The sequence below is a fragment of the Rattus rattus genome, chromosome 3, assembly GCF_011064425.1.
Source record: "Rattus rattus isolate New Zealand chromosome 3, Rrattus_CSIRO_v1, whole genome shotgun sequence".
Taxonomy (NCBI): Eukaryota; Metazoa; Chordata; class Mammalia; order Rodentia; family Muridae; genus Rattus; species Rattus rattus.
In genome coordinates, this window is record NC_046156.1 from 14268889 (window position 1) to 14330430 (window position 61542).

A 61542-nucleotide genomic window follows, 5' to 3' on the forward strand; every position below is an offset into this window, starting at 1 on the left:
AGAACTGCACATGAATTTGTACGGGGTTCCAGGATCTACAGGAATTGATTCAAAACCCGGTGAGTTTAACGGTGTTTCATCCTCAGCATGAAGTGGGCATTTAAAATGCGTTTGTGAAATTCATGAAAGAGAGGCTTTGTGGTGCCTTTCTCATTGTTATGCAGGTGGGCTTAGGTCAACTATAAACAGGAAAATTTAAAAATCTGAATAAAATATTAATCTGAGCCAGTTTGGTTAGTAGTCGTGAGGGTTTGTATATGCTTGGGCCAGGGAGTGGCACTATTAGGAGGTGTGGCCTTGTTGGAGTAGGTGGGTCATTGTGGGTATGGGCTTTAGACCCTCATCCTAGTTGCCTGGAAGTCAGTCTTCTGCTAGCAGCCTTCAGATGAAGATGTAGAACTCTCGGCTCCTCCTGTGCCATGGCTGCCTGGATGCTGCCATGCTCCTGCCTTGATGATAATGGATTGAACCTCTGAACCTGTAAGCCAGCCCCAATTAATGTTGTCCTTTATAAGACTTGCCTTGGTCATGGTGTCTACTCACAGCAGTAAAACCCTAACACAGATGTGGTCTGTTCAGTTGTCTGTTTGGGTAGAATGCAATGGTGCATTGTTAATGCTGAAGCGAGGTCTCCCGGCCACCAGAACGTCTTCAGTGGTGTCCATCTTCAGGGGTGTCGATGCAGAGTGAAGAGTTGATGAACACAGCCTTAACCCACCCACCATTGCCAGGGCAAGCTCCCAGAGCCACAGAGCCCCAAAGGAGGAGGAACACAGAAATAAAAGCCAGGCAGCTGGCCTCAGGCTCACTCTCCCAACTTGTCTATTTTGTATAAAGTCCACTTCATACAAATCTCTGAGGTTTCCCCTGTGATCTAAAATGACCACAGGTTTGTTTCCACCCTCGAACTGTACTGTGCTCTAAGAATGCAGGGGTCCAGACTGTGTGCATCCATCACCCTCTCCACCATTCAGGTGGCACTCAATGACACACTCAATTCTACAGCATCTTTCCCTGCTCATATGACCTCTTTGAATTTGGTTTGATTATGGCTCTTTTTGAAGAATGCTGGAACAGCTGGTTTCCTTGAAAAGTGCCGATTGCATGATCCTGTGACTGAAAGTCTAAACCACTCCTGTTGTGTCCTCTGGTCAAGTGTTGCCCTGGGGATACCCCACACAATCCAGACCTGAGACTGGGAAGCATCATTTTCCAAGTGAATTATTAGAAGGGAAAGGGAAATAGATCCTTCTGACGATCACCTTATTCTGCCAAACCCAAATGTTCTGCCTTCTTGAAACAAAACCACGCATATGTCAAGTGTTTAGAGACCACGCTTGCCTTCAGGACAGTGCCCTATCATCACAGGGTACCAAGTCCAGATTGGCAGTACAGCTGCACCTCCAAGGGGTCCTTCTATCACTGTGGTACCCTCAACGCTGTGATGGCTCCAGCTAACAGAGCTGGAGGGTCATACATGGTCACTCACAGATGGAAAGCCAGATCCCATTCCTCTTGACTCATGTGTGACTCGATATTGACTGTGAAATACTCCCAAGGAACACATACTAACTTGGATGAGACCACTTCCTTCTGCCAAAGACATCTTCTGCAGAGGGATTTGATAATCAGCCACCAAGGACCAAAGCTTCCATCCCTGGAGGGAATGAATTCTTTGGTCTCAAGTGGTAGCACTCCCATCCTCTTTAGCAGTCACTTTATTGTCCATGTCTGAGGATGAAGATGGCAGCATAGAGGTGGGTGAGCCTGAGTTTTGGCAGCATCCCTGAGTCTCCAGTCCGTCTGGGGCAGCCTATCTCTGTGGCTCTTTCGTCCAAAGATACAGATAGATATCCAGCTGCAGGGAATCAAAGGCATTATAACTTAGGTGCCACCACAGATAATGCTGTCACACTGTGTCACTGTGTCCTGTGAGATAAGTGGAGCTATCAGCGCCACCTCAGAAATGAGAGCTCCAAAGCTTCGAGCATAACTTGCTTCGGGTCACACAACTAGGGACTGATAGAACCTATCCTGCAACTTGGTACCATCTGGACCCAAAGTCCAATCCCTTCATGAATGTATGGGTGTCTACGTGAGGCCGGATTGTGGAGAAGGTGATGGCCATTCTCCAAGTCTGATGGGAATTGTAACTAATGGTAATTGTGTGTAGCTAACAAGCCACGTGTTCCAGCAGAGATGCCATCGAGAAACCTACTGGCCTCTTTCTGGAGTGAGTTACTAAACTCAAATGCTAATTGCTGAGATCTATGTGGGAAAAATACCCTTTCTAGAGCCTATTAACTTAAGAATCTTAGATGGAGAGAGCACGCTGAATGTCTGAATGGATCTGGAATCCAATGACAAGAGCCATACAATGACCGAGACCTGACAGAGGAATTAGTATGACCCAGGAAATGGAAACGGAGGTGATGCAGCTGTGAGTCAAGAACCCCTGAAGGAGACAAGAACAGAATCTTTTCGGGTGGGGCTTTTCAGGGGGTGCACAACCAGGCTAAAACATTGACTTTGGACAACTGGCCACAGAAACTAACTAGGCTGGAATATATATCTGCTGTTTTGTGCCACCATGTTCTTGGTGACTTGTTACAGCAACCCCCAGAAGCTAATCCAGCAGGGAGACTACTCTTCTGTTCTTTCTATGTTTACTCTCCTTCTCATAAAAGACGAACAGGATACTTACCTCTGTGTTCGATTGCTTGCATTCCTCATGCAGTAAATTTCTATTGGATTCTTTTATGCTCTAAGGATAGAGTGGAAACGAGTTCTCCAATGGAACCAAGTTCATGTCCTTACAGGGACATGAACCCATATTTTCTGGGAAAGGGTACAAAATGACTATATCCTTAAGCCCGAGTGGGCTTCAAAAACGCTCGAGCGTTCCTAAGAGCCAGTCTGGGTGAAGGCTATGGGGAGAGATGCTCAAGAGAGGGAAGATGGGACACAGTGGTATACACATACACATACATGTACACATACACCTTAAAATACACATATCCATACATACACACACGGAGAGAATTGTGTGTGTGTGTGTGTGTGTGTGTGTGAGAGAGAGAGAGAGAGAGAGAGAGAGAGAGAGAGAGAGAGAGAGAGAGAGAGAGAATATGCAGCTAACCTACAACAGACAACAACTCCCTTACTGGACAGGGGCAGGATAATACGTAAGAGTTCAGTGCTGGGTATGACTGGCTTCTTTTGTAGCTGCTGGTCAGTAAGGTTCTGTCTTAGGTTTCCATTGCCATGATGAAACACCATAATGAAAAGCAAGTTTGGGAGGAAAAGATTTATTCAGCTTACACTTTCACATCACAGCTCATCATCCAAAGAAGTAAGGACAGGAACTCAAACAGAGTGGGAACCAGGAGGCAGGAACTGACGTAGAAGCCAAGGAGGAATGCTGCTTACAGGTGGCCATTTTTTTTTAATGGAAGCATTTTCTTAATTGAGTTTCCCTCTTCTCAGATGACTTCTTTGTGTCAAGTTGACATAACACTAGCCAGCCAAGTACCATAGAACCCCCCTGCCCCCCAGCATTGCAGGGTGTTTCCAAGCTCTTAACGACTCTTCAGAACTTGATAGCATGACTCTATTGTTGAAGAAATACAAGTTCGAGTCACGGAACATGACAAAATCCAAGGTGTTCAGGCCTGGAAGCTTCATCCCTACTGGCTAGCTTGCATGGAGCTGGAAGGTGTTGTGCAAGCTACCAGAGAAGAAACATAATCTTCAGTCATTCAGCTGTGAGCCCTGTAAGACACGCTAATGCCAGATCTGGAAAGATGTGCCAGCTGCCGTAGTAATGGCATGAGTGAGTGTCGTGGAGTATCAAACAACTTTCCGTTTAAACCAGCCCTACTCTGCAGGATGAGGCCCTTATCTGGCACCATTATTCAGCTAAGAGCCTATAGGTAGACAGGTCCCAGGCCCCAGGGGACACCGTCTTCTGTTGTGCTGCCAGATAATATTCTGACTATCACCGACTATCAGATAACAGGCTGACTCCTATCACTCATTGTGACAGCCACAGATGAAGGAGTCTCTCGTTCCTTGTCTGAGAAGCTTCAGTTTGTGGAGACGGTAATAGAATGAGCCGCCCTTAGCCACAGTGTGGAGAATAAGAGACTGCAGGTTTCTCAGGCCTAAAAGGAACAAGTAGGCTGCACTCCACTCCCAAGGCTCAGGGATCCCTCACGAGAAAGAGAGGGCAGGAGGAAGGTAAGAGTCTAATGTGGTGGGGAGCTGTAAGGGACCAATACCCCCTGAGTAGAGCACAGCACTCCTAATCCCTGTGCAGGCTGAAGCCAGACAAATCCCCAGTGGAGAGGTGGATGAGCTGGACACACAATTCCAAGGCATAGCCATGGCGCTATTGGCAATTATTAGTCGCTGAGGGAGAGAGAGAGAGACAGAAGATTTCTTCTAAGAGCGCAGCCCCTGGTGAGTCAACCCTACCACAATGGAAGACCTCACACCCAAGAATATTTGAGTGGTGCAAGTTCGTTTTAAGGAAAAGAAAAGAAAAAGACAGGGTGGGAGGGGAAAGGGTGACGAGTTGGGAATTAGTAGGGGGATGTGGGCAATGTGACCTGAACATGTGGTTCAGTGCAGTCACCTTCAGAGACAGTCTTAAAGAGGATGACCACGGTAGGAAGATAAAGAAGACAGAGAGCTGGGACCAAGAGGTCTTGTGTGAGCTATGCCTTAAGCCAAGCAGCTTTATTAAGAGGATAGCATCTTAGACCCTAGTTCCAGAAGAAAACGGGATGAAGTCAACAGGAAGCTAACAGACGGAGGGGTGAGGTCAGCGGGAAGCTAAGTAAGCAATGTTGTACAAAGGGAGCACAGGATATCACAACTGTGTCACAGGCCAAGCACACAGTGGCCTTGGGACTGATAGCCACAGCCCTTTAGGGCGGAAAGGGTTGGATTCTCAGGTTTGGAAGCTGTAGCTCCCCCATGGCTCTGGCCTCGGGGTATTGCCGGCTTTTGTTAGTGCATTTCTATTTTTTGAGAAGGAACTGTGCTCCTTCTCCACATAGCAGGGCCTTCGGGAAAGCACTGGGTCGGCCTGGCTCTCTGTAGAGGTATACTTTTTAAAAAATGTTGTATGAAACTGTAAAATAACTAACAGAAAAATATAAAATGAAGATAAGGCAGATGGAAGGAAGGCGGCCACTGAGAGACCAGAGCCAGGCCATGAAACACATGAAGCACAGGGGTGGAGTCTTAAAACCGACGTCGTTCAGAAGCTGGAGTGTGTCTGGTGGGAACACTTGAAATGCGTGGCTTTGGAACTGTATCTGACTTCCTCCTTCAACCAAGGCATGGAGGCAGAAGGCACAAAGGTTTGCAAAGGCCACTTACCAGGGCAAAGGTCACACAGCCAAGCGTTCTTCACACCAAAAAAAGTATTGAAAGGATTGGAAAAAGAAAAGTTCAAATTTCTACACTTTGATGAAAGTCTAATTCTATTTCAAGGGCAAATATATAAAACACTATCTCCAAGGGGTAATTCATTTAAGACAGGGTAGACAAAAGGGAAGGGGAAGCCAGGTATTTTTTTTTTTAAAGTGAAGAATGATATGAGTTTATTCCAGGAAGGCAAAGAAAGGGGTCTTTCCAACAGTTCCAAGTTTTTCACTATGGGATGAGATTTGGATGGTGTGAAAGAAACCTCCACCAGAACAGTAGCAAAATTCCAGAGGTCAGAGTTCAATCACGTGACAATTCACAACTGTCTGTAACTCCAGTCCTATGGTTCAGGGCTCTTTTCTGGCCTCTGTGGGCACCAAGTAAACATATAAAGCACAGATATATTCAGGCAAAACATTCATGCACATAAAATTGGCATGTTAAAGATAAAGGGCACACGTGAAAGCACAGGAAAGCTGGTGGGTTGTTCATATACACACGTCTTAACTGTGCATTTCTAAAGACCTCCTCTTAAGCTTTGTAGAGCACACGTAATGAATCAAGCTAATCACCTCTCCAGTCAGAATCCATTTTCAGTCATCAGTTAGGCTTAAATTCCTCTGATCATGAAAGCAGTAGGTTTTCATAATTGGAAGAGTCAGGAAAGTACATCATCCCAAGTAAATCTCATTCACGAATCCCATTTTCCAGAGTCTTAGGAAACATTTTCAGAGACCTGTGTTAGAACCTCCTTTCCACGTGCATTTTCACCCACCTAGCTGCTGACTGTAAAAGAGACTCCACACCAGAGGGAGGGACACCCACTCCTCAAGCAAAAACAAGGTGTACTCATTTTAAGGTCCCCGTATGTACTAAGTATTCTGCAAGGGTTGTAAAAATCATAAAGCCACACTACAAGGTCATAAAGTCATCATTAGCCTAGAAATAAATTGTCAGTTACAAATGCCAAAGGGTTTTCTTTTCTTTTTTATGTTCTTGCCTTTATTCCTGCTGACTGGTAGAGGAACTTAAAAATAGTCTTTGAACATTTAAAATAATGTTTTTATTAAGTATTTGAGAATTTTATACAATGTATTTTGATAATAGTCACCTCCCATCCCAGTTCATCCCAGACCTTCCTCACCCACCCAACTTCATGGTCTTTCTCTCTCCCCGTCAAGGCCAGCTTGGGTTCATGTGACCCCTTCTAGGTGTGCCCTTCAGTCTGATCCACAGACCAGGAGACTCACCCTTAAACAAACCTGACTTTCCTCTCGGAGCCTCAATCAAATGCAAATCACTCCTCAGCTGGGGTTGGAGGTTCAAGCCCCCCTGCCCTCCTCCATGAGGAGCTTCAGCCAGAGATTTTCAAAACACTAGGATGATTTTTTTTTCACATGGTTTTATTACGTTTTTGGTACAACCCAGACATCCCTAGGATGATGACAGTGTTTGATCTCGTGTTCAGATCAACGGATGTGGCAGCAGCCAGTGCTTTACGACTGTTTCCTTAACGATCGGATCCTAAAGACGGAGTCTAAGGCAGAGGGCACAAGAACAGCAAGGAGAAATATCTCTGTGATTCTCCGATCACTGCCCGGTACTTTTAAAGGAATCTGCCCAAGGCCACGGAGCCTGCTGTGTCTGCTAATGCGGGGGTCCACATGCACACAGCTACAAGCTCCTTGCTAAACTAGGAACAGAAGAGCAATTACTTCACACAGAGCAGAGCAATCAGTATCCTGAGTGGAAATTTTTGCAGGTGAGCACACAGTTATCCCAAGCATCACAACTGGCTGGAGCCATACGTCACAGCCTGGAAGGCAGCTTCCTCCTCACCATCCCGGTTATTTTGCCGTAGGGGCTGTCCAGAGGCAGCAAAACCTGGAGAGGAAGCACACGGGGCAACCTCAGAGATTTGGGGCCAGCAGCGTTCTCCTTACTGTGAGCCAATATTAAAGCAAGAATGTCCCATCGTCACGGGGAAACTCCTCTGCAGGACAACGACTTAAGTCTAGCAGAGCCTGCTTTTTCAGAAAGTAGAGGAATTTTGAGAGTTTTGTGTGGGGTTTTGGGTTATTGCACTTATGTGTAAATGTGTATATGTGTGTGACATATGTATATATCTGCGTGTGTACGTGTGTGTGTAGGTGTGTGTGTGTGTATGTGTGTGTGTATGTGTGTGTGTGTGTGTGTATGTGTGTGTGTGTGTGTGTGTGTGTGTGTCGGAATTGAGAAGGGCACTGTGTGTGTCACACCCCTCTTGGGGAAGTCAGAGGGTAATTTGGGGTAGTAGCATCCTCCTTTTACCTTTATACAGGGCTCAGGGCTCTGGCTCAGCATGGGGTTATATACCGAGTGCCTTTACCTACTGAACTATCTTCCTGCCCTCAGCCCATCAGTTCAGCTAGACTGGCTGGCCCATGACCTCCACGGGTCCCACAGTCTCTACTTTCTCAATGCTGTGACTACTGACACATGTCACAGTGCTTGGCTGTTCACCTGGATGCTGGGGACCCAAGCTCGGGTCCTCATACTCGCACAGCAAGTGGTCTACTGACCACAGCGCTCCGCCCGCCGGCCGCCAAGAGGCATCTTATTTGTAAGACGTTAGGATATGGGTGTTCCTAAATGCATTATACAATCCTGCTTTTTTCTAGAATTCGGTGACCTTTTCTGATGACGCGTTTTGCACATCAATCATTGTCCATAGCTATAATCCAGACACTCTGAAGGAAGAGCCTCTGAGGCCCACAGGGCTGTGAGCGCAATGCGAAATATCTAGACTGCTGTGTTATTATGTCTTTCTACCTTCCCACCCTGTCACTCGTGGCTCCCCAGCAGTTGTCACTGTGCCTCATAGGTTCTCATAGGTTGTCCTCGTGCACGAGGACACTTTATTCATGATGTGTGTGTGTGTGTGTGTGTGTGTGTGTGTGTGTGTGTGTGTGTGTGTGTGTTTAATTTGGAGAAAGAGAGAGAGAGAGAGAAGAGAGAGAGGCTCTCCTGAAAGAGCTTTTGCTGCAGCATTTTGTTTTGCTCTCTGCCCCCCCCCCTCCTTCTCCTCTCCCCCCTCCCCCTCCCCTTCCCCACCCCTATCCTTCCCACCCTCCACCTCCCACTCCCTCTGCAGCAATGACATCCACTTAGTTCTGGAGGGATGGATGCAAGCCTGAGGCTCAGTAGACACCTCAGAAACCCCCCCTGAACTGATGTACCCTGAGCTGAGCCTTAGTCTGGCCGTTTTTTCTGTTTGGAGCTCATTTGTTTTGCCTCTGGCAGACATGGCTAAGTTTGCTTTCAGATCTATCCCCTGCCATTCAGCAAGAAATCACTCCCAAATGCCTCCTCCTCCTTCACAAATGCAGCTCACTGCCATCCTCTCCTTCCTCTGAGGTAAATAGGGCTGCCTGTCCTTTCCACTCAGCAAGCAGGAGGCCAAACTTTCCCTCCTCCACCACCAGAGCCCTAGGTCACCTCGTACAAGATATGTATGCCTGGTGTTCAATGTCCAGCACCAGGGCAAGCATCCATGTGTTGTGTGGCAGATGGGTCTGAGCCAGTGGAACCAATCAACAATGTTTGCAAAAGAGAAGTCAGGGACTGGAGGGAGGGTGCCTCCTGGCCAGCAGTCTCGGGCTGTAAGTTTCTAGAGACTCCTCTGTTAAGCTTGTGCATCTGACAGTGTGGTTTCCACCCACAGAGCCATTCAAAGCAACAATCTCTTCCTTCCCTCTCTCCCTCTCACACTAAAAGCAGTTACCCAAAAAGATGCTGCAGACAGGTCAAAAGACCTGTGGCTAAAGATATCCATGGAGCAGGGTCAGTTCTGATTTCCCAGGAAGTGACCACAGAGGCCACCAATCAGGGCTCCAGGCTGCCTAGTCAGACAATTTGATTGTCACAGCTAAAAGGAAGTCGGGCGGTCTATTTCCTGAGACAAAGGCTCTCTTCGAAAGCATCCATTTCCTGTTCTTTCCATCTGTAGCACACAGTTCCATGTCTCCCAAGTGTATTGTGTGCTGCTGAATCGACTGATTAATCGAAAGGTGGGCATTGATAAAAGAAAATGAATACAGCCTTCCTTTCCTGTTGCCTCATGATGGGAGAATAACACAGCTGAGACCTTGGGTGGCACTTTCCCAAGGAGATCTTAGAGCTGTTTCCTTGGGCACACTCTGTTCCTTCTTTTTGTCTCTCCCTGCAACTAATATGCCTCCCCTGTGATCACTCATCCACTTCTGCAGTACTCAGCCTCAGGCATTGAAAGACCCAGAGCCAAAGAGGCTTCTAATCAGTGACAGCTCTAAATATGGTCCCTAGCGAGCAGCTGCTACAGGTTTTAGGTGTTGATATTGTCCCAAATTGACGAGGAGACTGGAGGGAGATGGGGCAGAAATGTGCTTTCACTGTTTGTAAAGTCTCTTACCTCTTCCTTGTTGATCAGCCCCATTTTGGACATGTCGATGTTAAAGTAGTGAATGTTTGGAAGGCTGATTTCCATGTCTTCTATCTGGAATTCACAACAGCACGGGTTACACTGAGCACTGGAGACTCTCTCTTCCTCCGTCTACCTCATCCATCCTGACCACTTACTTCCTGTGACCATGCTTGTTTCTTAAGGTAACCTCCCATGATCCTTTGCTGCCAATCGCTCCCTCCCTCCACACACACTAGTCTTCCTATGAAACTGATAGCAGACCCATTCCTCTCCCTTCAATATTAAACCTTCTATGAAGAGCTCAAGCTCCTTGAGGTGGGAATCTGGGAGATCCCTTCCACATCCAATCGGCCTTCAGAAACTGGCCGGTCAACATTCTAATGTCTTCCCCACTCCTTCCCTCCCAAGGATGGTCCCTAACATTCATAGGTCCTAGAATGAGTGCAAAATTGTAGACCCATATACATGACATAAAGATTTAGTGACTATACTCTTCTAATTGACGAAAGTACTCATGTTAAAGGTCATATTGTAATTTAAAATTCTGACTCTTTGTCATACTGTGCCAGAACATGACATCATGGGAAAAGCCAGCCCAGCCCTTGGGTGACCCATCTCCTCCTTTGGATCATGTAGATAGATATTCTTTTTTTATGTCAAGCCATATCCACTTCTCCGGTCCACTTCCAGCCCTAAGAATGTGCTGACTTGTGGCATGAGCCTTCTCTCATGGAACACGTCTCTAGTAGAGATCTGGCAGGTTCTGGAAGGAGTCTCCAGGTTACTGGGTTAAAAATTCTGGGGGAGCTATCGGCACCTGAAGAATCTGTCAGCTTAGTTTTACCAACCCCACCCAGTGGAGGTAGACAAGGCAGAGGAAGCAACAAGAAGGATGCTATGGTGCTAACTAAGAAGGAGGAGTCAAGCTGGTCCAGGCGATGCTTCTCTTAATTCAACATAGCCTTGGCCCATGCTTTCTTGGCCACACCATCATCCCACAAGCCTCCTAGCCCCGTGGTCCATCGTGACTTTTGTCATACTGCTTCCTGTGCTCACTCTAGAAGGCAAATCTTACTACACTATACTTTGCTGTGCTAAGAGGACCCTGTGGCTCAGAATAAAGTTTATTCTACAAACAAATCTACAAATGTCCTCTTGACCCATTTCCACCTTATGCCTGCACATGGGAAAATGCTTCCCTCCTCGGGGGTCACATGTACTTGGCCCTTAACAGTAAATGTCTATGTCATGCCTGTTTCCCGTCTCCACATTTATCCTGTCCCCTAGCCCTTGAGTATAAACCCAGATTACCCCTATTGTTCCTGAAGAGTCAGCATACTTCTCTCCCAGGAAATGTAGCTAGTGGCACCTCTATACCTCAGTGAGACTTCCCCAATATTCCCATAATAACCTATTATTGATCTTTTAACATTTTTTACTTGTTTTCTGTGTTCGCATAGTGATAAATATTTGAGGGTAGGGACCATGTCTAGGTTATCTTAGTATCTCTCGAGTCCTACCAGAGATACAATGTCCATGAATATCAAACAGATAAATAGATGGATGCATAGGTGGATGGATGGGTGGATAGATGGGTAGATGGATGGGTGACTGGATGGAAGGAACGATGGATTGAATTTCTTTACATCTATCATTTATGCCTTGACACATACACCCTGTGTCTAATTATCCTTCCATCAAGGCATGGAAGTGGCCTGAACTTGAAGTTTAAGTCTGTGGTAGGTTGAAGAAACTCAAAGGGATTCTCAACAAAACTACAGCGCTGTGGCGGCGGCCGGTGTTTTTAGGTTGAACAGATTTTCCCATGTTCTGCTGTCTTCTCACTTGCTATAACAAGCTTTTGAACAACAGCAGATGTCACTTCTCAAGTGTCTTCCACTCTCCTATTTTAACACTCAACTCTTCCTCAGAGCTGACAGGAGACACAGTTCCTCCCCATCCTCCAAATACAAGTGACAAAGCATACCTCAGGAAACTGGCTCAGGGTCAGCACTTGTATGTCATAGAGGGTCTTCTGCACGGAAGGTGAGTATTCACCTCTGTCATAGGGCCCAGCAAATTTCTTTAGGACAATGTCCCAGACAGCGCCCCTAGAACACAAGGGTGGAGATTGGGGGAGCTCATAGGGTTTGTTAAAAATGCATTATAAAGCTAGAAAGTAGGAGTGCCCAGAAAACCATTTTATGGATGGTTTTAGGAAGGATTCTTATTCTGTAATGCTAAAATCACACACACACACACACACACACACACACACACACACACACACACACTGCATTAAACAAACACTAAGCAGCTACCTCTTCTCATAGAGTGATACTTAGGCCAAACAGTGTTTCAGCATCAATCTTTTACCACGCATGCAGACACGTAAGGGTGACTCCCAAACACAGACCCTCTCCAGGTCATGGATCCATCCTTGAAGGCTTAGGGGCTTAGTGTCATTCCATAAACCAAACACGTTGTATGATTAAAACCGTTAGAACCTTCAATAAAATGGAGGCAGTGCTGTGATCATCCCCCCACTTGGAGATGACAGATCTGAGCTCGAAAGTAAAGCAGTTCCCCTCTGAGGCCTGCAGCTCTCCCCTGCCTGGCACCTTCAGTGTGATGTTTCTCTCAACACCAGTATATCAGGCTCTGGCTACCAGGGAGAGCATTTGAAATAAGCAAGGGAAAAGAGGACTGGGGTGAGGTTTCTTTCCAAGCATTCAAAAGCTTCTCCATAATACAAAAGAGCAGACAAAACGACCAGCGGGGGAGAGAGTGCTTTGTAAAGGAGGAACAGATCCAGCTCATCCCAGGGTGTAGATGTCTAATGATTAGCATTTCAGCAAAGGAATTCAATCTCCATAGCTCTGATAGCTCTGAGTTCAGAAACCAATTGTTCCTTCTCAGGGTTATGATAAAACACTTTACATGGCTTAAGAATTTGTCATTTTCCCTCCCTCCCTCCCTCCCTCCGAGTCTCTCTCTCTCTCTCTCTCTCTCTCTCTCTCTCTCTCTCTCTCTCTTTCTCTCTCTCTCTGTGTGTATGTGTGCTTATGCAAGCACATGTGTGTGTTTGTGTGTGTGTGTGTGTGTGTGTGTGTGTGTGTGTGTGTGTGTGTGTGTGTGTATAGCACAGAGGTCAACCTTAGGTGCCTTTGTCAGTTGCTCTCCAAGCTTTTGATTCTGCAGACCAGGTCTCTGATATTGATCTGAACTTTGCTACTGAGCTACGCTGGCTGTCCGTGGGCTGCAGGGACCTGCCTGGCTCCATCTTCCCACTGCTGGCTAAGTACACACCATTGTGCCCGCTTGTACGTATGAGTTCTGGGGATCAAATGCAGGTCCTCATGCTTGCAATGCAAACACTTTATAAATGAGCTCTCTCCTCGGCCCATTTACAGAATGCTTCTATAAATATCAGAGAACTTGGAGCTTGGCCTTGGGTGATCAATTGTCACCGTTTGTCCAAAACCAAGGGGTTTTCTGGGCATGGAAATGTCAGTTTTGAAACTAAGACAATCCCTCACAAACTGGGACGGGTTGGGAATCTTAGTTCAGACCCCTTTGCACCACCGTACGACTAGATATTATCTTCATTTGATGGAGTCCAGCAGACGAAATGTCACTTAGGGTGTTGTCAGAGATACAAATTCACTCGGGGACTCAGGAGCAGGCCCAGGAGTGAGTACCGTGATCTCTATTTTAACATTATCTTGAGTAATTCCATTGTACGCATATGTCTGAGAGCCACTGATGTAATTTGAAAAAGAAGGCCTGGGAAGATAGCTTGCCATGTGAGCTTGGGAACCTAAGTTCCATCTCTAACACTCACATCAAAAGCTATCCACTATGCTACCTGTTTAATTCCACCACTGAGAACACGGACAGAGCCTGGCCTAGCCACTTAGCCTCACTGAATAAACAAGTCTCAGGTCCCAGTAAGAGGCTGGTCATAAAAAAGTGGGGGGGGGGGGAGAAAACCTGGGAAACACCACCTGGAGTTGTTCTCTGACCTCCACATGCATGTGCATACAAATGCATGTGTGCATGTGCACACACACACACACACACACACACACACACACACACACACACCCCACAGGGGATGGGGTGCCATCCTAAAGACTAAGAATCGAGTTGACAGGCCTCTAAGTCTCCTAGTCTCCTCTTTGCTCCAGGATCCCTTAAGCTGCCCCAGGTTTCGGTCCTAGCAGTTGTTTGCCCTACCAGGTAGCCTCGAAGTCCACGTCCCGATTCTGGTAGCGCCACTTGCAGTACACTTGAGTGGCAAAGCATCGGTCCTTCACCTCAGGGAGAGTAGTGAACTGGTCCTTGATGAATCCTTCAAATCCAGACTGGGTTGTTTTCAAGACCTTGAGGTCTTTGATTCCAGAGTGAATGACGGGAGGTCCTGTGTCAGACAGAAGGAGAGGGGAGGGTGAGTGTAATCGGAACGGTATCTTTACTGATCACTCGTCCCTGCAGATTCCTTCTCTCTGGATTGCCAGGTTCTCTGCCCTCTCCTACCTGAGGAAAATAGAAGGGTTAAGAACATATAGACTTAAGCTGACACAGCTTTCTCCCGGTACCTGCAAAGGTGTCTCAGGCAAACCATCTTATACAATGCAAGATGCCAATCATTCAACTAGCAGTCTGATATGAGTTGATGGGGTCCCCTGGAGAGTGTCTGTCTTGTCTCTGACACTGGGGTCCCTTTCCTGCAGGATGTCCTCTGGTTGATCTACAGTGGCTGGTGGTGTCAGTCACCACTCTACCCTGAGAAGATCTTGATGCCCTGGTGGGCATAATAAGCCCAGCCAAGACCAGACAGCCTCGTTAGTGAGTACTGGCGTGGACCTGTCTGAGACTAAGACTACGCAGACGGGGATGAGGAGGCCGCGGACCCAGGCATCGGTCTGTCTGCTCGATATCCACACAGACTTCTGGGTTCGGGCTGAAGCTGCTTCCTGAAGGATCAGGGGTTGGAGAAGGGATAAACACAATGAAGAGAGCGATTTATCATTCTCTCTCCCCTCCTAAGAGAATGGGTGATGGAAGGTGATGGGTACATTTAGAGGACGCTGCTCACCAGAGTGCCAAGTGCTAACTTAATGCCTGTGGCAATATCATGTCATTAAAAATCCCTGACGTTCTAAGAAGCTAGGACCTGCGCTAGACCTCATAGCCAGAGTTAATAATGCACCTGAGGTCACTTGAGACTTAAGTTAGCTATCCTACTGTGTGCCCAGCCTGTTTGTTCAGTCTGCCTTTAAAAGAAAGTTAAACAACCAACCTTACTTGCCCTGGACTTCCCACACAATCGATCTTTACACCCTAACTTAATGTATAGCTTTAACCGGAAATTAGGTCTGTGCCCCTAACCCAGAGAGCAATGTATATGTGTTTGCATGTGTGCTATGGCAATCACTTGCTGTAAACGGCAAACAGAACAAAAGCCTTCTTACGAAATAACCATCAGTAGCCGCACATACTGAAGGCAGCATGCCCATATTGCTTGGTAACATTGTGTCTCGGTCAGCTGGGCTCAGTAGTGTCGGTCCCTATAAACCTCCATAAAAGATTTCCTTAAGACACCCCTCACTCCTTCCCCATGCCACGCGTTCTGTGTCATACTGTTTAATAAAACAGGATAAAAGCCCCTTGTTAGGGATAAGACAGACAGACTGATAAGACAGGCAAACACAGACTCAGTCAGACAACAGACTGGAGATAACAGAAGAGAGAGGGAGAGGACTCAGACCTGGGCTTGCTCTTGGTAAACGACTCCAGGAGGAAGTCTTTGATTCCTTTCCCTTCATGCAACCCTGACTTACCCTGGGCTTTCTGGGGTCATTACTGATGCATTTAACCAATGCAAAGACCCAGATGATGGAGGGTTTGCTCCGAGTTAGGGAAGAGGTTTTTTTTTTTTTTTTTTTTTATCTTTACATTTTGAACAAACTTTAGCTTTAGCAGCATAATGGGACCTGGGGGTGGGGGGCATCACACTGACACACTGGGAGAGTCCAGGGTAGACAAGAAGGAACTTTCTTCCCAGGAGATAGGGCAGCTGACAGCAAAAGCCAGGCAGAGTCCTGGGGCAACAGCTGTCCCCAGTGGATGGAAACTTCTTCCTGAGCATGGGTAAGGCAGCCTGGACAAACTATCACAAGGTGAGGGAATTTGGCTGGACCGAGACAACTGCAGAACCACAAAATTTCAGTAAAGCAAATCCCTAAGACCTTCTATGCATGCACAGGCTCCTGAGGACAGAGGACATTTAGGGAGCTATTAAAAACCACAAAGTCAGAAAGCAGGGTCCCTAAGCCTACTTCTCTTCCGTCTGTAAGTCAGTCCTGACAAATACCTAGGCTTCATAGCCTGTCTAGTTTAAAAGTCAAAAGTCAGAGATCGGGGACATCACTGTGTGGTCATAGAAAGGAGAACATAATCCACAGGACACAATTAAAACCCAAGGGGTGAGCATGGAAGCCCACCTCTATGATATCAATGCGTGGGAGGGAGACAAGACAACCGCTGAAAGTTAGAAGCCAGCCTGGGCTACATATGGGGTTATATAGCAAGAAGGGTCAAGAGGCACCATCAAAACTCTTAGAATCCCATGGTTTCCCTTGGTATCCCCATGGCATCCCCACCTGTGTGGCTTCACTTGCTGGAACTCACTCCAGGGCCAGATCTGCAAGGCCTATATTTTGATATTTTCGAAGCTACTCAAGGTCCTACCATCAGAGAACACAATGGCCAGAGGTTAGTGGTAGATCGGTATGTTCTGATTAAATAAAGGGTTCTGTATAGAAAATCCTCAGATAAACTGGCATGACAGAAAAACTTAACTTTCAGAAGCTCTCCCTGGATGCTGTACTTGAAGAGAGCCCAGGAGAAAATGCCGGCAGCCTTCCAATGCCCTCATCCGGCCTGCTTTGTCTAATTTCATTTTTTGTGCTTTCCTTTTCTGTTCCAGGTACAGAACGGCACAGGTTCTTCTGCATGCTACGTCGGTGCTTTGCCATCACAAGTGCATGCCCAGCCTGGATTCTAAATGGATAAAGGCACTGGGTCCACAGCATCCGTGTGTAACTGCAGTGTCTGTTTCAAACTCTAGAAAACAGCAGGGCCCATAACAGCTATCTGTTGACTGGAGAACTATAAGGTTGACTTAGGTCAAGGAGCAGCAACGTCACAATGGAGTCTCCCGCCTAGAGAATGGATTTCCACCAGTGTTACTGTTTGCCTCCCCCGCCCACCTCTATTTCTCACACTCTAGGAAGCCAAGAAGAAGAAGAAATGGGCCTCAACTCGGACTGAAACCACCCAGTTTGTAGGCAAGCTTTTGGCTGATGCCTTTCCAAGACATTTTTTTTTTACTTAGTCCTCAAAAGTCCCCGGAGTAAATGTCTTTGTGCAGGAGATTTTCATGTCTGTGTCCGTCCTCACACAGTTAGAAATGGGCGGAGGTGAGGTTTAAATTCAGCCGCACACCATGAGATTCCGTGATTTTCTGCTCCCCTTTTAGATCATTCCCCATCTGTGCAACGTTTCTCCTTCCTGAAGCTCCCTTTGTCTCATTTCAGAACGTCGAGAGGGCTTCCCAGGAGAGCAGAGGGTTCCTTCCTCCCATGCACTTTGGGGGACTCAGCCATTGAAAAGTATCTCTGTCTGTCACCGGCACTGACTGGTGAAGCATCACTTTCCAAAATGGCTCCCGTGTGTCTTGAAAGCATGGTATTCCTTAAAAATTTACGGGGACTACAGAGACAGCTCAGCAGCTAAGAACAGTCCCTGTCCTTGCAGAGGACACAAGTTGAGCTCCCAACACCCATGTGGATGGATCACAAACACCCGTAACTGCAGCCCTTGCAGGTTTTGGCACCTCTGGCCTCTGTGGGCACCTCGTGTGTACACACTCAACACAGACATGCAGCATGCATAATTTTAAAAGGATAAAAACAGAGCTTTAAAAGAGCAAACCTCCTATGCATTGCCAGTGAAAAATAACTCCAATCGTTACCGTATGTACAAAGCCATGTGATCTGAAATGCTTTCCCCCATCTCTTCTGGAAAACAACCTCCCCCCCCCCAAAAAAAATGAAACAGAAGGCAGCACTAAAACAAACCAATAGTAGAATCCCTCAAAGGTGAATGAGAAGATGAGGGGAAAAGAGGCTAAAGGCCCTGTGCTTCCCATCTTCTCAATGCATCTGCCTTTGATCCGCAAGCTTGGCTTCGCTCAGCGAGCTTCGGCTCCTCCCACGATGCTACTCCTAAGGACACTGCAGTCTAGCATTGCAGGTCTAGAATGCCCAGCTTTGCCATTCAAAGTTCCCTCAGATCAAGTCCCAGTGCCTTTCCTACCACAGCATTCTCCGTGCCCATGGAGACAGTGGCTCTGGAGGAGCCCCTTTCCCTCTTCCTATCTTGATTTTCTCATCTTTGAGATGCAGATGGTGGCCATGCCTGGATTTTGAAGTTGACATGTTTCTAAAGCCACTATATCCTAACCGCACTGGGAAAGTCTTCATGGTGACCTTGCTGCAACTGGCTTTCCCACACCCACACTAATCACCTGTCAACGTTTCCTGTGCCCTAGAGGCTCAACGGACCCTGGAGCCAAAGCCTTGGTCCTGTGTTCCACCAGCTCTGGAGTGACACATATCAACCCCGGCTGGCCATCTTGAGATGATTAACTCTCTCACTGCACTCTGGAGAAAGAGAAAGGCCTTGCACTTTCAAGTGTGCTCTGGCATCCGATTCCCACAGCGTGTCTTCCGTTCCCATGGACGATTAACTACTACCAGTTCTGTCCGAGCAGAAGCCACAGACTCTGATGCCCTCCGTCACTCTGAACAAAACCAACAAGAACTCTCCTCTCCGACTGTTGAAAGCATTTTTTCCTCCTTGGCACACGTTAGACAGACTGGCTGAGATCAGAGGGCTTATTTTATCTTCTCTGTTGGCAGTGCCCCAGCCTGCTGAGCACTGGTAAAAACCTGAGGCTCTCAAATGCATGGGGCCATCAACTAAAAATATGCCACCACACGCATACTCTAAAAAGATCCCAGTGTAGATCCAAAAGAAGCAATCCGAGCAGGACCAGTGTCATCTGGGTACCGTGCCATGGGAGCACCGTGATCTTACCAGGAGCCTGTACCCCACCTTCTCCCAGAACCACCATGGTCGAGGGTTAATGCAACAGGAAGATTTTCCACATTTCACATCACTAGAGTATAATCTCTCCAGCTCCCAGTGTCCTCCTACACACTGAGCAGATTGTGGTTTATCTCTCAGAGAAGCATGCATCCACCCGTTCGCTCTCGAAGGGAGAGAAACTCACTTCAAAGGAATAGGAAACAAGCCAGAACCTTACCTACGCATCAGGTGTCAAAAAAAGCCCAAAAAGCTTTACTGAGCTGTGGGGGCTGAGGGGGGGACTGTCGTGAAGAAAATAATTGCTTCCACAGTTAACGCCTCCAAAAATGGACGAAAATAGCTAAAGGGAGGATATTTTAAAACTATATTAAGTCATTCTACTATCAAACTGCAAACTCGTGAAGGGCTAGAGAGAGGCAAAGATCAACTAAATCAGTGGTTCTCGACCAATGGGTCTCGACTCCTTGTTGGGGGTTGGGTGAGTTGTCAAACAAACCTTTCAACCTTTGACAGGGGTCACCTAAGACCATCAGAAAACACAGATATTTACATTATGAGTCATAACAGCAGCAAAATTACACTATGGAGCTGCAACAAAAATAACTTTACGGTTCGGGTCATCGCAACACAAGGAACTGTATGAAAGGGTCACAGTGTTAGGAAGGGTGAGAGTCACTGAATTAAAGGGTCTGCCTCTGTGGATCCATTCTCACCCCCAAGGATCTTCAAAGTCCAGGCTGTGGGATTCTGGGAGTGAAAGAGATGACATCACCAGGCAGAGGTCTAACTCAGCTTTACTTCAACTTGGCGCCAAGCAAGGTGATTTTAGGACCTTGTGTCTGCAGGAACCAAAGAGCTGCAGTCTCTCTTGACCACCCCCTCCTTACTTCTTCATTTGCCGCTTGTCACCCTTTAAATCTACCTGCCCTGCCCTGGGCTTTGATTACATCATGTCCTTTGCTTATCTCTGCCTCCCAGTAGCCTTCAGTAAATGGGAGGACTTTCTTTATCCGACATCTAAGACGGTATCTCTTATCTGCAACCGCCCTTTCACCTTCTATCTTTCTATCTAGCTCTGTGTGAGCTGGTACACTTTTGTTGTTTGGCTTTGCTTTGTTTTGTAGTTAAGAGTCAGAACGGGAGCCATCGAAATGCTTAAATAATTGTGAATTTTTAATTCAAATATCTCAAAGGCTCAGGGACTAATTCAGTTCAAATTAGTGATTCAGATCACGGTGGTTCCCCGGGCTCAGCTAAGCTCCTGGTTTAGCAAAGCCTCAGGAGAGAAAGCACTCATCCTGAAGATCCAATGACACTTACACTAGCAGCCTCTTCCGTGTCTTGTATGCAAAGCTTAGTTCTCCTATCAGGGCATAGGACGTTACCAACATCAGAGCAGCCTTTGACCCTAGTGTTGGTAATTTCTCTCCCCTGATTCTCTCAAGGAAATAGCAGACGTTTAAATACTCAAATTTTCAACATGCTGAGGTCTCTGTAAAGGATCCACCAAGAACAAACCATACAGTGAGTTTTAGAGCGGCATCAGGACCCACATCATCCCAGACTCAGAAACTTTCCCTGAACCAAAATTCAGGGAAACAGGAAGAAGTTGAGTCCACCAAGTGAAACTCATTCTCTTGGAAGGACCCCTGGGGACTCACATGGGTGACTACGTGTTGAGGGGGGAGGGCAGGATTCTCACCATTCTTTCTGGCCCCCCACACACCACAAGGGCATGTAGCACTGGCCCGAGCTGTAAACGTTGGAGTATATGGATTGACACAAGGACATTTCTTCTTTTTTCTTTGTTTTGCATGTTGGCACATGTGTTGTGGGTGCGTGTGAGTATGTGAGTGTATGCACCCCTGTGCACGTGTACAGTAGCCAGCACAGGATGCCAAGCGTCTTCTAATACTCTCCTCCTAACTGCCTGGAGACAAAGTCTTTTGGGAAGCTCACTGGTTTTACTAGACTGGCTGACCAGAAAGCTCTCGGGATCAAAGTGTCTTTTCCGCAGTGTATGGAGGTTTCATGCGCAAACATCCATGCAATGAGTGTTAGGAATCCAAACCCAAGTTCTTGTGCCTTCACAGCAGGAGTTCTGACCCACTGAGCTGTCTCTCTAATGCTCCACTGCTTCAAAGATGATGACACCGTGGATTCGTATCAGTTCCTTCCAATTTAACACTTAGATAATAAGCAAATTAGGAATTGGACTTTGCCACAAAGAGAATATCCACCTCTACTGTCAAAAGAGGGGCTGGGTGGAAATGGTCTCACACACAGAGCCCTGTGTACACACGTTTGTATCCAGTGCACACAGGGACCTGAATTCACTTACTTCACATCAATCTTCTTACCCCAGCCCTGCTAGCCCTGCAGGATATCAGGTCAGAGCGGCCTGAGCTTTAGCTCAGTTGACTGGAACTTCTGGACAACTGCCACAGATCTGTGTGTACCCAGAAGCTTTGGAGCCATCTGCAGAGACTAAAGACTTGAACCGCTCTGAGGCCGATCTTTCTACTCAGCAGTGCTGGCCTAGTGATTAGAACTCAGGCAAATGCTACCTCCTGGACACCAAGGATGTTTACCAAGTCTAGAGTTCCTCTCCAGGCCGCTTTTAACCAAGATTTCTTAACCTTTTGTGGCAAATATCAAACCAGTTTCCACTTCTGCTTGGACACTCGATGAGAATACATTTCCGTGGCCTCCTGCAGTCAAATGTGACTGTGGGAATCTCCCCAGGGGACGTGCTAGGGGCCATTTATGACCTTGTGTCTGAGGGGTCTTGCCTGCTTTTCTTCTTCAGTGTCTACATCTCCTACTTATCCAGTGTGGCAATTTATGACCAAGGTGAACCCCAAAATAAGGAGTAGCAAGGTAAGATGGCCAAGGATTCTGTCCGACTTCCCCACAACCGAGATGCATCACCTGTTACTCCCCCTCCCCAAACTGGGCTCTTTGCTTCATGCTATCCCAATAAAAACATAGTTTTCTTCTATTTCCGTGATACCACTTTATCTAGACATCTTCTTCTGCCAAAGTCTTGAACTGAGGAATGTCCCCAGAGCCTTATCGTCTTATCTCACCTTTCCTCGTGCCACCTGATGACTATCTTGGTTGTCAACTGGACTGGATCGGGACACAGCTCCAACCCAAGGCATTAGGCATTCCTGTGAGAGACTCTCTCGATCAGATTATCTGAAGCAGGAAGACCCACCCTAACTGTGGGCAGTGCGTACCAGAGGCAGCGCAGATAAAAGGGCTCGGAAGATGGAAGGATCTGCTTTTTGCTTGCTTGCCTGTGCTCTTGCTGGCAAGCGCATCGATCCTGTGGTGGAGGCATTCCTTCACGGGCATCAGAAGCTTGTCCTTGGGGCCTTCCAACACAGACTGAAGACCAGCAGCTCTGCAGGAGCGCTCCAGGCCTTCCAAGCCAGGTCAGGCTGCTGAGACATCCAGCCTTACAGACTAGGAAACTAACTACAGGCTGCAACTGTTGGACCACCAGGACCACATCACGTAAGCCAATCTACTAAATTACCTTCTGATAGATACATATTCATTCCATCAGTTTTGTTTCTTTGCAGAATATAGCTTATATGTTATTTCTGTTTTCCAGAACTATTTCCCTCCCTTTCCTGTCCCTGGGGCTTCAGTCAGTCATCGTCCATCTGTTGATGGTCCCCAAGTCTATTTCCACCCCTCATTCCAAAACTCACTGTCTTTAGCCTCCAAACACTTTTCATGTGTATATTCTCTCTAGCTCCCAGTCTTTCCCCTTCAAGTCCTTTGCCACCAACCTTCCAGCCCCTACTCAACCCCTGTTGTGCTGGTTATACTTCTTGAAGGCCGCACAAAGTGATCTCCAATAAGCTGCCAGTCCGTGCAACTCTACCTCTCCCGCCTTGTTCATCACTCCAATTCATCTCTACAGCAAGTGACTCACTCGTTCCTCTCTGCCTTTCCGGCCTGCTCGCCACACTTTGATCACAACTACTGAACAGAGCATAGGCACAGCCTATGGGAAGAAAGTTTTGTTTGGGGTCAGCGTTTCGTGGGGTTTCCACCCATGACGTTGGGGAGAGCAGAGTAGAGCAGAGAGGCATGTGGTGGAGAGGACACGAGGCAGATTTGTGAATATGGAGGCAGACCAGGAGCTGGAGAGCAGGGTCAGAACCAAGGGCTCGTCACCCCCTTCTGCCAGCTAGGTGCCAACCCTTAAATATGCCAGAGGCTCCCAACACAGTGAGCAGCTGAGAAGCAAACATTCAAAATTAGTGTCTGATAAAGACCTTACAGATTTATACACTTCCCCTCCTCTCTCTCTCACATACACACAAACACTCATAACACACACACTCGCTCACTGACCATTACAGACCTCCGATTTTTTTTGTTGTTGTTGTCGTCGTCGAGCTAAGCAATAATAATGGCTACCATTTAAGAAGTTCTTACATGCCAGATACTATGCCAACAGCTTTAATGAAATGGATTTAGCAATCATATCATTATTTCTCTGGACAATCATAGAGGTGGGCCTCAGAATCCTCATACTACTGATGAGAACCCACTAAAGAACTGTGACTCATTTGTTCATCATCATGCCATTAACTAACAGAGCTCAAACTCAAACACAGTTTATTCCACCCCCTAGGCCTCTGGTCTTGACTAGCTATTCATTTGATAGGAATTAGAATGTGTTCTGTGGTTTATTGTGCAAAACGCCTTTAAGTTAGATGATGCATGTTAGCTCAGCACTGGCAGTCCCCCGAGAAACCAGTCTCCCTGATCATAGTACTGTTCTACCCATGTCTTGCCCTTTCAACAATTAAATAAATACCTGTCCAGTGTGGGCTCCACACGAGGCAGGTGCTCAGAACGCCCTAACCCACATCCTCCATTCCTTTCTGCATCCTGCCTCTGCTCTAAATCCCAGTGCTTCTCCAGGCAGACACTCCCTTCTTGTGACCAGCACAGTGCAAATCATTTAGTCAGCAGAAACATTTCTTCTCTCCTGCCAAGGCCTTCTACACTACCTTGGGAAAAGTTGCATTTTGGACCATCTCTGTTCCACTAGGATGTCTCTAAATCCCTCTACTGTGGTCTCTAGCCTGTCATGTTGCAATGAATTTGTTGGAAGTCTGTCTCCAGTAATGAAGTCTACCATAGATTCTCTGAGATCAGGGAGAGGTCCGTGTGTCTCTCCTCATCTACCTCCTTCTGTGGTAGCATAGCCTGCTTGCTCAGACGATAGCTTGTGAATAAACGACACCAGCACTTCCCCTATATGGATTTGATCTTCATCAGCTCTCCTCAGGTGGATGTCCAGTCATTTATAGTCTTTGAAAGGGAATTGAAGAATGGGATTGAGAATGTGCTAAGTTCCCAGACGTTTGTGAACATGGATTGGGAGCTCTGCTGACCAATACAGTGGTCTCCAGCCACCTGCCGTCAGTCAACATGAAAACATGGCTGACATGACTGAAGCATTGCTGCAAATATACCACATCTACATGTTAGAGACGTGATATTTCAAAGAACGAAAATGACTTAGGTAGAATCTATTCCATACATAACGTTTTGGATTGAGCTAAATCTATTACTAAAAAGTATTTTTCCTCATTTCTCTCTGGTTCCCTAAAGTGACTCTACTAAAAAAAAAAACTTAAAAATTATCCCGAGTTAAGCAGAGCTGGCTTACACTCTAATTTCATGACAGTAGTCAGGGTAGATTAAGCAGGAGAACGTTGCCTGTGAGCTAAAAAAAAAAAAAGTTTCCCTTTTTTGTCTCTAAAATCACACATAAGGAAGGGAGGGAGAAAAGAGGCTGAGATTGAGGAAAAAGGAAAAGGCAGGGAGGGAAGAAAAAATGGAGAATACATCTGCGCTGTTTTAGAGAATAGCGCAGCGGGGAGCTCCACTCCCATGACTAAGCATCTGGCGATCAACATTGTCCTTTTGGTTTTAATGCAACTTTTTGATTTCTCCCATAATAATGTTTTTACGCTGTATAATATTATATTTTATTCAAACCCTGAGACAGCCTTAACTATATCTAGACTTAATTCAAATAGAAACATTAATGGAGAAAGAAGGAGGAAAGGAAACGGAAATAGGCAAGGCTCAGAGCTGACTAACGCGTCTCTTATGGAGAGAGAAGTGTTTCCGCCATCTTGGCCTCTGTGCTTTGGAGTTCTTCGCTCCAAATCCGAATGGATTACTTAATTCTGCTTCTCATGACCTCAAAAAATCAATGAAACATCGGCTTTAGGAGTCTTACTTGATCAGATTAATTATCTCATCAAATAATGTCTACATTATAATGTTTCATAGTTTTAGATTGTAAATTTCCTGCTAAATAGCTGTTGCTATTTTAAATGAGACTCATTTTAAAGAGATTATAATACTATTAGTATTTAATTATGCGAATAAGATGTCAGGGAAACATTAGTCATTTCACATATTGGTTACTGGATCATTGGTACAGTATCAAGATTACTGTACAAAAACACTGGTTAGAAAATGTGAAATTTGTATTCTGGTCATTTCCAGTATTTCACTTCAAAACTGGGTAATACACAATTCCTACCACTCAAACTCCAGACTTTGTAATAGAAAGAATTACACATTTGTTATTTTTTAGCCAAAAAGTAGGTAAGTTTGTAATGTAAAATCCAAAGTCCTAGGGTGTAGCCGCATCTCAGATGTAAAAGATTTACAAATTCTTTAAAGTTTTCCTCCTTGTTAAGAGAAGGAATTGCTTAGAAATAACAACAAAACAAAACAAAAAACCAAAGAAGACTAAAACGGTAGAACCCGGTTTCTTACCGTTCCTCATCTGCTCCACCTCACAGAAGTGAGTTCCCGTCGGGGTGTGGATGAAGGCATGGACGTGCTTGACTCCATTCTGAAAAGGAGGACAAAGCTGTTGCCAATCCCATTCCAGCACAAACCACGCTAACAATTTCTTTTATTAAACTAGGGACATAGATGATGAAACCTTTTCAAAACGCTTCCAGGGGACCTCTTCCACGTAGACGTGGGCTCGGGTGACGTGGCTAAAGGAAGAGAGGAAGTGCTCGCAGATGTTCATAGCGAAGGTCTCGATGCTTTTGATCTGGAGAGAGAGAGAGAGAGAGAGAGAGCAATGCTCACGATCAAAAACATCTTATTTAAACGTTTCAGCTGATTCGCTTGTTTTGTTTATTTTGAGGTCGGGGACTCACTGACTATACAACCCTGTCTGACCTTGAACTCATGACCCTGCTGTCTAAACCTAGAATTATAAGCCTCTATCTCTGGCTTAAAGTATTTTTTGTTGTGTTGTGCTTGTTTAAGATAAGCCTCAAAGTTTAGCCTGGGCAAGCTTCAAGCTCATGGCAGCCCTTCTGCATCAGCTCACAAGGGCTGGGAAGATCCATATCCACCACTAAACCCAGCCAAGAGTAATTGCTAAGCACTCCTGGGGCTCTTTCCTGAGTTGTTTCTCCCAAGGAGAGAAACAGAGAGCTAGGATCTAAGGAGATAAAATAGCCCAATCCTGATTTCTCGCAACCGTTTCTGGGGGCGGGTCATAGCTTTTTATCCCTGAAGAGACTCTCTCCTGTCAGTATTTTTTTTATTATTATTATTTTTTATTTTACATGTATGGGTGTCTTGGCTGCATGCGCGTCTGTGCGCCATGTTCGTGTCTGGTGCCATGGTAACCAGTGGAGGGGGTTGGATACCCTGGACCTGGTGTTACAAGTGGTTGTGAGCTACCATGTTGATCCTGGGAGTAGAAGCCAAGTCCTCTGGGTCTCTTAACTGAACCATCTCACCAGCCCCATCGTGTGTGTTTAAGAGAAACCTGATTTGCATGACAGGAAGTTATCAGCAGAGAAGCAAAAAGTAACTGTGTTCCTGAATCTTTTCTCAGTGTGCTTGTAGCGCCGCGTCTTTTCCTGAGCCTTGCTAATGGGCTGCAGCGTTCCCACAGAAACAGCCAATCCTTAGGCGTGTCTGCTTGAGCGTCTCCACAGTGGGAAGACCCACCCTGGAGGTGGGCGTGCCCATCCCATCTCCTGGGATTGGAGAATAAATAAAAAGGTGAAGGCAAACTGAGCCCCAGCTTTCACCTCTCTGCTTCCTAACTACAGTTAGGACAGACTGACTGACTGCCTCACACAGCAGCATTACTTACCACTTCCCAACCACGCCACCGCTCCATAGCTTAGCAGCGGTTCTCGGCCTGTGCTTCTCCGCCTCTTTAGTGCTCACTGATCAGATATTTACATTACGATTCGTAACAGTAGCAAAGTTATGGTTTTAAAGTAGCAACGAAATAATTTTATGGTTGGGGTCACCCCAATTTGAAGAACTCTAGGTAGAAGACCACAGCATTAGGAAAGTTGAGAACCACCTCAAACCATGAGCCCAAATAAACTCCCTGCCTGCCCTAAGTTGCACCCCCACATCCTGGAGTATGGGGTATTTTGTTACAGCAACCAGAAAACTAAAACAGGAAGCACAAAATTTGACAATATGTTTTTGCTAATAAGTAGAGTATCTTATAATCAGTGTTCTCTTCGGTTGTACAACAATGGCACTTTCTGCTACAAATGCATGTTCTAGAAGTGATAGAGATCAAAGAAACGCATGTGTTAAATTTAGTCTGAAATCTACCCTTGACCTTGACTTGCCCGTTATTCCAATGTGAGGTAACAAGTTAATTTGCCCAGAAGCTCCTTTTCCTAACTAACGAAGTAAATTAAATGAATAAAATGGAGCAAGCTTTTCTGTAAGCCTGGAAAATTTAGGGTAGAAAGGAAAAAATTTAAAAATGGCATATACACAAAAATAGGTTAAAAGGAAATGAGAGCTTAAAAAAAGCAAGTTCCGCCCCCACACGAGCTCGCACTGAATTTGCCTCAAGAAGTAGCAAGCATCTAAGAATGATTATACCCCTTTGAACTTTGCCAGGACATGCACTGTGTTCTTGATGGTGTCTGTAGGGATGATGTCGGAATTATCACCATGGAGGTAATCCTTTTTGGACCTCAGAGTCAACTGCACCGAAGTCGCCACCTCTTTGATGCTGTGGTATTTTCCATCCCTCTGAATATGGAGAACTTTGACCATGTCCTTCCCATAGCCAGTTCGGACAAACTCCACTTCATCATTCTGTAATAAAAATATAACCATCTGATTGAAGAAGGCTACTACGTGACATTAAGCATGCAGCTGCGGCCTTTCTAGCTTTTCATTTTATCTGACACCTAGAACAAGGGAGATCAAGAACACTTAGGAAAGCAATGGTATGCCCAGTCTTTGAACACTGGTCTTCCATGGGAAAAAGAGACTCCTGCGAATCTCCTGAGATATATATATCTCAGATTTCCCACAGGATAGACAGGCAGATGGCTTTCTTGATAAGAAACATTCACTTAGTTTTAATTATGAGTGTGCATGAAAGTTTGTGAATGTGGTGAAATGAATGCCCATAGAATCCAAAGGTGTCAGGTCCCTTGAGCTGGAGTTAGAGGCAGTTCTGAGTCACTCGATGAAGGTTTGAGGAAATAAACTTGGGTCTTCTGCAAGAGCAGTATGTGCTCTTAACTCCTGAGCTCTTCTCCAAACTCTCTTCATAATATTTTTTGAACGTCCTGTTCCAAAGCTACATCCTGTCTGTGACACGTGACCTGTCCCTATAGCATCCCTGTAGTCAACCCCCTGTGGATTGACTCTCTTACCTGAGTGGACAAAGATGAAGCGGCTTGCCTTCCTTCACATGGTTAGTAAAGGCAAAGTTATATACACATGCAGGTCTGTTAACTCTGAACTCTACAGTGACCACCATGGAAACCAGCTTTCTTCTAGAAAATCCCATGACTGCATTAACTGGAAATATTTCCATGTTCCCACATCCATTTTTTAAAAAGTGATATTTCTGAGAAAAATGCTCTGTGATCATGGAAACAATTTGAAAATTGCCTTTTCTATTTGCTGCCAGGAAGGAGATGGGTAATTGGTGATAGGGTCCAGAATACTGTCTGGAACGCAGGGCCAGGGCCATTTGATTGCAGGGAGAGCTAAGCCTCTAATGGAGAGACATTTAATGAAGGGATGGTGATTTATTAAGACCTGTGTCTGGAGCTGGGAGCCTTAGCTAATGAACACATCCATTTCTACAGCTGGCATCCGCCAGACTTGTTGCTAGGTGTTTGAGAGGAGCAACCAGTCGTAAATCTAAATAGCCCCTTAGCATGGATATTGAACATTAAAGTGGTTATCAAGGTAGTGAAAATGAAAGCAAGCAGAAAACAACGTACCATGCACACACGGTGCACATCAGTGCACACACAGTGCACATACTGTGCACACACAGTGCACATAGTACATATAGTGCAATGCATATACAGTGCACGTACAGTGCACGCACGTACAGTGCATGTCTGGGTAGAGTGTCAGGAAACCTCTCCTGCTGCTCTCATTTACGATGCTGGGGATTGCCTAAAAATCTCTATATGAGAAGTCACCATTTCCTCTGAGGAGAATTTAAAGATATTAGCCAACATCAAAATTAATTTTATTTCCTTAAAGAACATGAGGTATGGGAGGCGGTCTTAAATCTTGCAGATGTAGTCAACTGGGACAAGCTCTTGATCATTGACATATACAAAAGTTCAGCATGTCTGGATTTAATTATGTCTATCTAGGAAAGAGATTCTTAGAGATGCACCCTCAAAGTCTTTGATCGAATCTTTGAAAACATCTTCAAAACAAGGATCAATAGGGCCCTGGGGATGTAGCTCAGTTGGTAGACTGTGCTAGGTTCCACACTGTGCTAAGTTCCACACTGTGCTAAGTTCCACACTGTGCTAGATTCCACACTGTGTTGGTTCCACACTGTGCTAGGTTCTGCACTGTGCTAGGTTCTGCTCTGTGCTAGGTTCTGCACTGTGCTAGGTTCCTCACTGTGTTGGTTCTGCACTGTGTTGGTTCTGCACTGTGCTAGGTTCCGCACTGTGCTAGGTTCCACACTGTGTTGGTTCCGCACTGTGCTAGGTTCTGCACTGCGCTAGGTTCCACACTGTGTTGGTTCTGCACTGTGCTAGGTTCCACACTGTGTTGGTTCTGCACTGTGCTAGGTTCCACACTGTGTTGGTTCCGCACTGTGCTAGGTTCTGCACTGCGCTAGGTTCCACACTGTGTTGGTTCTGCACTGTGCTAGGTTCTACACTGTGTTGGTTCCACACTGTGTTGGTTCCACACTGTGTTGATTCCACACTGTGTTGGTTCCACACTGTGCTAGGTTCCGCACTGTGTTGGTTCCACACTGTGCTAGGTTCCGCACTGTGCTAGGTTCTGCACTGTGCTAGGTTCCACACTGTGTTGGTTCTGCACTGTGCTAGGTTCCACACTGTGTTGGTTCCGCACTGTGCTAGGTTCCACACTGTGTTGGTTCTGCACTGTGCTAGGTTCCACTCATCCATAGCACCACACGGACTGAGCACGGCAGTGCACACCTGCCGTTGTAGCACTTGAGAAGTAGAAACAGCAGGATCAGAAGTTCAAGGTCATTCTAGGCCACTTGAGCAGGTCAAGGTCAGCCTGAGATACACAAGACCCTGTTAAAGAAACATTCATGTGGGAAAGAGGATGCCAGTAAGAAACGACTTGCTGTGCAATACGGAATAAGAAATAATCATGTTTCTTTAAAGACTCCAATGCTGGCAGAGAAGGAGAAGCTGTTGTGTTGTTACGGTAGCTTTGGGATCAGTTCAGACCCAATTCCACCTTGCTACGCCTAGCCTGGTGGCTTGGGACACGTGGTTGAAGGTCACCAAGCTTCAGTGACGTTTGCACCTAAGGGGGAAGCCGCCGCCATCATGGCATGGGATGGCTGGGGACTCGGCAAGCTCCAGCTTTGTTTCTAGTGGCAACAGTGGCCTTGCCAGGCAGTTGGATGTAGCCGCAGCCGAGATGATGTCAGTTAAGGATCATATTGACTTGTTGACTTGTCCTAAGCTTCCGGGAGTCTACTGAGGGGAGGAAAGGACGTGGATGCTTGAGCACCTGTGATAGCTGGGATGGTGATGGGGCCAGGATCAAAAGTCTCTGAGCATATAAATCATCTCCACCTTACGGGAGCACTCTTCTCCTCAGCACCACCTTCTGCCATTACATATTCAAGCTGGGGTAGCTTGACCTGTGCAAACACAGGGCATCTAGCAGACATGCAGATGTGACCTACCCCTAACCTCAGCTCTGCTGCTGCCATTCTGAACCCATTGTAGATCAGATACTTTCTCTGCCTTAGGCCTTGCATCTTTCCTTTCAGACCTCCCTTCCTTCTCACTCCCCGACTACCAACCTCTTCCATGCCTTATTTCTCCCAGGCATCTGTCACGTGTTACCTCCTGCAGGTAATCTGTCTTAGCCTTTCAAACATGGAGTAGGTGGCTCCTCTGATGTATTGTCAAGATATTTGATATTGCCTCAGAATCTTTATCAAATTGTATTGCAAGTACCTCCTCGTGTGTGATTCATCCTGAAGCAATAAACTGTGAAAGCAGGAGAAAGTTCTATGCTGGTCACCATGGCAACCCCAGCACTCAGCGCACTGCCTGGATCTTAAATAGGAGCTTGATAAATGTGTCATGAATGAATGGATAGTGCTACTAACCACCTCCTCTGCTTGCTGGATGACACAGAACGGCTAATGAAAACACACAAAAGATTCCAAGACAGGAAGAGTGGGTTCAGTTCTAATGCCACCAAAAAAAGTCCTCTTCCTGTTTTCTCAGGAAGGTGGGCCTTCTGATGGCCACAATCTAAGATCACAGGCATAGGCTGTCCAGAGAAGAGAGAGCCATGGCTGGTGAGATGGCTCAGCAAATAAAGGTGCCTGCTACCAATTATGGTGGCCTCCAAGGACTCATATGGGGAAAGGAAAGAATCAACTCCCACCAGCTGTCTTCTGACCATCACACATGCTAGCACGCATGCACTCGAACACACACACATACTACACACACACACACACACACACACACACACACTGATCAATCAATTAATCAATCAATCAGGAGAGGGGAGAATCCCAGAAAGACAAATGGAGTGTAGAGAGTAAAGAGAGAGCCCATGATACAACGTGTTGATAATAAGACAGCAACCACATAGAAAGTAACCATCCTAGATCAACAACGTTCAAGGCTCATGAGAAAGAGAGGTCAGAGGTATTGAGTAAGATCCTAAGCCAGTTGTCAGAGGGCTTGTGTATAATCTCAGCTAAGGAAGAATGATCATTCATTCAAGTCCAACTGGGGTTTCACAGCAAGACGTCGTCTCAGAAAACTGGCCGCCCGTGCAAGCTTGAGTTGGCTGAGTTTACTGAGAAATGAGTTAGACTCAAAAGGACCTAACCACTGACATTAGTTACTTCTCTAGTGACCAAGGAAACTTATAGAAGATGTCTTAGTTAGGGTTTTACTGTTGTGAACAGACACCATGACCAAGGCAAGTCTAAAGGACAGCATTCAATTGGTGCTGGCTTACAGGTTCAGAGGTTCAGTCCAGTATCATCAGTGCAGGAAGATTGGAGCATCCAGGCAGACATGGCGCTGGAGGAGCTGAGAGTTCTACATCTTCATCGGAAGGCTGCTGGTAGAATACTGGCTTCCAGGCAGCTAGGTTGAGGGTCTACCCACAGGGCCACACCTTCTAATAGTGCCACTCCCTGGGCCAAGCATATACAGACCATCACAAAAGACATAGTTTATTTGGTCCAGGGGACAAGAGTCCATAATGGCAAGCAAAGGCGTAGGAGCAGGAGGAGGAGGCCAAGTGCTCACATCTTGATCAGCAAGCATGAGACAGAGAGAGTGAATTCAAAATGGCACAAGTCTTTAAACTCTCAAAGCCTGCCTCCACTGACGTACTTCCTCCAGCAAGGCCACACCTCCACAGACTCCCCAGTCAGCACCCATCACTGGAACCAGTAGTCAAATGCACAAGATTATGGGGGGCTTCTCATTCAAACAACCATGGTCGTTGAACCTGAGGTGGGGGCACCAAGTCTGGCCTGGAATGCCTGAGTCAGTAGATGAAGCCTCTATAAGAACAAAGTCCATCCTCCCCTAGTTCCGTAAAGAATAGGAGGCCAGTGTTGGAACCTCACTGTGCCCAATGCAGGTAGAGATCTACAGCAAGGGCAACTATTTAGTGCTTACAAAGGGCATCGTTTGGAGAGGGTGAGCTTTGATTGAGGCAGCCCTGGTGAGCGTCTTTGTTGAGCTACCATTAAGTCCAAATGGATATAAATTTATCCATCTACACGATGATGATGATGATGATGATGATGATGATGATGATGATGATGATGATGATGATGATGTTCCCTCTTAGAATCAATGTGAGAAGTATGAAGGAATAAGCATAAAGCAGCCGGGAGGGTGCTGGGCAAACATGTGCTCAATAACTGTTATCTATAATTATCACTGACAAGTAGCAATCACTTGCCCCATTTCACATGAAAGGGTCCTTACAGATAGAGATAAACTAGGGTACACTCCAAACCAGAGCCCAGGCAGGTAAGACCAAGGAACATCCGTTCAAAGAGAGCTTGCTTCCAACTGTCTCCCCTCAGGTAATAGTGGCTTGACTTGAATTTCTGTCATCACTGACATCCATACCTTAGGTTTGTAGAACTTAAGGAGCAAAGCACAAATGGAGAGAGACCGCCTGTGTCCTACAGTCATACTCTGAACAAATCCTGACCAGGCTCTGTATAAGACAAATCTCATTTCCTGGATGGATTTTGAAATGTACCGGGATTCAGACTTGCAAACTGTCTACAGATGATGTTAGCAAGAGCTCTGAGATTTCAAAGGACTCTTGTGAATGCCTGTGCCTACAAGTTTGCAAATGTTATTTCTAGCTGCCCTAAAGGGGGTTTGGTCATCACAAGTCTCAAGTCTGTTAAACTCCTGAGTACCCAGTAGATGCTTGTTAGGCAGAACTATGTACTTCATGAAGTTATAGCTAAATCTTCGTGTGTTTGTGAGAGCAGGTGTGGGTGTTTTTAGGGCACACACACAGATTTCATTCCGTGACAAAAGAGTTGATGGTCCATGAAAAGTTAAGAACCATTTCTCTGTGTAACCGGGGCCCAAACGGTTCGGGTGGCTTTGCTCAGTCTGATTTTCTAGAATCTAATCACCAGCCCTGAGACAGCATGAAAGAGATGATTCATCATTCTGAGTGTATGACCTTCTGGAAGCAGGGAGGCCGTAACGTGGGCCTAAGAACAGTGCCTTGGAGTCTGATAGCCTGAACCAACTGCCTGTCTTGGCCCCTGGGCAAGCACTGAGTTCTGTGGGGTTTTTTGTTTTTGTTTTCTTCATTCCTTCCCTTTTCCATCTATAAAATGAGATGATGACCGCACCTATTGTGAATGCTTACTTGTGAGGTTGCAAGGAACCACCCAGAAAAACGGCTGGCATGTGGTCATCAGTAAGAGAGCCAGCACTGCCATCTAGCATGTTTGACCAGATGTGATAGCCGCAGTGCTTTGACACCAACTCTGTTACCCCGCAGCCCTGCCTCTCCTTGTGATAACACAATGATGAGCTGCCCAGTGGACTCTTTTTACTTTCTAGATTTGGAACGAGGCAGAAACCGGTTCATTTCTCTAGCTACACGACTAGGAATTTAATGTCACGTTTCTGTGACTTTCATCAGCTGTGTCAACACCCATCCCCTCTGCCTGGAATGCCCTGTCTTCATTAGGACACACCAGTCCATTGCACACCTCTCAGTTTTCCCAGTGCTGGATCCTGAGAGCAGAGTGGATCCTCTCCACACCCAGCCCAGCATTCAGTGGTGCCCTGTGCACTGCCACAGATGATTTGCCCAAGACACAAGACTTTTCCTTGGCAGGCTATTTCAGGAAAGTTAGGTCATTTTTAGTTCATTAGGGGAAATCGTTTTGAGTTCTAAAACACCCTAACAAGCTTCTAGTTCTTCTCAGGTGTCAAGAAGTGCTCCCCACACGAGTCTAGGGAAGATGGAGGCATACAGGAAGTGCTCCCCACATGAGTCTAGGTTTTCCTTATAGAAAGTTTTAGTCAGGGCAGGAGAGATGACTGGACAGTTATGAGCACTTGCTGCTCTTTCAGAAAACCCATGCTCGGTTTCCAGCACCCACACGGTGGTTCACAAGTGTCTGTAACTCTAATTCCAGAGGATCCGGCGCCCTCTTCTGACCTCTGCATGCACCAGGCACACGCATGCTGCACAAAACCGCAAGCAAACAAAGCATTCATATACACAAAAGAGAAGTAAATCTTTTTAAAATAAGGATTCTTTACAAGAAAAAAATTGAGGTTGCCTCGTGGACCTTAGGAGTTCACTTAATTTTCATACAGTAAAAGAAAGAAAAACCCTTGAGCTAACAGGAACCAACCCCCTCTTATTAGATATTATCTAACGTTACAATAGTCTGGCAAGACTCATAACAGCAGAACCCTCTAACACACACTAGTTTTCTTTCCACGGAGCCCTATTTTAGTAGCTTCTTCCAGCGCTCTGTCTTCCATGGTCTCCCCACTAAACCGTCCTTCAGTCCCTGAACCCCTTTACCCTGTCGGCCAAGGAAGACACTTTGAGGTTACTGCTACTGTTGTTAACTTCAGCTCTGTTCAGTGTTTAAAAGCAAAGGTTGGTGTCGCCTGTTTGCATCCTATAGGAATAGATTTAATGTCAGGAAAGCTACTGGGATAATCTTAGGCAAAGCAAGAAGAGATTTTTATCAATTTAAAGCAACTAGAGTTTTCTCTCAGGTCTTAGAACTAATTTAAGAACCATGTCTACCTCTGACAAGAGCGATTTTAAAAAAGCTTATCTACTTTGCATCTAAATAGCATAATTCAGTTATAGTGTGGTAAGTAAGAATTGTGGATAAGGAAATCGGTCTCTATCTGTTCCTCCTCCTCTTCTGCCTCTGTCCCTCTCCTTTCTTCCCTCTCCATTTATTTGTTTCCTTAAGATCTGCCAAGGAGAGTTTTCAAATTCTCTACCCAGGTTTCTCCTTCCTTGAATGTTTTCTTGGGCAATTGTGAATATAAAAATCTTCGCAGAGGGGAAGGAATGATGACATAATACAAGAAAGACAAGCAAGTGCTCATATGACCAATGTTAGAGTCACCTTTGTAGACCTAATACATAGTAATGGTAAGAAGGATGATAATGTTAGAATAAGAAGAGATGATGTTAGAGGCAGCCAGTGATGTGGGGTGTGTGTGTGTGTGTGTGTGTGTGTGTGTGTGTGTGTGTGAGTATGAGTGTGTAGTATGTGTGTGAATGTGTGTGTGAATGTGTGTCTAAGTGTATGTATATGAGTCTCTGTGTGTAGCATGTGATTGTGCAAATGTATGTGTGTGTGACAGTGTGTGTGAGTGTGTGAGAGAATGTGTGTGTGAATGTGTGTAAGTATGTGCAAATGTGTGTGTAGCATGTCTGTGTGAATATGTGTGAGTGTGTGACTGGGTGTGTGTGTGAGTGAGATTGTATTATGTTTGCTTTGTTGCATGAGATCTACAAAATATACAACGAGACTATGCTGTTGTGTGATCCTGAAGAGAGGTTTAACACTCAGGGCAGAGACTGCACTCTATTGAAAGTAAACCCTAAAGGATGTTTTAAGTGGTATTTCAAGAGAAGAATAAATTCTCGTCACATCTCCATGGTGAAAAGAAAGGGTGACCTGTTAGCTCGCTGAGACTCCAACTGTAGGCGCTGGGCTATTTTTATCTTTTACTCATCATGAAAAAAAAAAGCCAAGGGAGAAGCTAATTTCCCTGCCAGTCTCTTCACCAAAGCCCCAGGATAGAAAACTGGGAGGAAGGTACACAGAGACTTCTAGAATAAGGATGGGAAAGCTCACATAGAGAACTGACAGGCATCTGAAACGGACTGGACAGAAACGCTACTGTGCTGTAGACACTGGAAGGGTCTGCTTTGTGGGGGCTAGGCTTGAAAACAAACCTAAGAACAATAACCACGCATTGAGGGCCTGATACGTGTCAGGAAATTCGCATGCACCATTTCCTCTAGATCTCCACAAGAGTGAATAAGGAAGACACCAGGACCAGTCAGGCTACCTTCTCAGGACACACTGTTAGGGGGCAGAGAATCAAAATGAGAGCCATGTGCTGCCAAGCATTTAACCCTCTATCACAGCCCCTTCCATCTACCCTACAGTCCCCTCCATCTACCCTACAGTCCCCTCCATCTACCCTACAGTCCCCTCCATCTACCCTACAGTTCCCCTTTGGCTCTTGTAATGAGTGAGGGGAAGAGCACACTGACCCTGACAGGAGGGATTGGCCACTACCAGACATTCACAGTTACATTGTGTTCTGTCATCTAATTTTCCACCCACTGGGACTGATGTCATCTTTTCTACTCCTCATAACAACTCTATGAGCTGGCCCAAAAAAAAAAAAAAAATCAGTAGCTTAAATGAACAGGCTTATCAATGTGAAAGAAGCTGTCCAAAGTCACTCGCGGGACAGCCTGGGGACCGAGACTGGACTGTCTCAGGCAGAAACCTAACCCCAAGCTGTGTCTCCTCCCACACCACCAATTTTAATAGTGTGAGTTCTACGTCCAGATGGCATGTGTTGTTGGCATTTTGTGCATATGAATGTTTTGCCTGCATGTATGTGTGTGTATGTATGTATGTATGTATGTATGTATGTATGTATGTTCATTCAACACATGCATGCCTGACACAGAGGCCAGAAGAGAGCATCAAATCCTTTACAACTGCAGGTACAGAGCATTGTGAGCCCCTATATGGGGCCTGGAAACTGAACCCAGGTCCTCTCTAACAGCAACCACTCTTAACCACTGAGCCACCTTTCCAGGCCCCCCCCTCACCTACTCCATGCCTTCGTAGAGCTACACTGACTTAGCGCCATGGAGTTGACAAAGCAGTGTGACATGCTCAGAGAGGGAAGGGCAGACAGGGCAGACAGTGCCCTGCCTCTGGAGAAATGTTCCGGTGAAACATTCTTCTCCTGTGACAATCAAACAGTCGATACTCTGGGCTTTTCTGGCTGTGTTCCAACAACTCGGCTCTGCCATTATTGCATAAGAGAAACTAAATACACACCCCAGTGGGTGCAACTGTGTACAAATAAAACTTTATTTATGACAACAGCCCGTGGGCCAGATTTAGCCCATAAGAGTTCCCCACCACTTTCTAGGAGAAGACTCAAAAAAAGAAACAAGTCAGCAGTGACACATTGTGTTAACTACATTATGCTAAACATTAATCACTCGACTGGATTGATCACTCTACTGGTTCAGTAGAGTGAGCTCTGGGGACATGTGGTAGGGACACCAAGGCCAGACTAAGGATTGCTTCAAGAAGGAAATGGTGTTCCAAACCAGCTTGGAGTATGAATGGAACCAGCCAGATGCAAGTGACTTCCCTCTTCCCCCGGTGACACTCCCCTTAACCGCACCCCTTGCGAGCATGTCTTTGTTCTACATTTGCTTGTCTTGCCTCCTTTTTGATTTCCTTTTCAACAATTCGAAGCCCCTGTCTTTGCTCACACATTGGGCACACATCAACTTTTCCTTCAGTCTGTCACGTTCTAGACTCCTCTTGGTCTATCGGCAGACTTGTAAAATCTGCTCAGAAAGAAAGCCGTGGTTAAACAGATACGTCGTATGGGACGCAAATCAGACCTCAAACACATAATTAAAGCCAGCAGCCTGACTTACAGGAGCCCTCGCAGATGACTGCACATCAGGTCAGCAGCTGCAGAAGCCGAAAAGCCCCCATCCTTATCTTTGTCTTTTAAGCAACTTCACAGCTAAATTTGCAAGGAACGCAAACTACAGCCAAAAGCAGAGAGTACACACCAGTATTGACGACAAGTAGCAGAAACAACCAGCCAAGTCTAACCTGTAAATCCAGGAGCTAGTAGAACCAGATGCAATGGGCAAAATAATACATTTAATATGTTAAGAGAAATGGATGATTGGGTATGAAGCAAATGACAAGCAAATGCTCGAAAAATTAATGAAGGGGGGATAAGATAGAGATGGTTCAGAAGCCACACAAGCACGACTGGAGTCCAATCCCCTCCTCCACTTACACACACACACACACACACACACACACACACACACACACACACACACGCCTACACATGTGCATGCATACTTCATGTAGACACATAAAAAATTCTAGCGGTGGATTAATAATCAGATAAGAATCCATTGAACACAATTAAAAAAAACTAATTGGTTATTTTTGAGAGGTAGACTAAGTAACAGATCAATTCTCTAGAGAATGCAAAAAGCCAAATAAAGAATCAAGAGCTGGGCTGGAGAATGGCTCTACAAATAGGGGCTGTTGGAGCTTTGGCAAAAGGGCCAAGTTTGTTTCCAGCATCCATGTCTAGTTGGCTATAACTACCTGTCACCTCCAGCTACAGGGGGATTCAAGCCTCTGCACCCCCGCACACATGCACACACAGTTACACACAATTAAAAATAAAGTACGATGTAGGTAAGAGGAGCCCAGTGCCAATGCAGACACCCAGGAGCTGGAACATGTGAACAATGAGAACACACAAGGGCCTGAGAAAGGCAGAAAGAGGAAGAGGCGCCTTCCAAACAAGCAGGACTCAGATCTTCCAGAAGCTCTGGAAGGTGAACAAAATACAAGGTCAGTCCGTTTCCAAGCAACGAGCTTATCCCTGTTTACTTGGTCACAGCAAGAAGAAAGCAATTTCTACTGTTTTTACAGTAGAAATCCTTAGGCTGGGAAGAAACATGGTATATGCAGAGTCGCTTCAGAAGCGAGGAACATCATGAAAAGCATTCTGTCCTGTTCGCAGTTTCCTCAGTCTTCTGGTTTCTCTCTAGAATGTTGCTTCATTGGTTTTAGTAAAGGAAAGGAAACAGAAAGGACATATTGGCATCTAGGAGTTGAGGCCACACTGGAATCCCTGAAAACTCAAAAGGTGATTACAGGGTCTGACGGTGCCGCGGTTACATAAAGGGCGATGTTGACAGACATACATACAGACAGACAGATGACAGACAGACAGACAGCCCGTATGTTAGAGACAGCTGCACTAAAAAAGAAAGTTTACTAAAAGTGTCTTTCTGGACCTTGAAATGAAATTGGATTTAGCAAATGAAACCTAACCACAGATGTCCTTTGGCCCCACTCACGGGAAGGTAAGAATAGCCCTGGCTAACACCTAAGGGTCGTTTACTACAATGTCGCCGGCCCAGCATTGTGAGAAGTGTGCAGCAAGGAGGAAAGAGCAGAAATCATTCTCTAACCCGATCCCAAAGCTGCTGTTAGGTTCCAGAAGTGAGGGCGAGCTGCTTATGTTCTCCAAGTGAGTCAACAAGCCCATACTTGCTGTGCCCTGCCGTGTGCGTTAAGGTAAAAGGAGCAAACGATACCCTTTTCTCATTTCAAAATAAATTAAACTTCGTGCCATGAATATCTTATTGTTGGCAGCTATTGAAATTGTTTTTCAGAACACTATTATAACCTACAAAGCAAAATGCAGAGATGGTAAGGAAAACATTTCTTGATTTAGTTGATTCTGACACCTCTCCCACAGAAAGCCGTTGATCTGTTGGATTTGCACATCAGTCTTAACTCAGGGAAGTGGGTTTAAATTTTAGGAGGAACCTGCACTGTCCATAAACTTAGTTAAAGTATAAGTTCTAGGAGTTTGGAGGAATGGTTCAGTTCATAAAGTACTTACCACCCAAGCATAAGGATCTGAGTTCAGTTCTCAGAGTCCATCTTTAAAAGGCTGCTCATGGTGACAAGGCCTGTAAGAGGATTCCTAGGGCTTACTGGCTAGCCAGCCCAGCCAAGACAGTGAACTCCTGGCCAGTGAAAATCCTTACCTCAAACAACTAAGACAGTGAATGAGGAAAACACACAAAATGGACTTCAGACCTCACTCACACACACACACACATTACTCTACACACACACACACACACACACACACACACACACACACTATAGACTTCTGACCCCAGCTGGAGGGACCCTGATTCTGACTGTTTGAGATGAAGCCCAGAATTCTACCCTTTTGTGGGTAACACAGGTAATGTGAATTTTGTCAGTGGGTCCATAGCACTCCTCGGTCCTCTGTATTAGGAGAAAAAGATCCACAAGCCCTTCCTTTCCTACAGACAAGAATCTTGCAGAATATCAGCTAGACTAGTCCATAGAAGTGACCTGATTGTCAGGACTCTGGTTTGGTCTGGGTCTCCAAGAGGACTCCGATCTGAATCCATAGCCATGGAGGGACAGAGCCGAGGCACCATGATTCCCAGGCAGGAAGTGGCAGCTACTTAGCATGCCAACTGAGTGTGGATTCGAGAATATGTAAGGAAATACTTGCAGATGTGTGTATATCCATCTACCATTTCCCTCCTCTCAAGAGCGGGTGTCTCACCTTTCCATCGTCGTCATGGTAATGGGCCATTTTCCCTCAGCCTTTAACTTCAGATTCGGTTTCAAGAATGAGAGAGAATAGTGTGAAGTGAAGAAAGGTTGGTAACGGCTTTTATGTAGCCCCAAAGAGTAGGCGATCAATATTGACCTGATTGCGTACTGGACAGTGAGACAAAACGGCCTTTCAAAGCCAAGTGCCTTGCTGAGAGGTCAGAACCAGGGCGGTGTGGAAGATATGTCGACATTTTTGCTGAAATGCAACTGCATTTGCTCTTAGTTGGAAGCAACCTTCAGAGTAGTGTTTAGAAGTTATTCCCTTAAAGCCTGGGGTTATTATACGTGACAGATCCTAATTACTAAGAGGGCAAAGGTTCTGTCATTTCTAGCTAATGTATGAATTACATGCATTTACGCGTTCAGATAGTCGATTAGAAGTGAAAAGAATCACGGACTACGCCTCACTCGACATCAGTATGCCAAGAATTCCTTTACTCAGTGCTACACACTGCTAATTCTCTCCAAAGAGTTAACTACTTAGGTAGCTGGATAAATACCCTTTTCCCTCCAGATTTTTCCATGACTTTGCAAACCAGTCAACAATTGAGCACAAAGGCACCCAGAGTCACACTGGAATGCTGTGACAGAAGCATCAGATGACACGAGACTCAGCCTCTTCTGTTTGTGCCCAAGCAGTGAACGGCAGGAGTGGATAGAACCCGCAGCGGAGCCGGTGCGGCCTGAGAGAAACTTGACGCTCTGACTCCACAGTCTGAGGCATGGAATGAAAGCCACAGACAGAAAATGACAGCCCAGCCTCTAAAAGCAGCTCTTCCTTTGCTCTTCGTTGCCCTGTCCGGAGTCCTGGGGACACCAATAATCTCATGCATAAACGAAGATGGTAAAGCCGTGGACTGGTAGGTCAAAGAAATGGGGCGATCGTTGTGTGCAGACAGAGAGTCGGGGTATGTCTGTGGTGGCCCCAAGGAGGACCTCCACCTGGCATCCTCCCGTTAAAAAGAAAGAGGCCAGGGCTGGCGACATGGCTGGGTCAGCAGGGTGCTTGCCTAGCACGCATGAAATTCTAGGCTTAGTCCGCAGTGCCACATAAACTGGGCGGGATGGCACACACGTGTCATCTCAGCAGGAGGGCCTGGAGTTCAAGGACATCCTCAACAACATGAGTTCTGGGCTAGCCTGGCTTATATGATATCCTCTGTTAGATAGATAGATAGATAGATAGATAGATAGATAGATAGATAGATAGATAGATAGATAGATACATAGATACATAGATACATAAATAGATACATAGATACATAGATAGATACATAGATAGATAGATACATAGATACATAGATAGATACATAGATTCATAGATACATACATACATACATATATACATACATACATACATAGATACATAGATAGATATATAGATACATAGATAGATACATAGGTAGATACATAGATAGATACATAGATAGATACATAGATAGATAGATACATAGATATACATACATACATACATAGATAGATAGATAGATAGATAGATAGATAGATAGATAGATAGATAGATAGATGGATGGATGGATGGATGGATGGATAGATGATGGATGGATGGATGGATGATAGATAGATAGATGATACATATACATGATAGATAGGATATGGATGATGGATGGATGATAGATAGATGAGATAGATAGATAGATAGATGATGGATGCATACATACATACATACATACATACATACATACATACATACATAGACAGACAGACAGACAGACAGACTAAAAGGAAAGAGACTTAACGTGCTTGAACGGGTTCAATTCCCAGGCAGAGCAGGCTGCCGAGCATGTGAGATACCCCTGAGGAAGGGCCACGTGGCTCTCTGGAGCCTGAGTCAGAGCTCTTGGGAGGACACGGCTGGGAGGCAGAAAGGGACTGATGACTGTCCCTTGGCAATTTCCTTTCATCGCACGTATCTTTCCTGAGATACAAGGCTGGCTTTTTCTAAAGCTGAGCTATGCCTTTCTCCCTATGGGGACAAGAAGAAGGACCTGATGGTGCCCAGCATTGTTGGGTTAACCTTCGTTCACGAGGCAGCCCAGGCGGTGGGCAGGAGGTGACTGGTCTCTAGCACAGTGTCAAAGAGATGAACCACACTAAGTCACTGTGGTCTGATCCTCCTTGGAACTTGGGCCACATTTCCGCTCTTCAGCTCTGGTGTTTAGGTCTGCCATGGGGGTCGACCTCGTAGTGTGAAGTCCAAGCTAAAGATCAATTCAGCCTTTCACCATTCACGAGCTCTGACCAGGCCCTGCCCTGAGGTTTAAAGACAGAGCTACGAGCAGCACATAATTCTTTCTGTTGAGGAGCTCAGATCTGTGGGACAGACACAGGACATTAGGGAACACACAGCCCAGGAGGAGTCCTTGAAGAAGTAACTTTGGGCTAAGTTTTAAGAATGATTATGAAGTTGTCTTAAAGATAGTGAGGAGATGCCATGGGAGCTCCAGCCAACAGAGGATCAAAGGATTAGCTCAGAATCAAGGGGCAACGTGTCACGTTTGGCATTTGGAGAGGAGTCCTATGCCGAGGTGTCTGCGGATGAAACCACAGCGGGAGGCATAGGTCATGAAGGTCTTTGTGGGCCATGCTTTGGGATTTGAACCTGATGTTTGAAAGGGAACTGCTGGAGGACTCAGAACAAGGTGGTGATACAATCCCATGTGCATGCCAATAATGCAAAAGACAGATGGGAGAGACCCAGCCCGGGGCCACAGAGTTAAAGAACGTCCATCGTATCACAATGGAAGACCCGAGTTAAGAGGTGTCAGTGAAAATGGGGGAAAAGAACAGTCTGGAAAGATAGAGGGTGGATGGGCAGCTGGGGTGGGAGGCTCTTGAGGGCATATGTTCCAAAACGGCATAGGATGAATTGGTTTGGTGCAAAAGACTGTAAAATTGGTTTCAAACGTGCGGAGCTGGAAGCTTCCGGGCATCCTTTTTTCTGGGTGTCCAACTGAACCTAGAGGTCTATGAGTATATAGGTGAGCACCCAGGAAAAGTGAATGGTGGAATCACCATCACCGAGTAACTGTGACACAGTGACAGTCTTCAGACGCTCTGCTTGGGAGGGGCGTCCAACTGTGATTGGTAGCCCCCCTTCTGTCACAATGGCATGGGTCTATTACTTAGCAGTACATGTTAAAAAGACAAGCAGAGCTGCTTATCAGAGAAGACGCTGAGCTGTGACAGAGTTAGCACAGTTCCTGCCACATGTGAGGACCTGGCCTTGGGAGTAAGACGGCAGGACACTTGAACAGAACCGTAAGTCAAGCAAGGAGGGAGATGTTCTCGGGCAGACCATTGCACTGTAATGATGTGTGCATTCTGTTTGGCTTACCCGGGCTCTTGGGGTGAATTACACATCTTCATGCTTTTATAATATCTTTGGATAGACCAGTAGTTTTTAATTAGGGAGAATTTGCTCTTGGGAAACTTTTGACAAGGTCTAGAGACAGTTTTGAGGGTCACAACACTGGGATATTATCGGCATTTAAAAGTGAAGGATCAGATGTTCTACGGGACACAGGCCAGCTCAGTAAAGATTAGTTTGACCACAGTGGGGTTAGAGCACACAGGAAAGCCTGGACTGGGTGATCTCTACATAGGTCCAACCACTTGTCCTCACTAGGAGATATTCAAAGGAGCTGACAGGCAGAAAACAATAGATACAGATAGAAAAGACCTGCTTCAAACACTTAAGGAGCAAATCCTTAATCCAGAGCATCCTGGGAAATAGCTGAAGGGTGTTGCTGAGGACCAAGCCTCACAAAAGCACCCACCTCTGTCTAAGCCCACACCCAGATCTCATGCCCACTGAGTAATCACAAAGAAACCAGACTAAGCACTATGGTGAGAGCAAATCCAGCAGCTCCCCAGTGAAGACCTAGCCCCTGACCTTCTCTTCCCTGTGACCAGTGGGGTGATGGCAGACAACAGAGAGAAACACTCTCAGGACACATGGGTTCCCCTTCCAGGGAGCTCCAGCCCCTAGGCCAGCCAATGTTAAGGAACATATGACCCATGCCAAGCTCGTTCCCCCTGGAGAAAGGCAAAGGGAAGAGGTGGGGTAGAGGCAGAAGCCTTGAGCATTCCCCTTCCGTACAGGCCTCCCATGAAGCCCTACTGTTTCAGACGCGTTGAACAGAAGTGTCGTCAGAAAAGTAAATGCTGGCAGGTCATGACTCTTTGCTCTGTTAGGTTTGCCTTTTATAAGTTACCCAGAAGGACCAGCAGAGGAGGTACAGGGATGGGGCTGGATTACCTGTACCTGGACTCCACAATGAGAACCTGGAGCAAGAGCTACCACCTGATTAACAGCAGCAGGAGCTCCCTGGGAAGGACCCTGGAGCAGCTGTATGAAGCACACAAGGCCAAGGTGGGTGACAGTCAGCCATTCGTGGGAACCATAGAAAGTATGGAAACAGAGTCCAAACCTTCCTCAAAAAAGCATGTTTGGACTATATATAGTTTTACACACATCATATATATATATATATATATATATATATATATATATATATATTACACCTACCTAACCTACCTAACCCCAGAAACTTGTGATAAACTCACTCAGTACTGGCCTAGGACAAGCGAATCGACCCGACCAAGGCTTTGAGAAGCACATCATCATAACCCACACCGATGTCCAATTGTTGGCTCACTCTATTAAAACAAAGACCAATCCCTGTGCCGTGCCAACGAACACATGAACCAATCAAAAGCAACCCAGCAAGGCATCCGAAAGGGTGTGCAGAGACCCGAACTGGGCTAGCCTGTACACTTGGTCAAGATGGCGTCCATCTCTTATCCCTGACGAGCCAATGACACAGAGGGGACCAGCACAAAGGGAGACAGGAAGGTCCAGGAAATATTAGTCCTTGATGCGCTAACTACCTGTGGTTAAGACAAAACAGAACAAAACAATATCTCACAATTTGGCCCCTCAAGTGCTACAGCGTCACTGGGTAAGGTGTGAACTGATCGCGGAAGTCTTCAAGCTATGCGACCTCTCCCACAGTGAACGTCTAATGGGAATGGGGTTAAGAGCCCTCTCGTGATGCTGGGCAATGCGGGTCTGTGAGCATTATGCCATGAGTGACGGAGGGTTGATGAGTGCCGATGAGTTCCTCTGGGTTTTCCTTTTCATCAACTATTTTCAGAAGTGTGGGCAGACAGCAAAGGGTCCCAAACCTGGCTCACCCAAGGGAGACGAAGCCTGCGACCTAGATGTTAGGTAACAAACTGAATGAAGGCCCGGATAGGAAGGCCTGTTGCCTCAGGGTGGCCAGCCCTGCAGTATTCCAGGGTCTGCCTTTTTACAGTGACTGCTTCCCAAAAGGGTGACAAGAAAGACCAAGCCATATGTGTGGTGCACAGCTCCATCCCACGGATGCTTTCCCCGACAGTATAGACATGTCTGAAATGACTGTTCTTATGCCGTGCCATTTGCTGGGGGTCTCTATGAGGTACTAGGTTCACTGCTGCGGCTTTTGCCTGTTAAATATTGTAATGCTCGGCACAAGACTACGTGAGCTCCCAATGCTACTGCACAAGTCTGCCTGAGCATTCACTCGGGAGCCATCCCTGTGTGCGGAGACGCTCGTTTGATCCGCCTGCCATTAGGAGCAAGCTTGAAGCAAAATCCCACGGTTGAAATGACTCTCTGGGCTGATTGAGTACATGAGATGTGCCGAGCTCTGTTTCGGGTGTTTTTCAAAGTGATTTGATCTCCACAACAACCGTGTTTTGAATAACCAGGCTACTGTGTAAAACGAAAACTGGCTGAACCAATTCTGTTTCCAAGGTCAGTGATGACAGCCTGGAGCAGAACCCATTACCGAGAAAGCAAACCCCTGCATTGTTCTCATCTCTGTCCCAGGGACTCCCGGAACAGAGAAAAATAAGAAGATAACATTGTCAGGCCGTTGTCATCGGCCTTAGTTAGAGTAGATAAGCATTTGATTCTCAGATTGGCAGACCCCAGTGATGGCCTGGACGTGCAAAAGCAGCCCAGGACCTAGGAGAGAAATCAAAAACAAGTGCAAAGTGTGATTCGCACCTATAATCCTAACACTGAGAGGGTGACTGAAGCAGGAGGATCACCATGATGAGTTCAAGGCCTGCCTAGGATCTATGTGACTTCCAGGCCCATCCAGGTTATAGACTAAAGCCTTGCCCACCCTCACCCTAAAACCTAAGGAAGCGAGGAATCAAGAGTGTGAGAGAGAAAGGGAACTCTGGAGGCACCATGAGGACAGTGTAAAAGCACCAGCTGTCGGGGGGAAATCCAGGCCCACACGGCGCTCTGGGCACTTGGTTCCTGACGGAGAAGGTCAGGAAAGGGACGGTCTTCCACGTCTGACTGGCTGAAAAGAAGAAAGCAACAGAGCAAATGGCAGGTGGGTGTGACTGCGTGAGAGCACACTCCAGTGGTGTGATTGGAAGAGAGAGCCACCTGCCCCCAGAGAGGTCTCTAACCTCTGACCTGGTATTGATCACTTAGTGATAGTGGGACGTAAGATAAGACCAACTCCTTTTGCATCACAAATGTCAAGGTGACTGAGTCCAACAGCCCGGTTACACTTGAATTGTTTTTATTCTTTTACCGTTACAAATAAGGACCCTCTATGCTCCTCAATACTCAGATTACTGTGCAACGACTTACTCTTGCCTTAGTCCTGCTAGACTAAGGTCAAAGAATAGCCCCTCTGTCCAACATCCAATTACCCAGATATGCTTGACCTACGGGTTCAAGGATTACCTCTGGGTCCTGGGAGGTGGCTCAGTGTGTCAAGTGCTTGCTGTGTCAGCATAAGGACCCCCCAAAGCCAACTGTGGGGTGCCATGCCTGCCACAACAGCGCTGTGGGGTTGAGACAAACAGATTGTCTAGGATAATGGCAGCTGGATTGACTGAGCCAGCGAGCTCCAGGTTCAGTGGGAGAACCCATCTCATAACAAGATGAAGAAGCAGTGGATGACCACGCCCCCAACATTGGCTTCTGGCCCTCCCGTGTTCATAGTCAGTCAAATGCACCTAGACACACACGTCCTATGAGAAAAGACCTGCCCATGTAGCCTAGGCCAGTCAGCCTAGGCTAGTCTTGAACTCATGATCTACCTTAACCTGCTTACTACTGCAATGACAGCCACATGCCACCAGTCTATCCCGCCAACTCTATTCATCAGTGACATCCTTTCCACAGCTGTCTGCTATTATTGCAACCACAGTCAACGCCAGCTCAGGGCAACTGCCAGAATTCTCAGGAGAAGGAGGCATTGCCTATAGCTGGAGATTTTATATATATATATATATATATATATATATATATATATATATATATATATATATATATAATATGTTATATATTATATATATAATCTCCAGCTAATAAAACTGCTTATTCTCCTGGGAATGCCAAAACAGGTCAAAACCCTACTATGCATTTTTAAGTGTTTTTAGATTACCTCAAATAATTAACTTCAAGGATAGGTTTTTGTTGTTGTTGTTGTTGTTGTTGTTGTTGTTTTACAGAAATGAGTTTGCCCTTGCTGCTTTTATTATGTCTCGAGGTTTCCTTTTTCAATATCGACATCATCAGTTTCAATAAAAGTCACTGCATCATGGATGGAATGGACCTCCCACCCAAAACAGACATAAGAGTTTCCCCCAAAATGACAAAGAGACACTATCAAAATAATAACAGCTTTTCTCTGACTTAGAGAGTACACAACGTGTTTGGAGAATCTTTCCAGCGGAAAGCCAGTATCACACATTAAATTTCACCCCTGTTTCTAAGCAGGGAAATATCACTGTCAGAAGGTGAGGTGGTGCTGAAAAAACAGCTCTCACAGGAGAGAGGAAGGGGGCAGGCAGTAAGGAATCCTGACTAAATCAAAGCAGGGAGGCAGGGCACAGGCAGAGGAACTCAGATCCAGACAGCCCACTTCCGCACTGCGCCTACACATGAGTGGAAAAACCCAGGTGTAATCTTTGGCTGGCTATTCCAACTCCATTTCCTGAACAAATATTTTGAGCTCTCTTTATCATATGCTGGTTGCTGGATCAGAAGCCTGCTTCCAAAACAACCAAGAAACAATGGAAGGTTCATCCTCACATACACACACGGCATAAGGCTCCTGTCACATGGGCTAAACTATGCTCAGGAGTTGAGGAGACAGCTTGGTCAGCATTTGCCATTGAGATGGGAGGATCTGAGTCTGCGCCCCTGCGGCCCATGCCTGTAATCCCAGAGCTAAGGAGAAGGAATCAGGGGGATCCCTGAGACTGGCTGGCAAGTCAGTCTACTCCATTTGGTTAGTTCTCTGCAGGCAAAATACCCCAGGTTGGTCTCTAGATTACACGCACTCACACAAGCGTACATGCACACACATACCACAGATACGCACACACACGCACACACACACACACAATCTTCATGGTTGAAAATGGACTTCTCCTCCCCCTCCGTCTTGCGTGCCCCGGAATTCGTGTTCCTGTGTGTTCATGAAAGTTCTGCACTGCAGACTGGGGAGCTGAGAGAACGGGTGAAAGTCGTGGGGAGTGGAAGATCCACACTGTTCTAACCCTCCTGTGCTCTTGCAGAATGACACAGCCTATCTGATATACAATGACGCTGTCCCTGCATCTGTGAATTACAGCGGAAATTACGGGCATGCCAAAGGTACATCGACGGCGTCTGCGGTCTCTTTCCTATTGGGCGTCAACATTTTCTTAAACCTATCGTCTTTCATATCCTCATATTCAACATTAAAAAGGCAGCTATTGTTTTCATGGTTTATTTGCATTTACTGAGATGTGAGTTTTATATGACACACTACAAAATAATTATGACTTGGCATACCAACACCCTTTTCAGAAACATTATTTCTTAACGTTTAAAAAAAATATGCTTTAAAGCAAGCATCCAAGTCCTGGTTGTTCAAATATCAGCTATACATATATGCACATACATACACACCCATGTGTGTGTGTGTGTGTGTGTGTGTATTCTGATACATATATACTTAAAGTTTTTCTTTATAGTCATTTAATATATACTTTGTTACAAATTATTACTTCACACAGTAATTCTTAGCATAGAAATATTTATTATTTTCCATTTGCAAACTATGCATAAGTGTATGTGTTATAGAAAATGTAAAAATGTAGCTAAACCAAAAACATCTGTAATGGCAATGCTCGGTAGATTATAATCCTATTATCATTATTATTTTTCCAACTTTTCCAACTTAACACGTCACAAATAACTTCTATGACAATAAGTATTCTCCAGAAAGTTTCAAACCCAAACACCTTCAAAGGAAGCCACAAAAGGTCAGCACGCGACATGCGCTGAACTGGCAGGCGACTAGAGAGCGCATAGAATGTCCAACAAGGGCACTGGTCACCGTGAACTGTGTGCAATTTTTCAGTAGATAATGGCAATCAGTATTTTTAGGAAATATTTTTGAATTTAACATTTGTCAGTGAATAAATTCATGTCTAGCAATACACTGAACGCCTAATATATCATCAAGGTGCGTTTGACTCTAGGGCAGTCAATTTGCAATATCTGATTAAAAATATAGTGTATAACTAGGCATGGTTCAAACACCAATAACTCCAGTATGGCAGAGGCTGAGGCAGGGGCACTGCCATGAGTATGAGGCCAGCCTAGGCTACAGTATGAGGCTTTGTCTACTCCTTACACCTCACAAAAACAAATCATGGGCAATGCCTGTCGAACATTGTGAGCGCTGGAAGCTTCTGACCTCGCTGCTGCCCGTATGGTACCTCGGGGCATTTACCGAAGCCTTCCTCCCCCAACCTGTTAGTTGCAGCAAGGATTTGGTCCACAGGTACCTAACACCCAGGAGGTGGTAACACCAAGGTCATGAGACCTCTTAGGAGACAGACCCTCCCACAATTTCCACCACTATTACTGTTCGTGGTGACTCTGAAAGGCAACAGTCAACTGGCATTTGAATGGTTTTGCTGGCACGTTCACATGTGCACAAGAAAGTCTTGTTAACCCGCCATACATTGATAAGCACAGAACGTGCTGGACCCAAGGTCTTGCTGCCACGTTACAAGCTGGTGACAGTCTACTTGCTCCTCCTGGCTTTCATTTTAGTAGGCTCCAGAGATTTATTTTTAAAAACATGTTCAACAAGGATGCTTTTGTGTACCTACCTGTTTTCCTCCCTTTGTCTCTTTTAAATCAGATCTGTAGAAACTGGGTTACCCTTCTCCAGTGAGTGACCAGCTGTCTCTTAAAACAAAGTTCCCTCAGCATCCTCTCTTGATGTCGCCTCTTCTAACTGGCTTTCGTTACCCTTTGACAGTAACTTAGCACTGCGGACTCTAGCGAAAGCTCGCCAGGTGACCACATGTCTAACAAGAACAAATTCCAATCTGGCGAATCTGCTGAACTAGTTTCAACATAGAATTACCCTTAGCTTTTCACAAAGTGTCTGCCCTGGCTCCCCGTTTTAGCAGGGGGACACCATGATGTGTGACTGGGTTGCCATTGAAATCCTTGAAAAGTAAGCATAATAATTCTCAAGGGCCTAAGGAAACATCAGGCTAGCGTATGCGTAAGTAGGCTTCAGAATTACAGCTTTGAACTGTATTTTGAGAAGGAGATCTGTTTGTTGTTTTTGTTTTTTATTTATCCAAATCAAATGTCTTTCTCTGGCAGGTCTGCTGGTATGGAACAGAGTGCAGGGGTTCTGGCTGATTCATTCTATTCCCAAGTTTCCCCCAGTTCCGGAAAAAGGCTATGAATACCCAAGCTCGGGGAGGCAATATGCACAAAGTGGCCTCTGCATCACTCTCAAATACAGCCAGTATGAGACAATAGGTAGGACGGGATGGCATGAGCAGAGACCCTGCGTGGAGGGGGAAGCCCCCTATGTGAGATAGGGAGGAGCTTGCGCGTGGACGAAGGGGGAAGCCCCCTGTGTGAGACAGGGAGGAGCTTGCGCATGTGCAGAGGAGGAAGCCCCCACCCCCGGGTGAGACAGGGAGGAGCTTGCGCATGCATGGAGAGGGAAGCAGGGGTCATGTAAGTGAGTGTGCCCCTTCATCTGTAAGTCTATTTATAGACGTCTTATACAGTCAGTGTGTGCTATGGTGAAACCTTGGGCAGGAGCCCTTACCTAGCTAGCCCCAGTTCCCAGTCTGTAAAGGACATTGTTGAACTTGACCAGGATAATACTTTATTAATTCACGGCCAGGTGAGGAACAAAAAAATGGAGAAGAGAGATACTGCTTGAGGGGTTGGGGATTTAGCTCAGTGGTAGAGCGCTTGCCTAGCAAGCGCAAGGCCCTGGGTTCAGTCCCCAGCTCCGGGAAAAAAAAAAAAAGAGAGAGAGAGAGAGATTGCTTGAGTCCTGGACAGTGACAAACTTGGGTGTTGGCTTTCCCTCTGATCCGTTGAGAAACATAAGACTACTCTCCACCAGAGATCTCTGTACTTCTCATGAGGAACTAGAAACAGCGTTGGGGAGGGGGAGTAAGAGACAAACCATTATTTACAAATGGAAGTTAAATGTTCGTTGTTTTTTTAAATTTCTTCAGACGAAATGTTGCCTCCCCACCACCAACATCACACCTCAGCACTATATAAACTTCTGAAATCTCACACTCAAATAGACCGAAATACTTATATTTGGCAAAGTATGGAGTGTAACACAAGGTGTAGGGTTTTGACCTCCAGGTATAGGAAGCTTAGAAAATGTTTCTCACCCAATTTTAATTTTAAGTCCTTGTATTAGTTGGTTCTCTAGAGGAATAGAACTAATTTAAAAAATTGATTTATTATATATATGATTTATAAAATATACATAAATTATATGTAAACATATATATGATTCATAAGTATATTATATAATTTATAAACATACATGATTTATTAAAACACATACATGTATGTGTATGTATATGACTGTCTACCGACTAAAAGCTCAAGAATCCAATAGTTATTCAGACCTTGAGCCTCAGCTCGACTACTGTATGTGGCTGAATCTGAAGAATTAAGCTCTAATTTCAGTGAATGACTGAACTTGACATCAGGAGTGCAGACGGCAGGCAGCCAAAGAGGACAAGCTTCTTTCTCTCATGTCCTTCATGTATGCTGCCTCCAGAAGGTGCAGCCCAGATTGAAGGTAGATCTTCCCACCTCAAAAGATTTAAATTAAAGGTAGGCGTTCCCACCCCAAATGACTCAAGAAAAATCCGTCCCAGTTTTCAACTCCGGATGTAGTCAAGTTGACAACCAAGAAGAGCTGTCTCATCCCTCATTTAACTCCTTGGGTTTCTACTCATGAGAGTGGCCGAGCAGTACAGAAATGAGATTTACAATGAGTTTATTACTCTTCAAGCTGAATAATTGGCAAAGGAGTTCTCTCCTCCTGCGTATGTACATAGAGGAAAGAAAACAAGAGCCTCCAAGGCAAGACTGCTACCTAAGAATCAATTTTAACTCAGCTTCTACAAGCTTTATAGTCAAAGGCACGTGGCCCCGAGTCTCAGCTAATTCATGTCAGAAATGAGGCTGTCAGCAGTAACAGAATTTACCTAATAATGTTATTGCGAGGATTCCACGAGGAAAACATAAAACTCAGCCTGGGGAGAAGGCTTGAACAAACTGTTTGCCAGGACCTAAGTTCAAATCCCCAGACTCCACATAAAGTCAAACATAGTACCATTGAATCCGGCATCGCACGCTCCCACCTCAAGAAGAGAGGGTGGAAACAGTAGCTCACGGGCCAACCAGCCTCAGGTATGCAGTGGCAAACAGCAGAGGGACCATGTGTTAAATAAAGCAGAAGACAAGGGCTGACACCTGAGGTTGACCTCTGACCTCCACACATGGCAGGCACATGGACCAACATCATCATACATACATACATACATACATACACACATACACACATACATACACACATATACATACATAATACACATACATACATACACATACATAATGCACATACATACACACACATACATAATACACATACATACACATATATACATACATAATACACATACACACATACATACATATATAATACACATACATACACACATATACATACATATATAATACACATACATACACACATATACATACATGTATACATATACATACATACATACACACACACAAGCATTATACATTCCCTCCCCCGAAAAGAATAAAAACTACGTATATCATGAAAATATATAGGGAGAGCTCAGAAGGCTTCAATTACATTAACCACAAGGCATTCGAAGGCTGTTGCTTTTTTAAAAAAAGACATTTTAATCTTCATAAAAATTCATAATTCAGGAAGCATTTCCATTTATGCTTAAGTTCTCAACTCTTCCTTTTTGTCTCTTGGTTTAGATTCTCAGCTCTTGATCTTCCAGCCAAACATCTACAGCTGTTTCATCCCAAACATCTTTCGCTGGGAACTCATCCACATGCCTCAGATGTGTGCCAAGTCCAGTGCCTCAAAGATCCCTAGCCGGCGCCTCACTATACTTCAGTCAGCCCAGGGTCTGAACTTCCTCCATTTTGCGAAATCAACTTTTTATACTGATGGTATGAACGGCTATCACCAAAGATAGTGTCGGAAGGGATCGTTGTGGATCGCTTGGAGAAGACACTCTGGTTGTACGGCATAGAGATGTGGGAAAGAGGGGAAGCTAGAGGTGGGGGAAGGAAGAGACGGCTCAGGTACCAACTGGTGCGTTTCTCTGCTCGTGTGAATGGTAGCAGTCGCCAGTTCGACTGCAGCACATTTCGGACACGTTTATCAAAATGGAAGCTCAGTTTCAGATTCTGCTGGCCATGAAGCCACAGCTATTTCTGACAATGCACTAACATTCCCTAGACAGTTTTCATGAGCCTTCCTCATCCTCAAACCCCTTATCCAACTCTCTCCCTCTCCTTCCCTCTCCCTCTCCCCTCTCCCTCTCCCTCTCCCTCCTCTCCCCCTCTCCTCTCCCTCCCCCTCTCCCCTCTCCCTCTGCCTCCCCCTCCCCCCTCTCTGTCTCCCTCTCCCTCTCCCTCTCCCTCCTTTCTTCCCCTCCCTCCCCCCATCTCTCTGTGAGAACAAGGATCACAAGGGACCTATCACTTCAGTGTCACACCCCTCACACTTCTCCTTATGCTTTTGTACCTGGATTTGTACATTCCAGCATTCCAACAACTTCCTTACACCAACTCTACCCCATTCTGTCGTCAAAATACCTTGATAATTTTGACTCCAAACTGCCAACTCTCTGGTTTTCCTTTTTCCACCCAAACTTCTTTTAGCAATCTCAGAGGTTTCGGCAGCTTGACCCTCTTCGCTCTGAGTCCTGCTCCTGCCCATAAACAGTCTCCAGGCAGGAGCGCTTGTCTTACATAACCTTGTGGTGGGACATGCTTTGTGCTTTCTTCTTTCCTGTATACAGTACAGGGAGTTTACTGAACACCTACAGCCGACGTCAGAGCCTGGAGATCCAGGAGCTAATGGGATAGAAAAGGGCATTGCCAGCTGCTGTGCTGATGAACACCTTCCCTTCCTGGGACGTTCTCCTTCCCTGATTTGGGGAACAAAGCCTCTTGGTCTCCTCTCTGGTTTATTGAAGTCCCTTGTACCAGACCTTCCTCCCTGAGAGATGAGAGTGCTATGCTTTTTGCTGACCTCTGAGTTTCGTGGTTTCCAAGGCTGGATCTGCACCCCAGACTTGGACACTAACAGGTGTACGCAGTAGGGAATGGACTGTTTTCACACGGAGACGGTAGTTACACCAGATGCAATGTGCCAAATTGGTCTCCCCATCTCCCCCAGGTACCCACTCCTTCCTTCACATTCTATACAGTCCCCAAGACATCCCACACTCCATTCCCCACCCTTCCACACCACCCAATCCATCCAGGTTCAGGTCACATTCACCACATGCTCGCCAACTCTCTATAGTCACCACAGTCCACACCAGTGTCCTTACCACAGCTGTGAACATCTCATCTTTCCTTCCTCCTCTGAAATCCGCCCTTCCCAATCCATCCTAGACAGTATCTCTCAATTGACATTTATGACCATAAATTCGTCTCCTTTCATTCCCGACTAACATTTTCCTAAAATGCCCCCACCACTGACTTCAAGAAAATCCAATCACAATACCCTTCACAAATACCCTTGAAAATGCTTCTAATTCTCTACCCTTATTATTTCCAGAAGTCTTTTCATAGCTAAAACATATACTGCTTTCTTTGTGTGGAAGAGAAGGCATCCAACATCTTTATGATGTGACAATAATAACTTTTGTTTGAACATTGCTTTAGGAAATGTTTCTCCATCCACTGTGTTAGAATGTGGTCATGTTGCTACTATTACCAAGTGCATAGGACCAGGGTGACGGGAGCTTTCTACCCCCTGGGGACTTTTCATTGATTAATCTGGTTGACCTCATTTATTATTCATCTCCTCCTGATCCCTAGACATCTTTGCAGCCTGGATAGCTCAAAAGCTGAAGGTGCATTTGCTGGTAGAATCCTGGCAGCGAAAGAACCACGAGCTTCCTTCAAACTGTTCCCTGCCTTACCATGTCTACAACATCAAGGCCATTCGGGGACCTCTCCAGTCCGACTTCCCTTCTCATCACGACCATTCCAAATGGTGTGTTTCCACAAAGGACTCTCAGGCTCGCTGGACCTGTATTGGAGACCTAAATCGGAGCCCACATCAAGCCTTGAGAAGTGGAGGATTCATCTGTACGAAGAATCGGTACATTTACCAGTCATTTGATAGATTAGTTTCCCATTATGCCTCCTGTAACTAAGCTTGGGGGAAAGGTCACACCCACTGCCCTTAAAGACACTGGCTCTAGGACATCTTGCCTTGGATCTATTCTCCATATGTTAAAGGTTTCTGAGTGTCCTAACATCTCATCCAATAAAAAACTATGAGTCCACATTTACCATTCTGCGTTCACATCAGGAGAAATCTGAGTCATTTGTATTTATCAAATTAGAAATCCAAATCATGGGATGTAAACAGCATGGGGGAAATAGAATAAAATATTTTCTTCCACCAGTGGTCTATCTTGTGGATTAAATTTCACCTATCCCAAAGCAACCCTGACCGTTCCGTTTGAAGAAAATAAAAGTGCCCCTTCCCTTTCTCCCTCTCTTGCACACTATTTGGCCATATGTCATGGTACCCATAACGTTCCTCCCCACACTGGTTTATAGTTTAGCCTTATCACCTTTGCAGGCATTCTTTACTGCTAGTCTATTCTTGAGCCACTCACTTGACTTCTCTGTGAAATTTTAAAAACTTTTTTTAATCTATAACAGGGAGATCATATCCAAGCATGATATGAGTCAAGAAATCACAAGACTTGGTTGCTTAATAGACTGTTGGGATGTGGGTTCCAAGTTCAAACGCTCAGAGTCATGCACAGTGGTTGGCATTGTAGCTAACAGAACACTAGAGGAAGCCATGCTTATAATCCCAGCTATTCAGGAAACTGAGGCAGAAAGGTTGATCACAAGTTCAAGGCCAGCTTAAGATACAAAGTGAGTTCAAGGCTAGCTTAAGATACAAAGTGAGTTCAAGGCCAGCTTAAGATACAAAGTGAGTTCAAGGCCAGCTTAAGATACAAAGTGAGTTCAAGGCCAGCTTAAGATACAAAGTGAGTTCAAGGCCAGCTTAAGATACAAAGTGAGTTCAAGGCTAGCTTGGGCAACTTGCTGAGAACTCACCTGATAAAGGGCGCAAAATGGCTGAAGATGTATCTCAGTGGTAGACATTTGTACAGCAGGTGCAAGGCCCAGAGTTCCACCCCTCCCTCCACTGCAGTGAAGTGCAGGGGGTGAAATGCCAGTGCCACTTGTATTGGACCTCTGCCCAATAAAAGATGACACAAAGAAGTTTTATGAATGATGTTTAGGAAAAAAAAATAGGTAAAGAAAGAGTGTGAAAACACTGTAAGTACAAACACATGAATTCAACGGAAATAGATGTAAGTGAAGACCCAAACGTGTCAGAATCTTAGTTTCTCTTTCTGGAGTTATCACCAGGAAATGCATGATATGCAGAAGGACAGAGACTTGGTTGCTTAATGGACTGTGGGATGTGGGTTGCAAGTTCAAAAGCTTAGAGTTAAGCAGAAGTCATCAGACAGGGGTCCTGCGCTTAGTGACTGCGAAGCAGGCAGCCCACATTCACGATCCACTCTCTGACTTCATCTTCATAGCAATTCTTCTCAGCAATAAGTTTCACTCTCCCCATTTTAATAGTAAGTCAACAGAGGCTTCCAGAACTTCAAACACTCGCCTCGTATAACAGAGGTCTATTTGGCCTCTGAAGCTATGCTCCAAACTGAGATTCCAGAAGATAATAAAGGAAGTGGCTAAATATAGGATTGAAACTATCTTGAGACCTCAACAAGGACCAAAGTTGGTAGGGCCTAACAGGTTGCAAAATGTTACTTGTTTCTGTGTCAAAATCAAGTACAAGAGACAGGTATTTAGGATGCTGTCTGCCTGCTTGGGAACAATGCTTTGGTTTTGCAGGAAACACCCTAGTATAAATAATCTCTGTGAAATGGATTGCTAATGGGAAGGTGACAATGAGTCCAGGTGGAGAGGGTCAAAACTGACCCAGTAACACAGCAAAAGATAACCAAATGTAAAGAACGCTCAACTGGAAGGATTCTCTTGAGCTAAAACTGTACGCTAGGCTTAACTGTCTCCCAATATATCCCATGCTCACAAAAAGAGATAAAAAAAAAAAAGTAGGAAGGCAGAATAAAGTCAGATTATACAGAAACAAGAGTGTAGAAGCAGGAAAAGAAAAGGAACGTGCTGGCCCACTACAGACACACGCCTGAAGGGCATGACAACTTCTTCTTCTTCTTCTTCTTCTTCTTCTTCTTCTTCTTCTTCTTCTTCTTCTTCTTCTTCTTCTTCTTCTTCTTCTTCTTCTTCTTCTTCTTCTTCTTCTCCTTCTCCTTCTCCTTCTCCTTCTCCTTCTCCTTCTCCTTCTCCTTCTCCTTCTCCTTCTCCTTCTCCTCCCTCTCCTCCTCCTCCTCCTCCTCCTCCTTCTTCTTCTTCTTCCTCTCCTTCTCCTTCTCCTTCTCCTTCTCCTTCTTCTCCTCCTCCTCCTCCTCCTACTCCTCCTCTTCCTCCTCCTACTCCTCCTCCTTCTTCTTCTTCTTCCTTCTCCTCCTCCTCTTCCTCTTTCTCTTCTTCCTCTTCTAAAACTTTTTATTAATTCTTCGTGAATTTCACATCATGCACCCCAATCCCACTCATCTCCTGTGTCTTCATACCCACCCTCCACCTTTGCAACCTACCCCTAAAAAGAAAAGAAAACAAACACATACCATCTCACCATAAAAGCTGCTATATGTCACGGTGTGTCACACAGTACACCCTTTTGCCCAAACAGTTTTACTTGCAAATGTCAATTGCAATGGGTCTATGGTCTGGATTGAAGCCTCTGACTTCTGTTACACTATCAATACTAGATCCTCACCGGGACACTTCCCTAATATCCTGTTGTTGCCCTGTGTCATGGAGATCCTACAGCTTTGGATCTGCAGGGCCAGCCCCTTCACAAACTCCAGAAGTTCATAGTTCATATATGTTGGGGTGGGACACCTCAGAGCTCTGGATCTGGCCATGGGTGAAGCTGAGTTGGTCATCCTTATAGCTCTCCCATATGCAGGCCACCAGGGCCAGCTCTCCAGCTTTGCTCAGACAAGGGGCTGGGCCACCTTTCCTGCAATCCTGTCCTTGGGACAAGCTCTACTGTGCTGAGGCCACCAGAGTGAGCTTTATTATCCTGCCCATATGAGGGGCATGGCCCTGCTTCCCAAGTGCTAAAGCTCTCTTGCTCGCTCACTCTCCCATCCTCGGAGCCAATGACATGGTTTCTGATGAGAGAGAGATGGAAATATTTACCCTCCCATACAAAAGAAAAGAAAGGGAGAAAAGGAGCAACCCTATTGGTCTCAAGACTGGGGGGAGGAGTTGTGTCTATGTTTCTTTGTGTTGGTAATTTGTGTGGTGGAGTTTAAAGGCAATCACAATGCTATACAAGGAGCAAGTCATACTTTCTCAAGCACATCCCTCTGAAGATCTGGGAGGTGTCTTTAAGGAATGACATCATTAGAAGGAGTCTGAGATACCTCATTGGTGCCACAAATGTTTTCACTAACTTCTCTTTGGAAGAAAGGGGAGAATATAGGACATTATAATGAATTAAATTTAAGACCTAAACTATGATTTAAATATTGGAATAAGAGCAAGCACAACGGCTCACTGGGTAAAAGTCCCTGTCTAGTAAACTTAGCAACATGAACTCAGTTCCTGGAAGCCACAGTGGAAGCAGAGTCCCAGCTCCCAAAAGTTAGTAAATGTGTGTGTGTGTGTGTGTGTGTGTGTGTGTGTGTGTGTGTGTGTGTGTGTGTTGAGAGCTTAAGGTGGTTGTTTTTACTAATGTAAAGAATGCTGGACTTTAGTGTTCGGAGGACAGTGTAGACACACTACAAGAAGCCTGAGAGCATTGAGCAAATGCTCAGCTCCTCCCCCCCTCGGGCATCAGCTAAGTTCCTTGTGGAGCCCAGCAACTCTCCTTGGTCATATATGTTCTGTGACATTCCCCTATATTTTTTCACTAAAAGGGAAACCTAAGTAAGTCCATCCTAATTAAAGATACTATTACTATGATGAAACAGGGTGAGCAAAATGCAAGTTGGAGAGGAAAAGGGTTTTTTTAGCTTACATTTCTGCACCATAGTCTGTCACGGACATAAGTCAGGACAGGAACTCAAAGCGGGAACCTGAAGGCAGGAGCTGATGCAGAGGCCATGGAGGGTGCTTCTTACTGGCTTTCTCATCATGGCTTGCTCAATCTGATTT

General features: G+C 45.6%; 2 protein-coding genes across 3 annotated transcripts; one reads left to right on the forward strand and one right to left on the reverse strand.

Moving 5' to 3' along the window:
• Positions 1–6821: 6821 nt before the first annotated feature.
• On the reverse strand, positions 6822–41648 carry LOC116895289 (uricase). The gene is made up of 8 exons (XM_032896601.1): positions 41560–41648; positions 28004–28222; positions 26061–26177; positions 25889–25967; positions 14117–14300; positions 11865–11988; positions 9866–9949; positions 6822–7320 (listed from the first exon to the last, which is right to left on the reverse strand). Exons 1-8 carry the CDS (start codon positions 41587–41589, stop codon positions 7246–7248), a joined length of 912 nt encoding a protein of 303 aa, XP_032752492.1. The 5' UTR covers positions 41590–41648; the 3' UTR covers positions 6822–7245.
• Positions 41649–42200: 552 nt separating this feature from the next.
• On the forward strand, positions 42201–57703 carry Dnase2b (deoxyribonuclease 2 beta). 2 transcript variants are annotated; one of them, XM_032896603.1, is made up of 7 exons: positions 42357–42472; positions 45828–46005; positions 47845–47847; positions 50235–50313; positions 52333–52494; positions 55027–55224; positions 57112–57661. In XM_032896603.1, the coding sequence occupies exons 1-7, from the start codon at positions 42360–42362 to the stop codon at positions 57450–57452; spliced, it is 1074 nt and encodes a 357-aa protein (XP_032752494.1). In that variant the 5' UTR covers positions 42357–42359; the 3' UTR covers positions 57453–57661. The 2 variants fall into 2 exon arrangements, with proteins under 2 accessions (XP_032752493.1, XP_032752494.1); XM_032896602.1 differs by lacking the exon at positions 47845–47847 and having other exon boundaries at positions 42201–42472; positions 57112–57703.
• The last annotated feature ends 3839 nt before the right edge of the window (positions 57704–61542 follow it).

Excerpts from the sequence above, each read along its gene's own strand:
- Dnase2b (XM_032896603.1), top strand. The coding sequence starts at position 42,360 with ATGACAGCCCAGCCTCTAAAAGCAGCTCTTCCTTTGCTCTTCGTTGCC. Across the intron at positions 42,473-45,827 it reads GATGGTAAAGCCGTGGACTG|GTTTGCCTTTTATAAGTTAC; the intron begins GTAGGTCAAAGA and ends TTGCTCTGTTAG. Across the intron at positions 50,314-52,332 it reads AAATTACGGGCATGCCAAAG|GTCTGCTGGTATGGAACAGA; the intron begins GTACATCGACGG and ends TTTCTCTGGCAG.
- LOC116895289 (XM_032896601.1), bottom strand. The coding sequence starts at position 41,589 with ATGGCCCATTACCATGACGACGATGGAAAG. Across the intron at positions 26,178-28,003 it reads TCCTGGCAAAGTTCAAAGGG|ATCAAAAGCATCGAGACCTT; the intron begins GTATAATCATTC and ends CTCTCTCTCCAG. Across the intron at positions 9,950-11,864 it reads CCCTGAGCCAGTTTCCTGAG|ATAGAAGACATGGAAATCAG; the intron begins GTATGCTTTGTC and ends TGTGAATTCCAG.